This window comes from Liolophura sinensis, chromosome 6 (assembly GCF_032854445.1).
Source record: "Liolophura sinensis isolate JHLJ2023 chromosome 6, CUHK_Ljap_v2, whole genome shotgun sequence".
In the NCBI taxonomy this organism is placed as follows: Eukaryota; Metazoa; Mollusca; class Polyplacophora; order Chitonida; family Chitonidae; genus Liolophura; species Liolophura sinensis.
In genome coordinates, this window is record NC_088300.1 from 20,080,894 (window position 1) to 20,152,982 (window position 72,089).

Below are 72,089 nucleotides of genomic sequence, written 5' to 3' on the forward strand. Positions count from 1 at the left end.
AAACCCGCCCAAAAAGAGGGTTCTGTTACCCCAGCCCGTGTTTGAATATTTTTAGTCTTACATATAAAAATGCTCTTCTCAGCCTATAATCTATCATCTGTCTTGGTCAAAGGCGCGTTTTTTGATTTGGTGTTGTTTTTGTTCTCCTCCTTTTCTCACGTGGCTTTGTCATCCGCTACCTCAGTCGAGTTAGCGCCTTCGAACTCGATTACTTGTTCATAACGTTTATCCGGTTCAGAATTAAGTCATAGATGTTCTTGTAGCAAGTGGTCTAGTTTTATTTGTCAGTGCGCATGATTGCAACGTGTGCTCTATGTGTGCCTATACAAGCTTATCGTTTGAGAATAACATCTAATCCGAGTTACGGCAGGTACATATGTTCGAATGCGGCAATAAGTCGCGGTGTTTTTAAAGGAAAGATATTGCCAAAATGAAAGGAAAGAAAAGCAGGCATAAACAGAAAAAACATTCGGAACTGTACCTGAAAGTACCATTTTTTTTTTCAGATTTTTTTCTCACAAGCTCCGTAGGCCTGTGAAAAATTAATCATGAAAACCCGGCCATCTCATCACACAGTTTTTGTGACGATCGTTAGATATAATTCTCAAGAACTGTGAGAGAAAATTTTTTCATGGACCATAGACTGGGTCGTCAATACTTGGTCAAAATTTGTCAATGGAAGTGAACGACGAATTTATCAGGCTTTGATTATGTGATAAAAGGTAAAGCACCATGGTGCTTTGGAGGAACGCACTTTGCTATAATTGTAACTTTCATGTATGTGTATGTCTGGATTCTGCTGGTGCTGGCCTCTTTAACGTCACTGTTATTAAAGTAATATCCATTTACACCATAAATTTTCCCCAGTACCATTATCGCCTTCGTACTTCATTAATTGTGCATTAAGCTAGTCCAGTTCTGAATCAGGGCATAGATATTCTTGGAGAAGTGGCCTAGTTTTAACAGTCATGTATGTGTATGTGTGGGCTCTTTACATAGAGTTAACGTCATTGTTCTTAAAGTAATACGCATTCAGCCCAGAAACTTCCCAAAAGGACGACTTTCGAATATTCCTCTAAACTATTGTGAATCGGATAAAAAGTTATTGTGTTTTTTTTTATTTGATCACCGAAAACTGTCCTAGAGGCTCTGTTTATGTTAAATCTGTTCGTTTTTTTTCTCAGAAGTAACTAGGCCCTAAACACTTGTTACCTTCTCACTTTGTCTTTATTGTGCGGTGGAATGGTCCTTTTTCTTGAAGGTTTCATAGCTATAATCCTAATGCTGTAATGAAAGTCGAAATACAACGATGGGAGAATAATGCCCAAGACCTTTTCGTAAAACGTTTATGTATATACTCAGTATACGTCCAGTATTATGAGAGACATCAGCAGGATTTTCCTGAGCCTTAACCTACTAAGATCTTGCAGTGGTAGGTTCTGTTGAACAACAAAAATGTAACATTAACGCCAAGGGTGCTTTTTCTTTTAGAAGTAGTTGTATGTGTTGTAGTCCATTTGTAAACCATATTGCTTTTCTCGGCGCTCTAATACTAGCCTGTCGTGTTTAGCCCTATTTTTACCAAGTCAGCCAAAACATGCAAATAACAAAGATCTGATGTAAGAAAGTGTGCTGTGGGAGTTGTATTTATGCTTCAGATGGTAATACCGGCGCCTTCCGTAATGAGAAGCATGACATCGTTCCCTTGGTTCCTTTTTGCGAATGGCAAAACACATTATGGAGACATGGAATAACCATTTATCCGATTGTGCAATGTCGGGAAAAACGACATGTGAATTTCTTTCCCACTTAAGCCCTGCCTTGTCTAATTGCTCTGTGCACTAGAGGAAACAAGAGAGACGGGTTTCAGCTGTTGAGAAGCGGCTTACAGATGCATTGGATGTGTCGACCTCCTCATCCTGTACACAAGAGGACAGCAGAAATGTTACAAGAGGTGGCTTGGGGAGTAAACCGCAAAGGGCAGTCAAGTGAAGCGGACGTTGTTTCGGTCATTACACCGATCCGCTAACCCTACTCATTGAGTCCTCTCGTTATAACCGCCTACGGAGTAACGCCTGTCAGGTAATCTCATCTTCTGCCTGGTTATAGTATCGCAATCAACCCATGTCAAATCGCATTTTGACGACATAACAATATCAATATTGGCCATTTGGAAAGGCCGCGGAAGTCGGAAGAATAGCGGCGCCGAAAGATTGAAGAGTTGTGTTCGCGAAATGATACGGCTTAATGCGCGCATGATGGGGCTCGGGGTAGTTGGTGAGCAAGCTCAGTCGGTCGCGGATGACCATCAGGAACTTGTTTGACCTTCCCAGCTCCAAGGGCATTCGAACCGACTTATACATTGTGAAGGATATTGCTGTCGGTAGCTGCAATGTGAAGGGTATTGAAACCATTATATGAAACACGCAAAGAATGTTATGTGTAGGTTATTATACCTTGTGAAGGGTAGTCCATCTTGGAGTATATAGGGCTCACACATAGGCTTGTATGGGAGGGCACTTCATACAGGCATATAGGCCTCGTGAATGGCATTCCATATGAACATAAGACCTCGTAAAGGTTGTTCCATGCGGGGGTGTATAGGCCTCGCGAAGGGTATTCCGTGTGACGTTACAGGTCTCGTGAAGGTTATTCCATGCAGGGATATAGGCCTCGCGGAGGGCATTCCATGTAAGCATACAGACCTCATGAAGGTTATTCACAGCGGGCGAATAGGCTTCGTGAAGGGCATTTCTACAGAGGGTATATGATCCGTAAGGACATGCCATGCTGCCGGTTCCGTGACGGGCATTCCATTCCATGGGTTCTTTTTATGCAAATACGACCACATAGCCGGTATTTCAGCCCATATATGCATGGTGAAGGGTATTCATTTGACTTCATTTGCAAGGTTATTGCTTTCGATAAAAGACGAATTCATTTTTCCATGTGAAGCACACCATGTGCAGAACTGAGTGTACAACAATGTGGCCTTCTGTATTGTTTTTCGTTATAGCAGCATTCGCCAAACCAAATGTCGTAAACAATAAAGTCCAAATACTGACTAGCTGTTTCTTATAACATCGTAATTCCCTAAAATAAAAAGCCGCTTGTCATTACGAAGCCTTTTTCACCGTAAAGATCACACGGACCGGGCATGTACAACTCTTCATTATGTCGACATTATCTTTATGTACGTCATAATCTACAGCAAGCGAAAAAATGACTGTGTTAGATAAATGTCTCACACTGATAATCAACCTGTCACACGAAGGATCAGGTGAAGAGAGACTACAAATTAATCAGTTGTCATCATCATGTACACATAAACCAACTGGCAAGCAACGTCTAATCCTGACAAGCTGTCAAGCAACGTGTGCTCATGATTAGTCTCAATGAGCTTTTATTTCCGGGGTCTCATGAACAGTGCCATTCGAAATTCACTTTGCCGTTGAACACATTTAGTCTCGGGTACATGTTAAATCCTAACTTTCTAACTGGAGTAACCCAAGCAGATAATCGCAATGTATCCCTTACACGTTTGACGGCCACATCGGCTGACGAAATCGACCCTTTACCCGGAGTAAAGCTTTCGGACTGCATGACTGATGCCAGACATTAACTTGACAAGAGCTTCAATGATCATTCACTTTTGGTTTCTGTTGGAAGAAAAGTCAGAATCTCTGTATATAATATATATTTTTAAACAATTTGCCTAATTGTATAGTCAAGGTTGCAGGCTAATGCAGAGGCTGTTGTGTGAAGAAATAACCGCCGATCTATCCGGCCATAAACCCAAAGTTTTGATCAGGACGAGGTCAGCGCCAATTTCCGCTATGTCAAACGGCGTCTTTGATCAAACTACGCGGTACAGATTAACAATTTAAACAGTTGCGGCTACAGACGACCCAGGGACATTCATTATTCTGGCCAGGTGACAATCAAGTCAGAGGTAAGTTCCTCTCAAAGAGCTCTTATGGCGGTCAGCGTCTCGGAATTTCCCGGCGGAGTTTTGCGAGACACAAGCATTGACCTTCACCTTTACGGAGTTGGTCAAAGTCATTATGCATCGAATAAACCCATCAAAGAAACGAGTAAACGATAAAACAGTCTCTCAGCTATTCAGTGTGATGATTCAGATGATCCATGAGGAACCAACCTGAACACATTAACAACACAATTATCATATCGTGACCTGTAAAAGTTACTAAATTCTATCACATTTAGATGAAGTTCATAAACATTTTTAGTTGGATCGGAAACAGTAAAACCATGTTAAATCCGAGAATAGTCACTAACGTTATGGGTAGTCAGTAAAGAGGAGGAGTCATCGGTCAAATCTGTCTAAACATTGCATGGCCATTCTGATACCAGAAAGGGAAAATGTAAACATAGCTTGTGTTAAGATTTATGTATGTACAGAAATTAAAATTGCGACACTCCAAGCCTCAGCGAAGGAGAACACTGTCTTGATTCAGAGGAAACCTAAAAAACTGTCTTCATTCTGTCTTTATCTAGATGCTGTTAGGCGTAATGGTAACACTAGGGCATGGGAGGCACACTTATTTTGGGCGTAAAATGGCAACAACCAGGAGTGGGAGGCACAGTTTCTGTTAAGCGAAATGGCAACAATCGTGTGTTGGAGGCACAGATACTGTTATTCGTAATGACTACAACCGGGTGAGAGAGGCACATGTGGGCGTGGAAGGCTGATATACTCTTGGGCGCATTGGCAACAACCGGGTGTAAGAGGCACATATACTGTTAGGCGTAATGACAACATACCGGTGTGGGAGGCTATTATACTGATAGGCGTAACGGCTACAACCGGGTGTAGGAGGCACATATACTGTTAGGCGTAATGGCAACATACGGGTGTGGGAGGATAATATACTACTAGGCGTAATGGCTACAACCGGATGTGGGAGGCACAGATACCGTTAGGCGTAATGGCAACAACCCAGTGTGGGAGGCACAAATGCATGGTCACCGCCGCCTGGAAATAATCCGATGCGCCCACAGACGAATCTTTTGCACTAAATAAATCGATTATTCAAAACACGAGGCTTTGATTAAGTGGTCGTACTACCTCTAGACATGGTTACAGCTCGGATAAAGGCTTTTGTGAGGTGTGCTAGCTCGTTCAGCACAAGAGCAGGCTCATTTCCTTTCGTCTCGTAACACGGGTGGTCATTAAGCGACTCAAAGACAAACAGATTGGCTGACAAGCTGGAGAGATATCGGGTGTTAGCTTCATCTAAGTTCACAGCCTAAGTGCCAGGGTAAAACTCTTATCAACAAGCAGGTATCTTCACGTCGATTGAGTTTTAAGAATTGTTTCTGGACACTACGAGTCCCATATAAAACGAAACGCGACTTTGTGTTTTCATAAATCTTATTAAATCAGTAAAGTAAATTAAATCAATACCCTGGAAATTCTTACTGAATAAAAAATGCACCTATTACCAAGTTACAATAGTTAAAAAGCTGCTTGCTATGATCTGATAGTAGACCCTACCTAGCATGTCTCTGACACCTTTTTAAAAAAGATGTGCTGTATACGCCTGTCAAAGCCGTATGTTACAGTTCATGTGTAATGGAAAATAAAATTACGAAATCTCCATTATACATATATACTTAACGTAAAATTAATATTTTTTTTAAAGGGGTTTTGACATAACACACAAAAAAACAAAAGTCATTTGATTATTTTCTTCAGATTAAAGTCACACTCAAGCGCTAGATCTCCGTGTTTTTAGCGCGTGTAACAGAGCTTTTTAAAATGACTTCCATGATTAAATGAGTAATGGGCTTTCCAGTTTGTCAACAGTTTGTAAGTTTTTGTTTTTCTTGCGACAGAATTTGGACTGTGCTCCTCTGATACATCTAGACTGCTTGGACTTGGAGAAGACCAGTGATTTGACGGTATAATACCCTGTTTGAATCCGCCGTGCCTTCTGGCTATCTAAGTATAGGACGAAGCATAAGTAATCATGGTGATGAGAGAAAAAGATTAAACGATGCTTATATATACAGACATGGCGCTTGAGGCCTCTTAGATGGGTCTTTGTGGACAAAGTCGTGTTTAGCTCGCTTAGCTGCCTGATGGACGCTACAGCTTGTGTTCGGAAACCTTTGGCGATGCTACGTGCGAACGAGGGTTGTCTTTACACAGTATACTACTAGTACAGACAGTTGGGGTAGTGCTGATGAATTGAGATCTCCGTTAAGCGCGGTGCGCGGGTCTCGACCGCTGGGCTCTGTTCGCTCAAGGCGCCTGTGAGGTGCAAATGATACGGGCGGTCTGTAGTGGTTATAGTCCGCTAGGAAAGCGCAGAGAGAGCTGCCTCCTGCTCGCCGTCTCCATCTGGATCAATCACGAGCGTAGATTGGACTATTAGAGGGATGAGCCTGCTTGATAACTGCAGTACCAAACCCGACCACTACTCCCACTTTACAACTGGCTACCACGACGGGTGCGTATGTCATTGCGCTGTAGGCTATATAGTTTTCTTTTCGATAGGCGGTTGGCTCAGTTGAAGAAAACCGCCTTAACAATGCTTTCCGTCACATGATCGTATGGGAAAAATGTAAGAGACAGCTGGTTGTGAACGACGTTTATTCCTAAAGATAAACCGATGTGCTGGCATTGACGGGTTTCACACATAACAATGGATCGCAACTGTATTTCGCTCATTGTACAGGAATTTCGTGAGCACTTGATACTTTTTGCATAAACAAGCGCTTTTACCAAGAATTTGTTATTTATTTTTCGTATTGGAAGAAGTTTGGAAACCAGGCGGTGATGGGAAACCAACAGCTTACCTGTGCTACTAAGCCAGCGGAGGGGAGTATTGATGACTGTCTAACCGAGAGACAAGTCCACTTGGTCCAGGAGACTTGGGCAGTGCTACGGAGTGACCTGGCAGGCAACGGCGTAGTCATCTTCACCAGGTACCCAAATCTCACTTATTTTAACCTTACAGTTAGCATTAGTCATAACATCTTGTTTACCCCTGTCAATTGTTTTCTTTATCTAATCGTAGCTTCTCGTAGTCATCTCCATGGCATCTCTTTAGGGTAAAGATGTTTCTAGCTTGACAAGTAATATGTTTAGTTTTTTGTCCCGTTCACACGGGCAAAGTTAAGCTGGTTTAAATCCGAAAGTGGCTTTAAGTCAGTTTGGCATGGCTCGTGTGAACGCAAAGCGGGTGCATTTAATACGGTTTATTTACGCCCTGCTAGCGACGTGGCTTTAAGCCAGTTTCAGGTCTTGAACCGGTTTATCTGTGTCGTGTGAATGGTAACTGGATTAAACGCCCTGGATGCATGGAGGTCGGGATGACGTCGTAATTACCAAACCCGTTTAAATATGCCCGTGTGACCGGAATAATCCCTGAAATGGCTTAAAACCGGCTTGGTCACATGGTCGTGTGAACGCACAAATGTTGGCTTCGGTTTAAGCCAGTTCAGATTAGATCAGGATTAAGTCCGGTTCAGATTAGATCTGCCAAAAGATCAGTTGTTAAATATGTGCACTTAAACGGTAAGAAAATGTAAATGCGATTGTTATGGGATTGTCAGGTTGCGTTATATAGCATCACTCAGTCTGTCAGGCACCGAGGTATCAGTAAAAGAGCATACTTAATATAGGATAGGATAAGTGCAGTGGTCTCTCTGCACCACCATATACACATGTAAATGAATATTGAAAAGCGGTTATTATTTATAACAAGATGAAATATCGGATTTCCGCTTTCACATGTAAACGTCGTATTTCAGTCAAAGTAGTTTCGTGTTTGTCATCACAATTTTGTTATTACATTACCCTTAAATTACTCACCTAATTTCGTGGTATCTGAACAAAACTGTCGATTATAACAAATAAATACAGTATTTTTATTTTCGAAAATCAGAAGAATACAAAGATTACCTGGACTTCAGAAGACTGTTCTTTTGAAAGGAAAATAACATACCAAGACATGGAACTCGTCCATTGAACTGTCCAACACTTTTCACCCACATAATCATTATGTTTTCATATTTCACTCCTTTTTTCGTCCTGTAAAAGGAAATCATAACTGAAACGTTGTGCCGATCACACTTCTGCATGTCATCGTATAACTTATATGTATATGTTATATTTTCTTATATACATGTGGTTATTAGTCGGCATAGCCCGAAGTGTTTTACGAACGCGGTGGCATTTAATGTAACGTGTTTGTAAAACTTCAGTAAGCTTCGTCTGACGCGGCTTAGAATTAGTCCAGGCTCTTTTGCTTATTCCTTTGTCTTAACACCAATCTCGTGGGACTGTTGACGTATTTTACATTTTAAGGGATCAAATGGTAATTATCAGCTAGTTTTTGCGTGAACTGCATGTGTTCGTTATGAAACACGAAATTAACACAATCTGTGCAATAGTACCTGTACGATCGATTTCTCAACCGATGTATGATATTTTTTCCATATGATAATCAACAGACTGAGTACGTCTTGATAAAGATTAGTGATTTTACTCCCACGTCCTTCGATAGAGCAGACGTAAGCAGACGTAATTTATTATCAACAATCAACCGTTTGTCAATAGTCATATCTATAGGGAATCCTATGACAATTAGCGCGTTGGACAACACTGAACGAATTAGCGAGATAGCCACTACAGCTCAGCCGCGCAAGAAATTCAATGTGACCAAAGCCATCACTGATAATCCCTCATTTGTCTTAGGCAAAAACTAATGTCCAGTGAATGGTCACTGTCCATTGAGAAGGTAGCAAGGTCTTGTTGGAAACAGACTGATGAGACAGAAAGAGAATTTCATGGAGCGTCTAGATGTTGTCTACAACATAACAAAGAAACATAGGATAGGGTAGAAACATACGTTGGGGGCATCTGATAACTAGAATACCAGATAACTTCTAGCAGTAGCCTACTTAATATCGTTACATACCTCAGGTGTGAATACCGGTTTCCTCGCACCATAACGTTGGCCGCCGACGAAATATTCTTGAGCAGGGCGTACACCAATCAAATAAATAAATAAATAAATAAATAACTGAATGCTAGATCATTTTTAATGATATCCTCAAACAACTTATTAGAAGTCTACACATAGCCTAGATTTTATAATCATCTTAACAGCCTTTTTTTTCATTTCTCCCCAGCAGTATCACCGTCAACAATGTAAAGAGGCCAAAAGTTACACAACCTTTACTGTTTAAAAATGAGTACATAACACAAGACCAGTTAACTCTTGGTAACATGTCAATAACGAAGAGCCTGTGTTCCATGAATAGTAGCTTGTTTGAAATCTTTGTTACATACGCTAGCACGTGTCACACACGTGAAGATAATATCTTGACATCTAGAGGCATAATACAAGACCAAATATTTAATGACATACACCTTCTCATGAAACACCTTGATACATCCTTTACAGCCAAAATAAGCATTGTACACGGAATAATACCAGTTGTTCTTTTAGCTTTGGGTACATGTCTCACATGTGAATGTAACATGCTACTTCAGTCTTGACCTAATGACTGCCTAAGCTGACACGTGCTATCAAGTTAGTTCAAAACAAAACGAATAAATTTCGCGTTTCCTTACAGATGTGACTTGTCAGTAACCAGATGTAGCAAAATTTACAACAATGCTACAATACCACAACTCCACACAACCCAATGTCAATACTCATATTTTTGCATCATATGCATAAATATCCAGTCTTTCCCACAAACGTTGTTTTTAACCATCTTCTTCGGCTCATTGGCCAAAAGCGTTGGTCTCCCGGAAGTCGAACGACCCTTGACCATTGTGGTCGCATGCGCAAATCTTGTTCCCACCATTTCCGTTGCGGTTTTAAATCAGCAGAATTATCGCGTACCTGGCGTAAGACGGTTATTGATTCCTCGCAATCCGAGAAACCGTCGTTTTCTGATTCTTGATAATAGCTATGTTATTTATTTCTTTATTTGATTTGTGTTTTGAGCCGTACCGAAGAATATTTCACTTATACCACAGCGGCCAGCATTATGGTAGAAGGAAACCGGGCAGAACCGGGGGAAACTCACTATCATCCTTCTCACTGACGGCCGGAGAGGAAGCCAGCATGAACTGGGCATGAACTCATAGGCGGGAGGCTTCTGAGTTATCGTGCCATGCTGGCACGCTTACCACCTCGGTCACCCAGGCTCCTGATAAGAAATCTGACAATTTTCGACATATTGACGTTAACATATTGTCAGAATGTCTGCACAATTTCTTTTCTCACTTGCTTTGGTACTGACTCACGTTTATTATTCCACATGACAATTTAGAAAAATTTACAAGGACATTTACAATTTTCTTTTCTTTGTTTTAACTCTGTAATGTAAGAATATCTCGGTTTAACTTAACCTCTCGACATTTACTTTGTAAATTTAAACACGATATAATAATTCAGTCCGTGTTTTGTTTCATTCATTTTGCACAACATTGTGTAGTTGCTCGAAATGTGATTACTAGTATATTTGAAATGACGTGAATCGTGGACGACATATAGCCCTATCACTGCTAGCTATACAAGTACATATGTATGGTAAAAACCCTCCAGTTCGCGGTATATAATGATGACAAGTGACAAGCGAACTCAGCACTCTCGTCACTTTCCCCAAAATGATAGTGTTTAAGAAGAACGGGATGGAATACATTGCTCTTCTGTGTAGGTCTCAGGTAACGCGGTTACCCGAAAGAATTGGTACGCTCCGGGAATGACTGAAATTCTGCTTCAGGCTTAGAACGGTCACAAATTGTCCGTTGCTATGGATGAACAGCGTCAGAAAACTAAGCAATTTCCACGCGTAAACTGAATCCGCCCTTTCGCCAAATAACCAAATCCTGATGGCTGTCGATCTGGCTTTACCAAGAAAAGCTGCACAATTAGACAGCAGGCGATACTTTAGGGCAACTGTACATGTAGATTATTGATCATTCTATTAAAAGAAATACAATGTATATATGCATGGATAAACTATCCCACATTAGGGTTAAAAAGCAGAGCATTTTATTTTTGTGGCGTTGGATAACCGAAATGCATACTATAAAGTATAAGCAAGATGGCCATCTTTAGAAAAATCGCAAGCACCGCCTTGTTTTCAGTTTTAACCAACCAGTCACATTTCTATATATTGAGAACACGCCTTATAAAAATTCCACATTAAAAGTGGATTTATACAGTTATAAAGCCTGTCAAAACAAAATGGCTTTGTGCTTTTAGATCTGTTTGTACTCCTCTTCTGAAATAACTAAGGTTATATTATTTGTTGACTTCACTCTTAATCAGCAAACCAATCAGTCGATGATTGAATTGATATTATATCACAGTTTGAACCAGATATGATGATGCTGTTGACAATCAGTTTAATCCTCTGTAACATGCAGGCGGGTTAACAAGCAAACAACTCCTTTTGCTGGTGAGTGGAATCGTTGATGCTTAAATGATGATGAAAGGTGTTAGATGTAAGAGGCCATACACATGCACTCCACTCCCTCTCTTGTTTCACTTGGGACATTGCTCATCGACCAGTGTAACGCGCCACGATAGATATAAGCAGCACCTGAGAATTAACAGGTGAGGGGCTTGACTGGGCTGTGGCAGTAATTCGGAATCTGGAGGCTGTTGGCGAAGTAAAGTATGATGTCCTAACGGTATCTACACGTAAGAGGCTTGTCCCATGATAGACATGGGCGTCACACCACAGACAAGACATAAGCCAAATCTCAGTGTAGTGATCTTTTTGTACTGAACGCCAACAAAGGAAATACAAATATTGCCATATTTCTATTTGACGACTCAGCGAATCTTGTGTCTGTCTGTTTGTCTCTCCATCTGTCACACTATGGCTTCTGTACAATAACTGGTCAGTATATTGTGATAAAATTGGTTCACTTTGCACTGATTCAGTTTGAGGAATAACAGGTCAGGTTTAAAAGCCACACAGATCCGTGTACAAATTTTAAAATATTCGCCGAATTCTCATGAATTGCGTCGAAGAGTTTGTGTGAAGTATCATTTTGTGACCCCTTCGGTGAATCAGCCTGCTCCGTGCCTAAGGTATGCAAGGGATATAAATTCTGCTAATACGTTGCTAATTTAAGGTGTGAGATACTGGACTGAAGTTTAATTTGAAAATGTGGTCGCGAGGTGATGTATCTTCGCCCAGCGTTAGTTTGGTCTTTATTATCCTTGAACTTGACCTATACCCTTTGCTGGAACAATATTGATGTAAAACGCTAATCAGATAAAACTCCAATCTATCGCTATATTTGCACAGAGCTGGGTGCAGAAGAAGCTGTAGATGTTTGTATTGGTATGGTACATATCAGTTGTCCCACATCTCACATGAATTAGACCGGAAACTTTATGGAGCTTTTATGCACTGGGTAATGTAGTGATACAAACGCGGATCATTACCTTCTGTTTATTAAGACTTCCCGGTGGTGTAATATTGAATATATGTGACATTTGTTGATCGCATCGACCACCATGCCGAAACTAAAGTTATAAACTCGCTGACTCGAATCAAATAGCATATGATCAAACCCTGAAAGAGAAAACTTGATCACGGTGCATGGTATTTTCATCTGGCCATCAGTTTTACCGATCTGACGGTATTTGCAATATTCGTCTTGCACATTTACTATACAGATGGCTGCAACACTTCCTACTCCTGATATCCTATATGGGGCGAGGATGTGGGGCAAGGGGCGAGGGCGCAAATTAACATTTTTATCAATATACCATAAATATTTATCGATATCGATAAAATTTACAGATATCGATAAATATTTATGGATATTGCTAATTCATTTATAGATGTCAGTAATTGATATATCGATGAATGGATTTATCGATATCAACAGGTGATTTATCGATATCGATAAATGAATTAGCGAAATCTATAAATGGCTTCAATTTATTGATATAGCTAATTTTTTTACCGATATAGATATATGAATTAGCGATATCGATAAATAGTGTTCCCCCTTTGGTTTAGATGGAAATGGCACCGTCTCACCGAGGTTGGTGATTTAATGCAGCAGACAATGCCGTGCTATACAAATTTGCCAGAATCTACTCCCTGATGCCCGTGACGGTATTCAAAACTGTCGTGAATGGTAAGACAGCTTACATTTGTAAAGCTGTTATTGTTCTTTAAACGATGCAAAACTGTCATTAGTACGGTGGCCCATCTAAACATTTTCCCTTTTTCTTAACTTTTGTAACTTTTTCTTAGGTTTTCACCTGAGTGGAAACACTTCTCACCCCGGTTAAAAAGCTTTCACCCAGGTGAAAACCGTTCCCACGCAGGTGAATATGTTTTCACATTGTGAGAGCCGTTTCCACCCAGGTGAAAAACTTCACCCAGGTCGAAACCTAAGAAAAAGTAAAAACAGTTCAGAAAAAAGGAAAATGTCATATATGGGCCACCGTACATTAGACAGGGTTCATTTTTTTTAGCAGTAATCACCATTTAGCGTCATGGTTATTGGTAGGATACTGTTAGGAGGAGGTGGGGGAGGGTTCGACCCAAATCACCCTCAATACAGGTATCCATATATAGCTCACATAATCGACACTTATTCGACTGACTGAAACCGAAGAGAACCAGAAAATAGTCTTCAACTATTTCTGCTTTCATATTATTGAAATCTACAGCATTATCAAACTGTATGAAATAGGCCAGGCAGGTCCAATTTACACACAGCAAAAAAGTAATATCACACTACAATACCCAAGAGCTAGAAGAGCTGTCGGTGGAGGTGATGTATCTGTCTGTCTATATGTCTTTTCCGATCTTAACCAGGTGGCAGCTGCTTAGAGCGACATATCTCCTGTCCGGATTTCTAGCCCCCGTGTCTCCGCTCATCAAGACTTACCTAAACGATGATAAAAGGCCGTCTAGAGAATAATGCCGCGGCGTTCAGTCGGGCTTTATGTGCTGACAGGTTATCTAGCACTCTCGCTTATCATCAGCAACCGTTACACGGGCATCGTCACAACACAAAAAGACTTTACCACGAAACTTCATTTACAATCATTAATGTTTCATGCGTAGATGGCGTACGCGTATTTGCCGACGGCGTGATATGGCAATGATGTCAAATTCTGTGAGATAAGCCAAAGATACAAAGGTCTTTGTGTTGAATCCTGCCACACAGAGCAAACAACCAAGCATTGTGTGAAAAAAAAGTCATTTTTCGAAATGAACCTGTCACATCAGATCCGGTGTGACGGTAATTTTATTAGAATTCTTTAAAACTGACGCTTATTGGCGTGTTTCGTTTTCTAAAGTGTTGATTAGTGTGATAAAGAACTATGGGAGGTGACATTCATCAGGAGTTATTTTTAACTTTACAGCGTTTTTCTGAATTGAAATGCAAGTATACTCAAGTGTTACCATTATATGCTCTGTCATAAGTAAAGATTCCAGCATAATGATAACGACTGAAAGGTTTATATCGTGGCTTATCGACGAGCTGGTTACGTCAGTGCGAACGGAAAAAAAATTGTCAGACATTTATTAAGATTTTCATGTCTATAAATCATTGTCAGGAAATAAATCATGCACTCGTGATTTTTCTACACTGCATTGTTCAAATGATTTATTTATTTATTCATTTGATTGGTGTTTTACGCCGTACTATTTCACTTATACGACGACGGTGGGAGGCTTCTGAACCATTGCACCGTGTTGGCATGTTAACCCATGGTGGCCACGGAGGACCCCTGTTCCAATGAGGATGGAACTTGAATGAGTGTTGAAGTGTCCAGCATCATCGTACTCCCAAATAAACCACCAGACAGATATGAAATACAACACATACGAACTACATGTCCGCATCCCATTACATGTATATTTAAAGGTTATCCGAGATTCTCCTCTAATTCCCTGGGGAGCTCACAAGAGTTAGGGTTTAGCTTCTGTCGGAAATGAAACCGCCAGTGGTAGTTTCACAGAACATTAGAGCAATTCTTATATTTAGTACACAGAACTTTTAATTCAAATATTTCTCTGCTGTGTTGTAATTATTTTATTATGTGCAAACAACTGCGGTTAACGAATATTAATTTCCATACTAAAAGGCGGCTAAACAATGAATATTAGATGCATTTAAGTTATGATGTCATACCATATGGAAAGAGCATATTCTCTTTTTCTGTTGCTAGAAAATGCTTTCATGAACATGGTTTAAGTTTATTTCGGTACAAAAATCAAATGTTCAAGATATCTGAAAATGGTCTAACTCTATTCGCGAGTAATTATTGACCACAGTTTTACCACCCACTGTGAAATGTGATACTCATGGAGCTTTTAGATGAAGTGTAACACAGCGGAGTTTTGTGCTTTTGTGAAAAAAAACCCAATAGTAATAGGTCAAAAAGTAGCAACCAGTTGTTACTATAATTTAAAAGGCATTGAAATTAATTAATTGAAAGTGCACATCCTTCAGAAATGTCTCCGCTCTAATGCGCTGGAATTATACCAACCTGCCAAGCAAGGCTATGTGTGGTCTGGTATAAGAACGCTTTATTGCTCCAAAAATTTGTTTACCTTGTTTAAATTTAAACATCAAAATACAATTTTACCAGTTGTCTCGTCTTATGTGTAACGTAAAGCCCAAGGGCAAGTCGGGCCCTGCGTGTAAATTTGTCGTTTTCAATCGAAGGACATACGATAGAGAGTTTTTGAGAGTCCCTTGTACATTCCTTTTTCTAGCAGACTTAGTGACAATCAGTGATCGCCTTCATGCGATAGTAGATGGTTTTAAATGAAGATCGTTGCAATACAGTTGTCATCTACTGATAAATCGCACTCACGAAGCCTGCTAGTTCTACAGGTTAAAACGTGTGAGTCATATAAGGAACAGTTCAACAGTTCATCAACGGCCAAAGGTTATGGTTTACTCCGGGAACTGCGGTTTCCACCAATGCAACTAAGGTTCACCGATCAGCCAGTGGATCGATTAATCAGTACTGGTATATCAACGTCATAGCCTTTTCTGTTTGAGTGGTACAATGAATTCTGCAGAATCACCAATAGCTGATAACCAATGCGGTTTCTTGTTGGAATTCTTCTGTCGTTCTCAGGTTTGGTTGCGGCTTTAAGTCATGAAGTTTGTTGGTTACATGGTGGAGTGCAATGGTTTCCTCCGCCAGTTGTGGATGTTTCTCCAGGTACCCTCCTGCCATGAATCTGGCCGACATCATGTGTAGGAGAAATATTCTTGAACAGGACGTAAACGATGATTTTGTTGGTATTCTTCTTTCGAACAAAGCACATGTGGACGTGGACAGTTAGCCATAGGGGAAGATGTTATACTATACTGTCTTTAATGTGTTAACGGAAGCTTTTAGTTTGGGTCGTAAAATGCTTGTGTCATTATCCATAAACATAGCAGACTAAAAGTATGTGCGTAACCTTATACTGGGTCCGTCGCTGCATTAGTGTCATATGCAGGCAATTCAGGGAACACGTTGTCGATCATTTGGGCATGGATTTTTTAATCTTTTCGTAAGATTTTATTTCGTAACCGTCCTTTTTAGATGTAACCCCAGAACACGGAAGTAGGCAATGCAAAAGTTGAGGAGAAAATAATTCGCCTCCTGGCGAAAACAATTATTTCTGCATGGATTTGGATTTTTGTTTCAGGTTTTTCAAAACCAATCCTGACATGAAGACGCTGTTCCCTAAGATCGTGTCGATTAACGAGGAGAATCAACTGGAATACGTGATCGACCAAAAGATGTTGCAGAAACACGCCACGACAGTACTGGAGGGTCTGGGAGCAGCGGTCGAGAGCCTGGACGACCCTTACGTCCTGGACAACGTTCTGAAGGCATTGGGGCAGACGCACGCTAGGCGGCAAATCAAACCAATCATGCTGAAGGTGAGATAATCAGCATGACATGGTGCAAGCTCATTTATTGGCTAAAATTATATTCGAACACTTGTCACCGCATGAATGAGTTGCTTTTTGCATATCTTCGGTTTTCTCATCGTTTCCAACGGCCTGTTGAATGGTAAGATATTCGAAACAATAAATGAGACGCACTTTGAGAACCGATGTAGCGAGCATCTGGTTTATTCTGAAATAGTGCACTGATGCTCGCAGGGCAGACTATGCCCCATGGCTCGGCGTATAACTACTTTCCAGTTTGGCAAGTAAAATTTTACATGATACAAGCGAAAATGGAATTGGCTAGTCTGGGTTAGACAGTGGCGGAGGTTATACCTCACAGTTTGACATGTAATAAGCTAGTCGCTGACACAACAGGAACTCCTTTTGATAACTCGGACGACCAACTTCCCCCAACCTTATTTCAGAGTGACACCATTTGCTGCGTTCTTGTCGCTTGAAAAGAAAGGACAAAGATCAGTTACAACTTTGCCTGTAGGAAACTTTAGCGCATAAAAACAACTAATAAATGATTATTTTAAGGTCACATTATCAGTATATCAGCCATATAGTGATGAAATGTAAATTTGGATGATGTTTATATAAATCCAAATAAGCAGACGCATTAACTAAATAAACGCCGTCAAATTCCAGATTTCTGTAAAATATTATATGGAAGCATTGATTGCGTGCGTGGCATAGTGCTCGTGTGCTAAATAATACGTGTAAGTAAAATAAATTGGCTCCAGTTCTGGGCCATATATACTCAAAAGGGAAAAAGCTTCCGCCTCGAGAATGAAGTTTTGGACAATATCAGTGGCCAATAATATGACATTGTCGTCCACATAAGGTCCTGTAGTGTTTATTTACATATGCTTCTTACTTCAAAAAATGATAGGAACTTCCTTAGTTGCAGTGTGAATGCATTGTTCTTGACAAAAAGAAGACAAAATGTTATTTTTGAATTATACATTGCCCAAACAATTTATTTTCTCCCTTTTTTCTGCCTTTCTTCTGCCAACTGTACACGGTCGCTTTTAACCATCTGACTAATTTGTACTACGTCTCAAAAACAAACCGTTGACATGTACATTAACACGACAAATTGACATTTAGCCTTGAAGTGAGCTCTAACGTTAGCAGTCCACCACCGTCAAGATCACAAAGTAATTGGTGCCCTTTGTTGAGCAGCTTTATCCGAACAAGCCAGGCGGTTCGCGCTTCATATTCACATTCCTAAAGCAAGTCTGTATGCTTCCGAATAGTAGTATAATCATGAGAAAACCCCTCAGCCTGGGGATTACTCTCTGACGGTTTGCTGTCATTCCTTGGAGAGATTTCCACGAGTTAACCGCTAACGGGCCGTCCCAAGCTTAATTTCGAATACAGTCTTTGGCTAACGGTATTATCGGCCCCGAACAGACCAGCTGTTGCACTGCTGACGTGTCACGGCCTTCCCTGATTAAACCTGAGACATTCTCTCTGATTTTAACGAGCACGTAAATCTTCAGGTCTACCGATAAATATTTCATGACCCATTCAACTCATCATAGCTGACTGCTGAGTATGTACATTTTGTGAGCATATTGGGTGTTGCACAATTGATGGAATAGGCGTCTTTGTCAGAAGGGAGGTCAGAAAACTCCTCGGCCTCACGCGCAGACAAAAGTACCGTTGTACATCACAAGTTTACGAGGCAAAAGGCGTGATTTCATACGACAACATGGCATTGAAAGACGTATTATGCATTTAAAACTGCCAACTAAAGCAGACAGGATTTGAGATATTCGGTCGATAGAATATGTTATCGCGAGGTAAGATCGCGGATTGGAGCCAGTTCTGTATCGCAGAAGAATAGGATCTATCCATAATGTAAATTCTAGTCCGCAAAGACAAACATAATGATTGCTGTGGGAAATGAGTTAAACATGTTAACTTGGGCCGTTACGTTGCATATAGATAACAGTTTCATGACTCCATATTCGTTGATACCATCGCTTATAGGCGATATACCGGTATACATTGGAAAAACGTTATACGCCTGTAAAATTCATTGACGTGTCAGAAGACAACTTGATTTAATGCCAAATTTAAGTCGCACAAGTGTATTTCGTATCGCTAAAATTGCTAAGGTATCGATCAGTGATTTCATCGCAATGCTTAATCTATCGACCCTTGTAGTTAATGGACAACAACGCTGATACCATCACTTATAAGTACCAGTGTGTTATCAGAGACATACTCCATGTACGGTCTCCGTTTCGCTGGATCGTCTTGTTGCTTGCTGACGTTTAGGGAAAGAGGCGTCGACGGTCATGTTAGATACATTTATTCTAGTTAAACTGTGTGTCTTTGTATTTTAGGCATAAAGGTTGCTTGAACTTCATATTCTTTTACAATTCACATTAGATGAAAGGCAATTTCAATCTTCTGGTTTCCGCTCTATGGGAAGGATGTAGTGATATAGTCTCCAGCGTGTCTCATTAGGGTTTAAGCAAGGAACTGGTATGCATGGCATGTTGTAATCTCTTTAAACTGGTTTGAAAGAAAGTGGCCATTTGTAATTTCAGTCTCTCACTTGCCACTCCTTAAGGCGATTTAACTTGCTCTTGTTTATTAGGAATCATACGGAATTCAACTAGGGTTATTCAATTTTGATTTCAGCGTTTGTGGCCGTCCTTGGATTACGGCCTGAAGGAAGTGCTAAAGGAAAAGTACAGCAAAGAGACAGCGGAGGCCTGGAGAACAGTTTTTGATTATATCTGCCTACGGATGAAGGAAGGGCATGCGAGAAGTAAATGAAGAACTAACGTGATGCTATGTACATCATAAACGTACAAAATTCGGAGCACGATGCACTCTTCTAAGCTTTAGGCCATCACGTTTTGCACAGCATTTGCAAACTCTTTCCTAAGGGATTCTCCCAAATCTGAAGGTTTGATATCTCCCTGAAATGAGAAGATCAGGCTACCTCTTGTGAATGACGGAGAGTGGAGAATTTTAGCTGTGTCTATCTGTAGTCCATTAGTAATCAGATGGGTCAGTAGGCTGTCATGTAATCCATCTAAGACGTGAGTTCTTCTTCTGTAGACCGACTTAATGAGGCGACCACCGTGCTCTGACACAGTGACAAAGCATGCAATTGGTTGGATGTTTAATGATAGTCATCTGGGCGAGATACGCGATCTGTGATTGGCGGAGCGTGTCCAAGATGCTCAGGCGCCTAATAATTCAAGAGCATTTATCAAAAACTGTGTAATGTGGATGGAATCGGTCAAGGCTTAAACTGGGTCATTAGTGTTGGCTTTTGGAGAGCAATATAAAATGGACTAGGTTGAACCATGGTTTTTGTACTCAAAGAACTTTAGGAAATGCTATCAGGATGCAGGGGGTAATCGATGGGGCTTCAGTGAGCCTCAACTCTTACTCCGCTGACGATTACTTTGTTGAATACAAAAAGACTGCCGTCTGTGCACTAAAATACTTTTACAGTACTCATTTATGTCATAATCAGCGGAGGTGCACAAAAATACTGACGGCAACGTCAGTTTAATACGGGCTTTGGGCCTAAAAATGACTTTATTCACATCCTTTTGACCTTTGCTGAAATCACAGTATACGCACTAAACAGTTTAGATAGCACCACTTACACATAGTTTTGCACCCGAAACAACATCATAATACTTACTGACATCACTGGAGATGTGTTAGACATACGTGGAACTACAGAATTAACTTTAAAAATGAGTTTATTTAGAGGACCGAAGACTTCAGTGCTTGCAGTATAGAGACTAGACAATCAGATTTTAGATGATCAGCAAATTCTGATGAGAATTTGACATAGATAGAAAAGGTGATAAAACCATATCGGTAAGAGATCGACTGTAGATACTGGAGGGCAGAGTGGCGACAGTTGTCAGAAGATTCGTGTGTGAAGTGTAGCGTTCCCCACAGAAGAAGACAGATATCTGACTCATGGCTCGGCTAACAGGTTTCTGAGATATACACGGGAGTAAATTATCAGCTGAGAAGAAAGTTTATGATTTGGGTCAGTATATCCAACACGACTTCTGTTCCCGTGGAACACAACACCACAGGCTTGGGCCGAGAAGAAATTGGCAAATTTCCTCAAAGATGTGAAATGAACATTAGTGGAGAAGCATGGAGAGTCGTAATTCTGCCACTGGGTGACTTGTTACAGCATTGAATATGATATTGTTCCGTGTATATGGCACTCGGACGGCTTCCAGCACGCCCCGGGAAATCGGGTTATTATCCTTGTGCTGGGAGTGAAGCTATCGTTACTCACGGGCTCAGGAGCAGACTGTATACAGGGACTATCCGGCGTGAAGCTACAATGGAAGCGGTCAGTGGGCAGCCTGATAATTCGGCAAGTTTAATAAGGCTCCACTCAAAACAAGGCAATGGATGCGAGAACCATTCTCCACGTACTGGCTTTCATCTGAGACGTTTGCTTTCATAACAATAACTCCATCCTGCAATCCTATCGGAATTGGACATACACCAAATCTAATCTTCCCACATCCTGTCCATCGGCCGAAGTATCCAGAAAAGCCTGGTCGACACGGCCACACTTGGCATCCGTATCTCGTGTCATATTGATTCCGTATGAGAGAAATATCACCAGAGAAGGTTGGTGTCACAAGGCGGATTGGTGTGCCGTGTTAAAAACGACTGTATCATGTCCTTCCTTTAGCCGTCAATCTGTCCTAACCCTGCAGATATTTGACCATTAAAATCACTGTCCGGTTCCGGACGTTACCCCGAAATATCCGTGACCAACGAATCTTGCGTCTACGTGTCTTTTGATTTAATATTGTCACGATCTCCACAAAGGATTAAGTGACTGTCAGTTCACTATTCCATCTGTACTCAGCACCGCTGTCCTGTCCACCGCACGCCCCCTCCAAGTTTATCCACTTGACCACTTGATAAAAAGATTTTCTTTGTCGTTTGATTTCTTGTAGTTTTCGTTATTGCACAAAAGTCCTTGTCCGAGTCACTGCGCAGACTGTTTGTTTGAAGTGTGCCATGTGACTGGAATCTGCCATTTGACAAAAGTGTATGCTTGCTGTGTGGGAAAGATGGAGTTGGGGTTGGGGGTACGTGGTAAGGATGCAAGGCTGACATCCCTACAGAAGAATTGATCAAAATTAGGTTACCTGTGTTCTGCATACTTTCAAAACTGAAAGTCACTGTTACGGGCCACCCCTTACAGTTCAGGTACCTCCCCTAGGACTGCTATACATGGACGCCGGATAAGGCCATCACCGTACCACCAAACCATCGTTCCATCTCCTGGCGATGGCACGAAACGATAGCACGCAGCGATGGTACGATGGCACGAAGAGATAACACGATGCTAGCATCATACCATCGCTTCGAACGATGGTACGATAACGACTTAATACGACTTCCATAATAACATAATAACGAGCAATCAACATTTCGCCCTGCTAACTCGGCTTTATTAGGCTATAATTACTAAGATCATCTATGAGAGAACCACAATCTGTATCTTATATGTATCGTTCTTCAGTTCAAAATATATATGTCGAGACAAACTGGTTATTAGAATACTTATAGGCCTATAATATGTAGGTTAGTGTGAACAGACTGTGTGCCACAATTATGTTTGGCAGATCTATGGTGTTTATACTGTCACGACTGTATGCTAATAGCCTTATGTTTATTTATTTATTTATTTATTTGATTGGTGTTTTATGCCGAACTCAAGAATATTTCACTTATACGACGGCGGCCAGCATTATGATGGGAGGAAACCGGGCAGAGCCTGGGGGAAACCCACGACCATCTGCAGGTTGCTGACAAACCATCCCACGTACGGCCGGAAAGGAAGCCAGCATGAGCTGGACTTGAACTCACAGCGACCGCATTGGTGAGGGACTCCTGGGTCATTAAGCTGCTCTAGCGCGCTAACCAACTGAGCCACGGAGGTCCCCACCATATGTTTAAACCTTAATTCCTTGCATCGGTGAAAATTCCCCAAGCTTTCTGTAAACCAATAATTAGTAATCCGTAAATAAATATAAATAAATAAATAAATAAATAAATAAATAAATAAATAAATAAATAAATAAAGAATGACTTTGAGTATATAACACAAAACACAAAGTATTAACTAGATGGGGTAAAATATGTTGTGGACAACAAGGCGTCTCAAACTTGATATGGTGCTATGTTATAGAGCTTATAAATGTTCCTCAGAATCGCCGTTCTCGGATACGTTGCCCCTCGATTACCGATAGGGGTCTGTAAGCCACATCTCACAGAAAAAAAACATGAATACAAGAGATCAATTTGAGAGGCAATATGTCAGAGAGAACCACGTCAAGAGTTTCCTGTGAGGCCGACAAGACAAAAATTGATGAGAAAACAGCCACGTAAAAATCTATATATTGCAGTTTTGGTAAGCCATCATTGATTTGGTATTATTCCCAAATGATTTGGACTCTTACATATATTACGTAAGTAGGATATGATACAAAACTCTAACCTGTAACTCATGACAGCCGGATACAGTCTCTCGCATTTTCTTAGTTTCGATCTAACAAAATAAAGGTAGAAAGCCCGAAAACATGGTGTTACATTGTATTTGTAATGTGGAAAGTACAAAACAGCGACTGGCTCATCCGGCTTCCATTTAGGGGACCTGTTTGGTTTGTCATAAACATTTAGGGGGCAATCCCTTGAAGTCTCCTTTCTCAAATTCACAATACTGGCAAAACACCTTAAATATATTTGTTTTGATTGGTGTTAAACGAAGTGGATAAGAATTGTTTACTTCCCTGAGAGTGGAAGGTTTATGGAGAGTAAGCTATCACCTTTTGTTGAGTGGACTGACAAATCTCCTGAGATAAATCCACAGCCGAAACAGACAGAGTTGGATTAGAACAAGCGACTTGGACTATTTTTGTGCGAACCTTCCTCTATATACATATGCATTCCTCTAGGAGTTGAAGACTAACAAATCTCTGGACAAGGGAAATACAGAGAGCGTGTCTAAACTATTTCTGCACAGATCAATACTATGAAAAAGATAGTCCATTTTAGCGGCGACAATATCAATAGCCTAATGCCAAAAGCTCTCACGTGATGTAAAAATATCCTTTACAGCGGATATCGCAGTGGACCGTAGTTACGGGTCGATACGGGTAAATGTTTATTGTGGCACCTTTAGGAAATGTTAGACCAAGAAAATATCAAGGCGGGACGCTAATGGTGAAATGATACCATAAATAAATGGTCAGGTTTGAATTTACGATCGTCTTTTTGTCTTCATGATAGATAGGTTACTGACAAAGTTTTTTAAGCAGTAGCTGAAATAATCATCATGGCGATTTGCACAGCGGGCTTTTGTTGGTAAAAGTTTTTCACCCGCTACAACCGCTCACAAATCGATCACCATCAATTCATGTGTTTCCAGACTGCGTCTGTTCTTGTTACAGCTTTTGCTCACGGGCATAGTCTACTTATATGGTATCAGGTGGGTTCACCAAGCAGGATTTCCATCTTAAACAAGGTATAGCAACGAAAGAAATCGTCCTCATGTGACATTAAACTGAGGTCAACAATCTCAAAATCCGGTACAGCTGAGTGACCGGAAGTGGCACGATTAAACCTGCATGTCATGCATCATTTGCAGGACCAATTCACACCGTGAAGGCTATTCGAGTAGAATTAACAACCCATGTCAGCACTCCACATTTATACCACATGGTGTCAAAGTGATTAATGCGGGTTTAAAAGTCCTAAAAGAAGATAATCATTAGCAATTAGACCAATTATAACTGATCTCTTTGCTGGACATAAGCTGTGCAAGACAGCAATTGATGGTATAATAAATACTGAAGTTGAAGGTGAGTTAACCAATGCACTGGCGAAGGAATGATAGGTGGGACACGTGTACCAAGGAGCATCGGATTCCTATGGGTCTATCAATCACGTACCACTCTATATTCTTGTGTATCGGTAAACGTCAACGTGTCTGGTACAGATGATGAGTTACAGAGGACGGCTGTTGTGAAAAGCAGAACTTAACCCAGCGAACGCTGTAAGGCATTCTTGCTCCGCCTTTATTACCCTATCGGATTTAGTCAGTGCTCTTGGTAACTCCACTTAAAATTAAAGGCGTCCTTGGACGATAGCCCAAAGTAATGGATTTAACAAGTAAACCAGTATTAGTCAAGCTATTTCAATGTGTATCGATTACTTTTCATATGAAAATTTGATATTGAAATTAATCTGGCTGTTAAGTAGCGGTTATTTGCTCTAATAAGGTAGATCGCATCACCAGATGTTACACAAAATCCAATTAGCTTTCGGGACAAAGATGAAGGTAGTTTAAAGGGAATTGCAAATTTCTGACCACCACCGGCTACCTCGGCAGCTCATTAGTTCGTGACAGGCGCAGTGGAGCAGCTATAGTTTGTTCAGCTAACGGCTTACCGGGGTCGAGGCACTGAGTAATTACTGCAGGGAAAAAATGTCCGTCATTTCAAAACGAAATTCATTATTCAAAGATGGAGTCAATTTTGGTCAGTCATGTGTGTTCATTGATCACATATTCCCCTGACAATATTATCCTCTCCGCTCAGCATGAAGAGTTTCACTTGAAAAGCTTTAGGATGGAATGGAGGTTGGAGGTGGTGGTCGTCTCTAACTATCAAGAAGAAAGTCAGAGGTATTCGCATGTAGAATAAACACTTGGTGTAAGTCTTCTGCATGTACATGTTCAAAAATATCCTTGGTTTCCAGGGGTACAAATTTCATGCATGTGATTCATTATTTTGGATGGAAGTTACGCTACACAGGAAATGAGACAACTTGCAAAAAATATGCAGTGATATGTAATCAGAATTATCTAGAGCTGGTAAAATCGTCTAAAACTAATCAGAGGGGATTATCATATAACACGCTAATTACAAATCTGTTCTGTAATGAAAAATGAAATAATATTTCTCTTATGTTATGGCGTTACCGTAACCTTTGATTCAAAGTCGGAGACAAAATATCTAAAGCTGGATTTACTGGCCAACGGGTAGTAGACCGTCAGTTAGACTTTAATGAGAACTATTGTTGATATCACATAACATACAGTCCCGCCAAAACTCCAGTTAAATGTACATGTCATCAGTGCGAAGCTGTCTTACTGACGCTACAGGCACCACATGGGCTCTTTATCATCACTGTGATATTGCCTACGATGGTTAAGGTCACACACACAACATTGTTTATGTATCATCACTGGGATGCTGCCTACTGTCGTTACAGTCTAGCACACCACATAGTATATATATCATCACTGTGGCACTGTCTGCTGTCGTTACAGTCTGACTGTCTGCTGTGGTTAAGGCCTCACACACCACATAGGTTATAGGTCATCACTGCGATGCTGTCTTCTGTCGTCACCGTGTCACACACCACATGGGTTATATTTCATCACTGTTATGTTCCCATTATCGTTACTATCTCACACATCACATGGGTTATATATCATCACTGTGAGACTGTCTGCTGTGGTTACAGTCTCACACACCTCGCGGGCGAATATATCATCACTACGATACTGTCTACTGTCGTTACAGTCTCACACCCCACATGGGTTATATATCATCACTGTGATACTGCCTACTGTCGTTACGGTGTCTCACACACCACATGGGTTATATATCATCACTGTGAGACTGTCTGCTGTCGTTACCGTGTCACACACCACATGGTTTATATATCATCACTGTGATACTGCATACTGTCGTTACGGTCTCACATGGGTTATATATCGTCCATGTGGTACTGTCTGCTGTGTTAAGGTCTCACACACCACATGGGTTATAGGTCATCACTGCCATGCAGTCTTCTGTCGTCACCGTGTCACACACCACATGGGTTATATATCATCACTGTTATGCTGCCTACTGTCGTTACTATCTCACACATCACATGGGTTATATATCATCACTGTTATGCTGCCTACTATCGTTACTATCTCACACATCACATGGTTTATAAATCATCACTGTGACACTGCCTACTGTCGTTACAGTCTCAGACACCTCAAGGATTATATATTATCACTGTTATGCTGCCTACTGTCGTTACGGTCTCTCACACCACATGGGCTATATATCATCTCTGTGGTGCTGTCTACTGACTTTACGATCTCACACACCACATGGGTTATATATCATCACTGTGATAGTGTCTGCTGTCGTTACAGTCTCACTCACCACAAGGGTTAGATATCACCACTGCAATATCGTCCACCCTTGTTAAAGCTGTACTTTTATGCATATGATCTGAACACAGGTGTTTTTTCCTTTAATGTTTACATATTTGTCTGAACAGCTGAAAGGTGATTCCAATTTTATGTCACAATGTCTAAAAATAGTGTTTTAATCACAGTTCTAATTTAGAACTAAAAACTGTTGCAACAACCGGCTTTGTGAAATCGACCACTTACGGTTTCACATAGGCATTATGTTTGTTATAGATCGTTACCTTCAATGGATTTGCTTTAGAAGGTATTAGGTCACGGTTTCTCACTTACTACCACTGCGTATTAATTTACGGCCAGGGCTATTTTCCCCGTCTACGAGATCAGATCGATCCTATGGTCTCCGCAGTAAATACAGCAAAACACTTAATGTTTTTGGCTATTCGTCATGATTAAGGCAAAAGTGTGACATCATCGATCACAGTGGACGGCCTATCGATTTACCAGACTCTCTAGCTTTTATCCGTTAAATTATCCGTCTGGTCCTCGGTATGTCTAGAAAACATGACTCTCACTTTTGTCAAAATGCTCACTTTTCTCGCTGCGGGATATTTGCGTTACCTTGTGAAGTGTAAAGTTAGCAACATACTGGCATTCTCTGATGCTGATTAAAGGATGGTACCGATTGTCGATGATTTAAAAAATACCACGAACTAATCACTTAGTGTAATTTTTAACGACTAAATCATGATAAACTAATAATTAAGGTGAGTTATTCACAAAATGCGTCATATTCTTGAAACGCAAATCTCGCCTGAAGAAAATCAGCCATACATCAGTGATAACTAAAAAAATTGAAGCAATTTCAAACTTGAAGCAATATTTTTCGTAAAAGTTGAAAAAAAAATGCGCAGGTTATTCAGGTTAGCCTTGGACTTTACTGGGATATTCTGAACCATCTGTTGTACAGCTCACTACTATATACTTGCAGACATAATCTATTGTTTTGTACAGGTAACCATGACAGCGAGATACCGCTGCTATTACCACACGTGACCGGAAATAACCACTACGCCATATTTCAAGACTAACAGTGGTAAAAACGTTACGCGGAAAAGTTCATCTCGTCTGGTCTTCAATCAAAATGAAATCTGATTTTCAATTCAGTCTTTTTATTTCAACAGACCGCTTAAAAGAGTATTTGTTCCGGTTGAATAAAACATGGTCAGTCATCAATTAACTTGTCACATGTTGATTCCGAGGTAAAAATGTGCATAAAAAGGTCAGGACCTGGCTTAGAAAGCTCAGGTAATTATTCTTATTGCAGTCAGATACACTACCGGGAGTTCACGTCTACTTACACTTGACGCAGGTTGGATGAATGCAGTCATGAGTTGTATCAACCGTTATTATCAACATAAAATTTACAAACAAGGTTAATGTTATTTATAACCAAGTCAGATTGGCAGCTGCTGACAGATTAATGCATGGATACATGTATCTTTTCCTTATACTAAAACAGCCCGTCTGTTCATGCAATTGGTATTGAATTTCACATAATCTGTCAGATCGATCTTATTATAACGGACTGAAAAGTAAAACTGATGGTAACACATGATGAGAGGCACATTTAGTCGGTGTAAAGTGTGGAAAAAGCACCATTGTTCAATACACTATAGCCCATTTATTTCCCAGAACTCACCTCAAAATGGCAAGCTTACCGTCCAACCGTCTGGGTGGTTAAAACTAGTCTACGGCTTCTCCCTCCTCAGAAACAGTCTGATTTCTAGCTTCCTTAGCGGGAGTCAGCAGTTTTTAACTCGTGTTCTCCCCATTTTTGTGGCCCCAAGCTCTCAAAAAGCCAAAAATACGGAAGTGTAAACAGTGCTCACAAACCTTTGTTCACTGAAATCGCCGTTCAAGTGCAATGGGCCTTAGAATCAAACTAAACCCCACCTTATACATAGGTAGCGTGACCAAGAAGGTAATACGATATGCGGATTTGACTTCAATGAACCTCCATTCACGAATTTCCGAATGTTACGTGTTAAAAGATAGACTGTACGTTGATAACAGCGAGTAGACACCGGAGATTGGCACTTTATCGGAACGTGGGACAAAGTGTTAATGTGTTCCACACTCTGACTTTAGCTGCATCGTTTTTTTTCAAGCTTGTTTGAATTCTTCCAGAAAACAAACATGTTGACATTTCTTTTTGAGCTGCTCTGCAAAACGGTCGACATTCTGGAGAGGAAATTCACAAAGGAGCGAAAGAAAGTGCTATTTTTTTCTCGTCAATGTCCGTAGTTTCGCTATAATCATTCGCAGTTTCTTACACAATGGATTTGCTCCACGGGAGTTTCCAACTCTTGCGTGATTTCAACGTAATACACTCTCGTGATGTAACATATAATGTAATATCTTGCTTTCACCCTAACACTGATGACAAAACAGCCACACAGAGATGGTTAATGGCTTCGCGAATTGGATGTGACGTATGAGAGTAAAAATCTGCATTAGAAACGGTTTGTGAGTAATGAAAGCAGGGATTAGATTATTCATCTTTAATGACTTGCGATTTAACGGGGAATATTCAATAACATGAGTAACAGAGTTGATTCGCGTCAAAATACAATGTTGTCGCTGTGAAAAAGTATGTCTTCGTATTTGTGGTGCATCTGGACATGACAGTTCAATTATAGCTATTCCCAAGATTCACTGTTCGGAGTGACTCTTCGCAAACACATAGCCACATGTTCGGAGACAGGCTATGGTATGGTACAGACGTCAGCTCGTTTTTAAAAAGGGTTTGCTTCAACTACATAATAGTCAAATAGATGAATTGTAGGATTTAAACAGACGAAATAGGTGGCAAGTCCAAAATCGCTGGTCTGAGTAAATCAAGTAAAGAGATATATAGCACTGTGGAATTTTCCGTCTTTTGCAGAAAACCTATTGGATTTTAGTTATTGTATCGGCGTGTTAGCCCCATCCTCAGTATATCTATAGACGCAAATTCAACGTACAATTAACAAATGTTGCTATTTACGAGATTTTCAGAAATCCAATAAACCCAAATTTCTTACATTAAATCAAAACAAAGAAGCACATACCGTAAATCTTGTTATATTATGAGCAGTTTACTGTAGTAAAAAATAAACGATCTCTCTGTAGGCAGTTTCTAATATTAGGCGTAAGTTTGAGTGGGGGACGACATCCACCGAGCCCGGACGATCCTATACCAACACACGTGGACATCACACTAAGTTGGATAATACACGACTCCAGGCTACCGCAGCCCTAAACATCTTACATCTCCAGTTTCAATACCGTTCTTACAACTAAGTTTCCGATGCTGCTGTAGATTCCCTCCGCATGATTCAAAGGTAACACCACATTGGACCTAGGAGAAAAAAGCTTGCTGGCTTGTAAATAAATTTGTGAAATTTTATATTAACTAAAGGGAGGTTTTCCTGCGTGAAAATGTTTATATTGGCAGTTTAAATGAAAGTGGTCCATGAAATGATCGATCTCTATATTTTCACTCATATAAAACAAAACAAACACTGACGAGAGGTGAATGTGGATGTCGATTTCCAGCTGTGTGAGGTCATACCTCCAAAGAGGTAGAACTGTGGGTCTAGATGTTTTAAATAGTGAGATGGAGTTTCACTAAAGCCAACATTTTCACTGTTCTCCAGGTAGTTGTTTCAGTGTCCGAAATTTAATACATATAAATTATCTCTGCATCAGCACAATTAGTCATCTTCAGTTCTCTCTCATGCCCATGCACTCACCCCACAATCGGAATAAGAACATTTAAACAATAATACATGTTCCAGGTGGATTATTGAAAGATCAATTTCTAAAACTGACCATATTTCCGACATTACACAGGTTTCTTAAGATCTTGAGTCAAAGATATTTATCAGACATAAAGACATTTTAATGGTAAATGACAGCATGATCTGCACTTTACGTGTTTAAGCTCTGCTACAGCAATAATCATCTTCATAAACCTGAATCATCATAATTGGGACAACACAATCTGGTTTATCATGGGCTGTGTCCTGTGTGCATATACTTGTGCTATACTGGCTGAGTTGATTCCTATGTCGATATACTTGTGCTATACTGGCTGAGTTGATTCCTGTGTGCATATATTTGTGCTATACTGGTTGAGTTGATTCCTCTGTCCATATACTTGTGCTATACTGGCTGAGTTGATTCCTGTGTGCATATATTTGTGCTATACTGGCTGAGTTGATTCCTGTGTGCATATATTTGTGCTATACTGACTGAGTTGATTCCTCTGTCCATATACTTGTGCTATACTGGCTGAGTTGATTCCTGTGTGCATATATTTGTGCTATACTGGTTGAGTTGATTCCTCTGTCCATATACTTGTGCTATACTGGCTGAGTTGATTCCTGTGTGCATATATTTGTGCTATACTGGCTGAGTTGATTCCTGTGTGCATATATTTGTGCTATACTGACTGAGTTGATTCCTGTGTCCATATACTTGTGCTATACTGACTGAGTTGATTCCTGTGTGCATATACTTGTGCTATACTGGCTGAGTTGATTCCTATGTCGATATACTTGTGCTATACTGGCTGAGTTGATTCCTGTGTGCATATATTTGTGCTATACTGGTTGAGTTGATTCTTATGTCCATATACTTGTGCTATACTGGCTGAGTTGATTCCTGTGTCCATATACTGTCCAGATACTTCACCTATCAACCCGCACTCTTTCAATTCGCCAATCCCTCAGTGTTGTAACCGGTGCTATTGCTACTACAGTCCAGGCCTGGTAGGAGTTTATCACCATGGGCTTTGTTCCCTGGCCGAGTGTCAGACGAAATTGCAAAGAAAGTTACACCAAACACAGGTTTCAGCTTGCAAATAAATACCTTCCAGGTATGATATATTGATGTGCATGTGGAGAGTAAAGTACTTAATGCTAGAGTAGGTGTAGCTTACACTGTGTGATTTGACGCAGGGAATAAGGAAGGCTTATGTGTTTGTTTGATTGATTGGGATTCAAGGTTGCTTTCAACATTATTTTGGTCACATCACCATGGTGTTACGTTGTAGCAGGTCGGACCAGTGCCGAGGCATTTGTCGTGCTGCCTCAAGGGACGCCATGCCACAGACACCAGATACGGGGCCCAACCTGTCTTATACATACACCAAGCCCACCAGTTTCTGTTGCTGTTATGCCCAACCTCAAGCAACGTAGATTACCACTGTTAAAATCTTTTACATGTATACCAAAAGCAAATATAGTTGAGAATAACGCGGTAAATAAGCAAACTGATCAATGCATGTATTCAAATATTTATGAAGAATTAATTGGGTATCTTAAAATTTAAAATTCTATATCACTGATCCATATCGAATACCCCCTTTGAATCTCTTGCTCTCCAAACACAATCAAACATTTTATCAATAAGTTCTTTATGAAAAAAAATCAAAACAAATTAGGAACAAGCTACACAACGACGGATCTGAGTTAAGCTTAAAAAAGGGGGAAAATAGGGTGACGAAAGCTAAAATTTACAATCACATACAGTGCAGTGTGATGCCGTCTATGGTTACGGCTAATGAACGTCCTTAATGCGGTCTTGTGGCCGGTGGGGTACCCGTTGGTTTTAAAACAAACTTCACAGAAATGATTAAGATTATATAAAAGGTAGTCAGTCTCCAGAGTGTAGATTTTGTCTAAGGCAGATTGGGAACGGCTGACATATTAATGCGTGTATAAGTATATCTCTTACAACTATATCTCTTACTCTTACAACTGCTCGTCTGTTCAAGCAACTGGTATCGAATTTCACGAAACCTTTCAGGTCGATCTTATTAGCAGGGACTGAGAACTAAATTTGTTGGCAAGACAAGGTGAAAGATACATTTACTTGATGTGACTTTGGCAAAAGCATCATCAAAATAATACCTTAGATAGAATTCAATATATTATAGCAGACTTTTCCATTAAATTACAGAGTTTATCTAAAAATGGCCAGTTTACTGCCCAATCGTCTGAGTGATTAATCTTAGTCTACGACTTCTCCCTCCTCAGAAACGGCTTGATTTCCAGCCTCGTTAACGGGGGCCTGTAAATTTTCAACTCCTGTACTCACCATTTTTTGTTCGTTTGTGTTTTTTGCTTCAAGCTCTCCGTGGACTAGACGGAAGTGTAGGTAAATCTTCCAAGAGCAACTCACACGCCGCCTGTCAGGTGAAATAGACCTTAAAATCAAATTAAACTCCACCTTTTAGTTGAGTAGCATGGCCGGGAGCCATGATATGCGGATTTGGTTTCACTGGATCTCAATGCACGAATTTTCGGAAGTTGTGCGTGAAAAGAAAGACTGTACATTGATAACAGCTGGTAGACTCCGGAGATTAGTATTTTATGAGAGCTTGGGACAAAGTGGTAATGTGTTAAACACAAATGACTTCAGCCTAAGTTGGATGGTTTTTTGTCAAGCTCCTTTAAATTATCCCCAAAAAACAACATCCTGGTATTTTTTTTGAGCTGTTCTACAAAAAGATTGACATTCTGGGGAGGAAAATCCCATAGGGGTGAAATAAGTGCTACCTTTTGTCGTTAATATATATGGCTTGGCCGCAATCATCTACTGTGTCCTACGCAATGTGTTTTCTCCACGTGACTTTCTAGCTTTTGCGTGATTTCAGCGTAATACGCCCTCGTTATCTAACAGACAATGTAATATCTTGTTTTCAAACTGACAATAAAACAGCCGCATAGAGATGGTTGATGGCTTCGCAAATTGGATGTGACGTATGCGAGTAAAAATCTGCATTAGAAACGGTTTGTGAGTAATGAAAGCAGGGATTAGATTATTCATCTTCAATGATTTGTGATTTAACGGATAATATTCAATAATATGAGTAACAGAGTTGATTCGCGCCAAAATATAATCTTGTCATTGTGAACAAAATATGTCTTCGTTTTTGTGGTGCATCTGGCCATGACAGTTCAATTATAGCTATTCTGAAGATTCGCGGTTCGCAGTCACTCTTAGCGCACACAATACTCCGTATTCGGATATAGGCTAAGGTACAGTACAGCCATCAGCTTCTCAAACAGGGGTCGCTTGAACTGCATAATCATCAAGATGTACGATAAAGTAAACAAGTATATGACATTGTGGAATTTTCCGTCTTCCGCAGGAACTCTGTTGGGTTTGAGTTATGTTATATTCGTGTTAACCCCAGCCCCCCAATGTCCAAAGACATGCTTTTAAAATACCATTTGCTATCATTCCTACAGAATTTCCCTTTAGGATATGAGAAGGCTTTTCAAGTTCACAACGTGGAGTCTTCATTTCACATCCACTGTTATGGTCTCCAGCAATTGTCGAGGAATAAAAGTTCAAAAGCGGATACTGCTCAATTTACGCTTTTACTTTGATTAAGTGAGGGACTTATCTTTCACGAGGCCGGCATTTTCTCGTCTGACCTTATCAAGGATGCAGGACTGAATGAGCGCTCATCAACGCTTCTCTGGAATAGCCCTCCTTCTAATATAGCGCTTTCCAGTAGTGACTGTACAGCTTGATGTATTATACACTGTACTCTTACCTATCGTTCAGACTATTCCGTGCTTTCCATCAATCATGTACACCTCAGGCTTTGTCAGGCTAACTGTACATATTTGCAAGAGGTTACCAATTTCGGGATGTTTCACTATTCCATGAGCTGATCTAATTTTTCTTGAAAAATACCCCTGCAGTTTGCAATGGGAAGACATTCTATAAGGTACTATAAGCGTTGGAAATAAACAGTACCCTGACTCTGACCATTTGTGACATAAACGCGAGTTCAGAAAGTAATACAAGAGGTATTTTCATATCTCAATCATTTTTGTTCACCAAACAGCATATTTGTGATCCATATGCTTTAAATAAGGAGTATATACGGGAATATCCGAAGTGGGCAAGACAAAATGACATTCTCATTGGATTTAAGGGAGACAACAGACTGTGCAGATCTCTTGTACAGTCCTTCCGTGTAAATTGCTAAAAGGGACACAGTTTCATAACAAGTTGGATATGAACAGTATGACTTAATACGTTCAAAACCTTTAACGCATAAAGAGGTTTTATTCATATGCCTACATATGACAGGCCCACGGAAAAAGCTTTCTTCTCATCTTGTTTTAAATTCTATGTGAATGTCTCTTACAAAGGCCCTCATTATTACTTTAGTCCATGTCAGTCGACTTTACCTCTCTGATTTCAGAAATGAACAAAGCGTTCACGACACCTGTGATAGTGCTCTATGGTGGGTACAAATCCTTTTATTACACGGGATATTGCATCGACACTATAAAGCCGAGATGCAGTATTATGTTGGCAACCTAATTAGTTGAGCGCGGCAAGAGATACAGCAGGTAAGTGTTTGGGAAAAACAGCGTGAAATGTATGTAGAATGGATGAATGAGTGCTTCTTTTCAAGTAAGCAAAAGTTCCAGTATCAAAACAGAAACCATTTCCATTGATTTATCATCTGTACTATATATAGTTTCATTTAAATCTTTCGGGAGTGATATATTTCACATTCTCTGACAGTTTTGTCGGGTACGTCTTATTTCTCTGAGACTATTTATCAATATAAATGTACCATATAGTAAACGAAAAATATTTAAAAAAAAGAGATATGATTACTTCATTTGAGGTAATGCAAGAATGGTGCAGATCTATCAAACAAAACAAAAGCATAAGTTTCAAACAAATGTTGGTATTTATGAGATTTTCAGAAACCCAGTAAACACTGATTTCTCTCAGGCAAACAAATCAAAGAAACACAGTCCTAAATATTGTCATATTGAGAGCAATTTACTGTAGTGAAACCTAGAAAATCTCTGTAGGCCGTTTCTAATATTAGGCGTAAGTTTGAGTGGGGACGGCATCCACTGAGCCCGGACGATCCTATACCAACACACGTGGACATCACACTAAGCCAGATAATACACGCCTCCAGGCTACCACAGCCGTAAACTTCTTACATCTCCAGTTTCAATACCCTTCCTACAACCAAGTTTAATTGCACCATTCAGAACTAAATCTCATCCGATAGCTGCTGTAAATTCTCCCCGCACGATCCAAAGGTAACACCACATTGGACCTAGGAGAAAAAAGCTTGAGGGCTTGTAAAATAACTCTGTGCAATTTTGTACACATTAAAGTGAGGTTTTCCTGCTTGAAAATGTCTATACTGGCAGTTTAAATGAAAGTGGCCCATGAAGTGACCAATCTGTGTATGTTCGCTGGTGTAAACAAAACGATCATTGGTGAGAGATGAACGTGGATGTCTATTTCCAGCTGTGTGAGGTGATATGGTAGAACTGTGGATCTAGACGTTTAAATAGTAAGGTCAAGTTTCAAAAAAACTCAAAATATTCACTCTTCTGCAGATAACTGTTTCAGTGTCCGAAATCCAATACATGGAAATTATCTCTACATCAACACAATTAGTCATATTTCGATGTCTCGCTTGCTCTTGCACTCACTACCACAATGGGAATAAGAGCATTTGAAATATGTACACGTACTGTCTCATCCAGGCGTCCAAAGAAACATTCGTACATTAGTCGTAGACAATAACACATGTTCCAGATGAATATAAGGAAGATCAATTTCTAAAACTGACCATATTCCGATATTACATAGATTTCTTAAAATCTTGAGTCAAAAATATTTATCAGACATAAAAACATTTTAGTGGTAAATGACAGCTCTGCTGCAGCATTAATCATCTTCATAAACCTGAACCATCATAATTGGGACAACACAGTCTGGGTTATAATAGACTTTCATATAGCATTCCAATAAATAACACAAAAGCTAAAAAAATATGCTTGAGGTTTCCCAATGTGTAATGCAGGGAAAGTCTATAGCTTGGGTCTGCATTTACTTAGAGTCCGTTGTTTTGTATTACTGACTCCAGCGGAAAGTTCATGCAAACTAATGGTACCACATACTATAGAACGCATCAAAACATCAGCAGCATGACATTTTTCTGGTGTGATATGAGTAAGTAACTGAACATATCAGAAAACATTGGGAAATATTTTAGATATTATCTACATCAATAATATAGATGTACATTTATGGGGAAGCCAGTTGTGCACACAGAGCCTCGAACTGAATGCCGAATGGATACGACATGAACTAAAATAGGTCTACATCCTGAAAGTTTGTTTATTTGTGTTGTACTGGCTGAGTTGTCTCCTGTGTCCGTATACTGTCCAGATACTGTACCTATCAACTTACACTGGTTCCATTCGCCAACTCCTTAGTGTTGCACTAGTGCCACTACAGCTCTGGTAGGAGTCTATTCGCATGGAGGACCCCTAGCCGTATGTGAAACAAATTGCAAAGAAAGTTTCACAAAACACAAGTTTCAACATGCAAATGGATTTCTGTGGCAATATATTAAAGATCTAGAAGAGATAATATCCACTTGGCAGACACAAATTATACTAAGCAGACAATTTACATTGTGTACCGGCTATCTATGTGAATGTACCTTCCAGGTATGATATATAGATGTGCATGTTGAGAGTAAAGCACCTCAAGCTACTGAGGGCTTCGATTAGCTTACACTGTCTGTCTATGCATTGAGTTGCTTTCAACATTTTTTTGGTCACATCACCATGGTGTCATGTTGTAGCAGGTCGGATCCAGCGCCTAAATACTCGTAATGCTGTCTCAATGGAACGCCACGCCAAAGATGCCGGGAACCAGACACACAGATACGAGGCCAAATCCAGTGCCCCTATACTCACACCAGGGTGATCAGTACTTGGTCTGTTCCTATGATGCTGAGAATCAAGCAGGGTAGCTTACCACTGTTAAAACCTTAGGTATGATTCCGGACCATCGACGTCTAATAAATTACAACCAACATCAATGCATTCCCTTTTTCACCTAGTTGTCTATCGGTCATGGTGGTGTTGTGTCAATATTTAATCTTTTACATATACATCAAGACTTAGAATAAAACTTTAATCCAGTTTGTTGTCTACTTTGAAAATAAAATTGTTTTTAAATTGTTATGTGAACAACTGCCGACAGGTTTAGCTTGCCACTGTTTACATATGCTGAGTTCAGGGCCATGTTCTAGAATACGCTCAGTTCAGGGCCTGTTTGTTTACAACAAGTGTTCAAGAATTTTCTTATTCTAGAAAATTCCACCAGTCTATATAAGACCGATGAAAGCAGGTCAAAAGGGGAGAAAGGAGAGTTATTGAGAGTTTTGGATGCTTTCGCTGTAGGCCTTTTGTGCTGAATTTTGGTGTCTTTATAGCCTCTGGCTTTGTTACATCATATTTCCACCGAGCACTTGTTCAGTCTGAACTTGTATATTTAATTTGTGCTCTTGTGTACACAGTGCTTATTAGTACACGGACCATGTCTGTGGATTTGTGTGTATATTTCATCATACACTCAGTTATACTGCGGATTTTCCCTCTTATGAATATTGCCTCTGTGCATTTATGCCTGTGTGGTATATATTGTGGAATATATGCGTCCGTTTGGACTTGACACCGTTGTACATGTAAGTACTTTAGTATTTGTATAGATATTGCTATCCTTTCTTGTTAAACTTAAGTACTTTAGTATTTGTATAAGTCTTGTTATCTGTTCTTGTTAAACCTAATAAATTGTTGAAAAATAAAATCTGCTGGTTTTGGTTACTTTTTTGTGCGGCTAAACTGTCGTGTATTTCGAACAAGCCATCTCTTTATAATACAGACAGTTTGGGTCGTAACAAAATATCGACCAAAATGCAAATAAACTCGAGAATAATCGAATTAAAAAGTCAACTCTCCTATACATGTATTCAAATGTTTATGAAGGATTAACTGAGCATCTGAACATTTAAAATTCCAAATCACTAATCCATGTTGAATGGCAGCTTGAATCTCTCGCTTCCCAAACACAAGCAATATTTAGTCAATACTTTTTCGATGAAAAAAGTCGAAACAATTTAGGATCAAGCATAACAATGACAGATTCTGAGTTGATCTTAAATAATGAAAAGTTAGGGTATGATTACGATAGCTTCCGTAATAATTTCAGTGCGGTGTGCTGTTGTCTATGGGTACAGATGGTGTATGTGCTAAATGCAGTCTTGTGATGGGTGGGGTATCGGTTAGTTTCAAATAAACTTCACAGAAATGAAGAAGATTATATAAAAAGTAGTCGTTACAGTGTAGATTTGTTATGGAAGGTTGAGATGGAGTGACGTAAATGCATGTATAAATGTATCTATTCTTTGTATTAAAACGACACGACTGTTCAAGCAAATAGTATCAAATTTCATGTAATCTGTCAGATCGATCTTATTAGCGAACCAAAATTGCAGGCAAGACAAGATGAAGGATACTTTTACTTCGTGTAATTTTGGCAAAGGACCATCAAAACAATATTAAAAAGTATTCAATTATCTATGGCAGACTGTTCCATTACGTTAAATGACTTGTCTAAAAATGGCAAGTTTACCTCCTAATCGTATGAGTCATTAAACCTAGTCTACAGCTTTTCCCTCCTCAGAAACAGTCTGATTTCCAGCCTCATTAGCGTGAGTTAGCAATTTTCAACTCCTGTACTCACCAATATTTTTTTTTTATTTTTTTTTGTCTTTTTTTTTGCCGCAAGCTCTCCGTCAGATAGATGGAAGTGTAGACAGTGCTTCCAAGAGCAACTCACAAGCTTTTGTTCACAGAAAACGCCTTTCAAGTAAAATAAATGTTAAAATTAAATTAATCTCCACCTATTAGTTGCCTAGCATGGCCGGGAGCGTAAAAGGAAGTGCGGATTTGATTCACTGAATCTCCTTTAGCCAATTTCGGTAAGTTACGTGTTAAAAGAAAAACTGTACAATGACGGCGGGTAGACACTGGAGATTAGCAATTTATCACGCCGTGGATAAATGTGGTACTGTGTTCCACACCCTGACTTTAGCCAAAGTTGGATTGCTTTTTTTCTTTTTCATCGTCGTATTAATTCTCGCAGAAAACATTATCGTTGCATTTCTTTCCGAGTTGCCTTGCAAAAAGTTGACAATGTGGAGAGGAATTTTACACAGGAGTGAAATATGTACTTTTTTTCTCGTCAATATCTGTGGTTTGGCAGCAATCATCCACTGTTTCCTACACTATGAATTGGCTCCACGTGACTTTCCAACTCTTGCGTGATTTCAGCGTAATACCCCCTCGTGATTTAATATATAATGTAATATGTTGTTTTTACCCTAACAGCCGCATAGGGCTGGTTGATGCTTTCGCAAATTGGATGTGACGTATGTGAGGAAAAGTAATACGAAAACCATATGAATGAGAAATCAGTTGTAACGACTTGTCGCAACGAATCGCGACATGCATGTACAATTCGATCTGGTGAGTATTCACTTACAGGCTAATGTTTGGTATACAAGACTCCAGCAGATGGTTCATTAAGACTGTCGGTACGACATGGTTTAGAACGCATTAAAACAACAACACCTTGACATTTTTTTCTGGTCTGACAAATGAGCATATCAGAAAACGTTACAAAACACTTTACTTATCACCTACGTTAGTTGGGAACCAAATGCATAGGACGTGATTTACAGGCCTAAATGCTGGAAGCTTGTTTAGTAGCGCTATGCTGACTGCGTTACTTCCGTGATCAGGGTGGCTTATGTGTTTGTTTGTTTCACTGCTTCAAAGTCCCTTTCAACATCACTGTGGTGTCGTGTTGTAGCAGGTCGGATCCAGTGCTGCTATACTCGTAGTGTTGCCTCACTGGAACGACATGCCAAAGTTACCAGGAGCCAGACATCAGATACGAGGCCTAATTCAATCTCCTTAAACTCACATCAGGTCGATCTTACGCTGATCGCCAGACAAGGCACATAACCACTGTTAAAGCCTTAGGTATAATTCTGGACCATTGACGTCAAATAAATTACAAGTAACATCAACACATTCACCTTTTTACCTAATTGTCCATAAACCAAGGTACAAGGTGTGGAATTTGTTACTTTTTAATTTTTTAGTTATATATGATTTATTTATTTATTAGATTGGTGTTTTAAGCCGAACTCAAGAATATTTCACATATACGACGACGGCCAGCATTATAGAGGGTAGAAACCTTCAGTGTTCAGATCTTTATGAAGAATTAATTGGGTATCTGAACATTTTAAAATTCCAAATCAGCGATCCATGTTAAATGCCTTTATGAAAAAAGAAATCGAAATAAATTAGGAACAAGCTTCACAAGGACAGAACTCAGTTGAGCTTAAAACATAAAAAGTGTGGCTACAAAAGCTTCAGTAATAACTCCAATCGCTTACAGTGCAGTGTGATGTTGCCTATGGTTAGGGCTAATGTATGTGTTCAAAGTGGTCGTGTGGTGTGTGGGCGGGGTACCGGGTGGTTTCACAGTAAACTTCACAGAATTGATGAACAATACAGAAAAGGTATTCTTTAGAGTGTAGATTTGGCATGGTTAAGTTGGGAAGGGCTGACATATTAATGCCCATAGGAATGTATCTATTCCTTATATTAAAACATCCCCTCTGTTCAAGCAACTGGTACCAAGATTCGCGTAATCTGTCACATTGATCTTATTATCTCTGGCTGAAAACTAAACTAGGAAAAACAAGATGAGAGATACAATTACTCCATGTAACTTTGGCAAAAGCGCTATCATAGCAATACCTTAAAGAATGTTCGACATACTATAACTGACTTTTCCATTACAGTACAGAACTTGAAAAGTTTACCGCACAATCATCTGAGTGATAAAACCTAGTCTCCCTCCTGAGAAACATCTGAAAAAAAATCTGATTTTCAGTCTCGTTACCGGAGATCATCAATTTTCAACTCCTGCGCTCAACATTTTTTGTTTGTTTTTTTTCTTGCCTCAAGCTATCCATCGAATAGACGACCTTTCAAGCGGAACAGACCTTAAAATCAAATTAAACTCCACATTATAGTTAGGTAGCATAAACAAGAGCGTAACAGGATGTGTGGATTTCATTTCACTCGATCTCCATACGCGAATTTTCCGGAAGTTACGTGTGAAAAGAAAGTCTGTACATTGATAACAGCGAGTAGACAGCGGAGATTAGCATTTCATCAGAACGTGGGACAAAGTGGTATTGTGTTCCACACTCTGACTTTAGCCAAGGTTGGATCGTTTTTTAAAGCTCATTTTGATTCCCCCAGAAAACAGCATCCAGGCATTTGTTTTTGAGCTAATTCGCAAAAAATTTACAATCTGGAGAGGAAATTCACAAAGGAGCGAAAGAAAGTGCTATTTTTTCTCGTCAGTGTCCGTAGTTTGGCCGCAATCATCCACTGTTTCCCACACTATGGATTTGCTACACGTGACTTTCCGGCTCTTGCGTGATTTCAACGTAATACACTCTCGTGATTTAACATATAATGTAATATCTTGCTTTCACACTAACATTGATGATAAAACAGCCGCACAGAGATGGTTAATGGCTTCGCGAATTGGATGTGACGTATGCGAGTAAAAATCTGCATTAGAAACGGTTTGTGAGTAATGAAAGCAGGGATTAGATTATTCATCTTCGATGACTTGCGATTTAACGGGGAATATTCGATAATATGAGTTGATTCGCGTCAAAATACAATCTTGTCGCCATGAAAAATGTGTCTTTGCATTTATGGTGCATATGGACATGACAGTTTATATTGCATTGTGCGGAAGCCTTTCTATTCTAGAGCAAAAAGGGTGATGGGCGCAAAATCGCGTGAAGTAAATGGTCAGATATAGTAAATGCTTCAACGCAAAAATAGGTTTGATTCTTATGCCTACATATGACATGAACACTGAAAAAGCGTTCTCATCTTGTTTTAAATTCTATATGAATGTCTCCTACAAAGACCCTCAATATTACTTCGTTGATGTCAATCGACTTTACCTCTCTGATTTCAGAAATGAACATAGCGTTCACGACACCTGTGAATAGTGCTCCGTGGTGGGTACAAATCCTTTTATTACACGGGATATTCCATCGACACTATAAAGGTGAGATGCAGAATTATGTTGGCCGTGTCAGTCATCTAAACCTATTTAGTTGAGCGCGACCAGGAATACCGCCAGTATATCTTTGGGGAAAATAGCGTGAAATGTTTGTGAAATGGATATATTATATATAGCACCTATGATGTAATTCTTTTCAAGTAAGCACGGGTTTCAGAACCAAAATAAAAACTATATCCATTGATTTATCATCTGTGCTATCTCTAGTCTCATTTAAATCCTTGAGGGGTGATATATTTTAATTTCTGAGACAGTTTTGTTGGGTACGTCTGGCTTGTCTGAAACTAATAAATCCTCAATACTTGTGTACTAAAAAATAAATGAAAAATATCCAATTGTGATATGATTATTTCATTCGATGCAATGCAAGAACAGGCACACATCTGTCGACTAAGTACAGTTTCTACGTGATATGGATATGTTATATGGAGCACCCATCATGTCCTTCAGTTCATGTAATCACAAGTTCCGGTACCGAAATAGAAACCATCTCCACTGATTTGTCATCTGTACTTTCTCTAGTTTCATTTAAATCCTTCAGGAGTGATATATTTCACTTTCTCTGACAGTTTTGTCGGGTGCGTCTGATTTGTCTGAGACAAATAATATAAATAATATAATATTTAATGATATAAATAATGAATAATAAATAATGATAATAATAAATTATCAATATAAATGTACCACAAATCCGACTGTATTATGATTATTTAGTTTAAGTTAAAGCAAGAACTGGTGCAGATCTATCAAAGAAAGTAAAAGTACAATTTCCAAAACAAATGTTGCTATTTATGAGATCTTCAGAAACCTAATAAACACTGATTTCTCACATGCAACCAAGACAAAGAAACTCATACTTAAATGTTGTTATATTGTTAACATTTTACTGTAGTAAAACCTAGACGATCTCCCTTTTGGCGGTTTCTCATATTAGGCGTAAGTTTGAGTGGGGACGGCATCCACTGAGCCCGGACGATCCTATACCAACACACGTGGACATCACACTAAGCTGGATAATACACGCCTCCAGGCTGCCGCAGCCCTAAACTTCTTACATCTTCAGTTTCAATACCCTTCCTACAACCAAGTTTAATTGCACCATTCAGAACTAAATCTCATCCGATAGCTGCTGTAAATTCTCCCCGCACGATCCATAGGTAACACCATATTGGGCATAGAGGAAAAAAGCCTGAGGGCTTGTAAATTATCTTGTGTTGTAAGGGATTATCACGTTTGAATATTCTCTAGATATGCTGTCTGTCAATTCACCATGAATTACTGAAATTCCCCTGCCCTACTAATATGTCTCTCCAGAGAAATTTTCCACAAACTGAGCCGATATCTTCTAGCCTGAAAATGTGTATATAGACATATTTAACTTAAAATGCACATGAGGTGTATTTTCGCTGGTGAAAACTAAAGAAACATTGACGGGAGATAAATGTAGATGAAAAATGTAAAAATATGGTAAAGCGGTGGGTTTTAACGCCGTAAGTCGTGAAATCGAGTTTCAGTGTCAGAAACTCACTACATGCATGGGATCTATCTCTGCACACACACAGTTAATCATATACTTATCATTGCTCATGACTCTCACCTCAACAACCCATATGAGGCCGCTTGGTAGAAATACATGTACTGTCCCATCCAGGCGTTGAAAGTGACATTCCCATAACAATGATGCATGTTCCAGGTCTATAATCGCAAGATCAATTTCTAACTCAGTCCGCATTGCCGATATTACTCAATTGACACACGCTAGTAAATGTTTTGAGTCAAAAATATCAACGGTCGTAAGTGGGAAGGTCTGACAGCAACCTGCGGATGGTCGTGAGTTTCCCCCGGGCTGTGCCCGGTTTCCACCCTCCATAATGCTGGCCGCCGTCGTATAAGTGAAATATTCTTGAGTACGGCGTAAAACACCAATCAAAAAAAAAAATTTAAACTAGAAATACAATGAAAACAGAGGGCTCTTCACTAGACATTGCACACACGGAGCAATCAGTGTTAACGTCTTGTCGCAACTAGTTAAGGCGCTATTGCACATACAAGTATATACAAGTGTGTCGATCTGGTGAGTAACATTCACTTAGAGGCCAGTGTTTGGTCTTACTGACTCTAGCCCAAGGTTCATGGAAACTATTGGCACGACATGGTTTAGAAAGCACCAAAAAAACAGCTTGACGTTTTTCTGGCGTGAGATGAGTAACTAATTGAGCACATCAGAAAACATTACAAAACACTTTAGATATCATCTACATCAATAATCTACATGCACGCCCACGAGATCTAATTATGCACACAGAGCCTCACTTTAATTACCGAATGGATTCGAAGTGATATATAGGCCTACATGCTGGGAGCTCGTTTACTTGTCCTATGCCGTCTGCGTTGCTTCCTCTGTCCATGCATTGTCCAGATAGGCCTACTGTACCTGGCAACCCGGCCACAATGATTACATTCTCTCTCTACAGTGTTGTAACAACCAGTATTGCTGCAACAGTCCAGCATAGGGAGATGTTTATTTCCATGGGTTTTGTTCCCTGAAAGTTTAATAAAACACAGGTTTCAACTTGCTGATGAATTTTCGTGGCAATCTATTCAGGACTCGGCGGAGTTTTTACCGGCTTGCAGGCACAAACGCGAGTGCTTTAGAGGACAAATCACCTGCTATGCCGACTATCGATGAGAATCTAACTTCCACGCTTGACTCTCAGTATCTCAGGTACAGATCTCAAGTCATGGTCGGCTTGTTGTCAGTATAATGTCACTGGAAGGGTCTAGTGTCAGTATAATGTCACTGGAGAGGTCTAGTGCCAGTATAATGTCACTGGAAGGATCTAGTGCCAGTATAATGTCACTGGCAGGGTCTAGTGTCAGTATAATGTCACTGGAAGGGTCTAGTGTCACTATAATGTCACTGGAAGGGTCTAGTGCCAGTATAATGCCACTGGCAGGGTGTAGTGCCAGTATAATGTCACTGGAAGGGTCTAGTGCCAGTATAATGTCACTGGCAGGGTCTAGTGTCAGTATAATGTCACTGGAAGGGTCTAGTGTCAGTATGTCACTGGAAGGGTCTAGTGCCAGTATAATGTCACTGGAAGGGTCTAGTGCCAGTATAATGTCACTGGGATGGCGTGATGTCAGTAAAATGTCACTGGGTGGGCATGGCGTCAGAATAATGTCGCTGGGAGGGCCTAGTGTCAGTATGTCACTGGCAGGGTCTAGTGTCAGTATGTCACTGGCAGGGTCTAGTGTCAGTATCTCACCGGCAGGGTCTAGTGTCAGTATGTCACTGGCAGGGTCTAGTGCCAGTATAATGTCACTGGGATGGCGTGATGTCAGTAAAATGTCACTGGAAGGGTCTAGTGTCAGTATAATGTCACGGGGATGGCTTGTTGTCAGCATAATGTCACTGGCAGGGTCTAGTGCAAGTATAATGTCACTGGGATGGCGTGATGTCAGTAAAATGTCACTGGGTGGGCATGGTGTCAGTATAATGTCACTAGGAGGGCCGGATGTCGGTATAATGGCTCTGGGAGGGTCTGGTGCCAGTAAAATGTCATTAAGTGCGCCTTGTGTCAGTATAATGTTATGGGGTGGGGCTGGGTGTCTGGAGTTTCCGCACGGTGTTCCAGTGAGGCGGCACCATTACTGTGTTGTCAGATCATACGACGAAAGCAAACTGAAGTCGCCAGTAGCATTAGGTGCCTGATGTCAGTATAATGTCAGTAAGAGAGTGCTTTACTCTCTACATGCGCGTCTATATATCAGGCGTGGTTGTTGGACTTTTCCACAGTCCTTGCTAACCGAAGTTGCCTGTTCATCTAAATAACAATTATCACAGTATTGATTGCAGTCGTTTATGTTTTTCTAGTTTCATCAATATAACGTGATGAGACTGGCATCCTCTCAGGCAAGAGACAGGAGATACTAACATATCGTGCCATTAAAACGATATCGAAGACTTAACACCTCAGGCGGTGGTGCAGTTAAAACACCGAATGCCATATCTAACGCTAATCCCTTCATTACGTGACGAAGAAAACAGCACGTCAAATTGCCCGCTTGAATCAATAGCAATTTTTCCCGGGGCTTTATCACGGGTGAAGACGAAAAGTGGAATGTTGACAAGAGTTCGAGGCTGAGACAAAAAAAAACAGAGGAACTCCAAGTGTACGTAAAGGGACCTCATCTTAATCAGAAAGGTCGGGACTCGGTCGAAAAAAAAATCTCTAGCAAACAATGAATGGGAAAGGTGATATCCGAAACTGACAGTTAACAGAACGGGCGGGTGGTCTGGTAGAGTCATATAATCTGCTAGGGTTTCTCGTTTTTTTGCAGGAAGCGAAATAAAAGTTCATACTTGCTGATGGTCTTACAAACTTGGATGAAGACTAGGTAACGTATGTCCTCTACGGCGTATACGTGTTTTTGTCAATGCTTATAACCTATTCAAGAGCCGACTACTCCCATTTTAGTGTTCGTACCACAACACCATAGATATCAGACACAAAAAAGGCCAAAATAATAAAATAATAATATTCATCCTCTCGAACGAGTATTCCTGCTGCTTTTGTTGCTTTCAAGATTTGTAATCGTTGAAGTGCTGACAGGATTGTTTGAAAGTAATTCATTTTCAAAATGGACCCTAATGGCATTAGGAAGAAAAATTGCTTTAAACGGTTAAGCAATTATCAGAGAGTTCAAGAATCAATATCAATGGTTTGGGAAACCACAAGAGTACAATATCAAAATAAAGGTTTTAAATAGCATTCAGATACATGCTGTGAACGTCACATATCAGTGAGTTGCCCAAAGCTGGTGGTTTAATCAGGACACTTCCTGTTTGCTACACCATTAAAACTGAAAAGCTTTGGTTTTAAGGCACTTTACTCTCCGTTTATCGGCATTTGTGTTTTTCATCAACAATTGTACAGCGTGTAAATGCACACTATAACATTCAAACCCATAGAATCAATCCGAGGTGTGTATTGTTTCTAATTCCGTTGCTGTGTTATGTAAGAGAAAAGTGATCTACTCTCAGGACAACTCTTCTGTCCGTTACGAGTTCGGATTCTCAGATCACTGACAAGTCCAAGACGATCAGACAAAAGCTGTCTCTGGTCAAGTTCTCGGCCCTTGATATCAGTAATTGTCAGTTGTGTTATATTTACCAGGTTTGCTCCGGTACGTCGGACAAGGTGATGGGATGGGATTTGTGTATGAATAGGTGGCGCTCTGCATCGATCACCATATCACAATGGATAGCCGACCTTACCATGTATCAACGCACAATGACTCCGGTCAAATCAATGCCAAGTGTCACTAAATCTCAATCATGAAGTTTCCAAAACACTTGGAACACACAAATGTGCAAAAATGTGATAAGATTTCCTATTATGAAATTTCAGAAAATCACTTTGCTTTCGCTGTGATAACAGGCTGTCCAGAAACAATTTGACACGCTCGCTTGTGTGCAAGTATTTCAGAAAATGCGGCTTAGATACGAGGTGATGAGTGTTTGGTTTTCATTCATGGAATTCTTTGGTGTGTTAGATTGAGATGGTTCGAATAACGACTGCATGTCGTTGACAAATCCGATTTCTCTCCACGTATTTTCATTCTGAACTCTCCAGTAACCATTGTCAAATTTAAATGACATTCTTAGCCATTAAACCTTGTATTCAAAAGATTATGAGTGCGGTGTAAACTTATAATTATCTTCAAAGTGTAGCCTGGTTGTAGCAATTCATTGGTTTGATTAGCTAATATTATATTTCAGCCTTACCTGTCAAGAAGACCTCCATTAGCAGGCTTACACAAATAGCAAGGAAAATGGCGCTTTGATTGATTTTACCGCCAGTACCTGTATGTTGCCAGTCTTCTAATAATGATATAGACTATAATGATGAAGATGGCCAAGATGTGTTAATCAATCAGCTTTAGCTTATTGAAACCCCATAACAGTGACGTGTTACGCCATGCTGTCATTCTCAGGTTGCACTGTATATGGAAGATTTGTCTTTTGAGAGTAGGAGGATGCATTATAAATGGATAAAATGAATGATAAAATGGTGGCGAAAAATGGACAGAAGAGTAACAGGCTTTTATTTGCTTGCCGGTTTGGGCTTGAAGTTAAACGGATTCTTATGTTTATGTTATTTAGTTTAACTAGATGTAAAGAACTTAGTCATATTAGTTTCCTATTAGTGCGGCCTCACTGAGGCATGATGAGACAGACATCAGTGATGACATCTTATCCAGCCAACCCACACCAGGCAGACTTCTCCGCGGGCATCTCATCTTCAAGGAAGTGAACTCCTGTCAACCTGATACAAATAGAATAGTTAAATAGGTTAACTTCAAACAGGTTCCTGGAAGATAAATGCCCAAGAGGTCTCAAGGATAAAAGAGTGTACTACATGTACATCTTTCCACGAAATCAATCAGCCAGGCATCGGTGCACTGCCTCCAGAAGCCTTGGTTAGGGTTAAATTGTGCCCTGTAACACATGGTGGTCATTTAAAAGTCGACGGAAAGTCGTTGAAATAATAAGACTGTGTACTAGGGTAGGATTTATGTGTTGACACCTTGATAACGTCTTATCGGAAGTAACTGTTCTGATTCCGTGACCTGGCAGTTGTATCTGTGAATATAGATCTCAACGTGACGACTCCAGGTAATGCATATATTCTTTGACAACATCATTATGAGGTCCTAATGTGCACAAAATATGGATGCTGTAGACAAATGCCCAGTAGGTCAGAACGGTTGGTAGAACCTTTGGTTCTCTATAGTTCCCTAATTATCTTTTACCTTGGTAAGGTATATTGTGAGAAAATCGCAGGCAAACTACTTAGACCAATTAATTAATAACAGATTTCACTGCGCTACGACTGTGGGTTAATACAGCGCCGAGTTGCCGTTATTAGTACGAATCAATCATCGGACTGCGAGGCAGATATTGGGATTAATTCTCTGCACTCCGATTAATTATGATTTTTACAGATTCTCAGTGTACGCACAGATGAAAGACACACAATATCTCAGTTAGTAGCAGTGGTTCTAAAGCTTAACATTTGTCTAGCTGGTTTTTGGTTTATGGCAAATGCAATTTGCGAATAATCCAAGTTAACACATGTTTAAGATACCACACGTTATAGGCCGTGATTTCGTTTGTTCAGCGATGAATGTTTCAGCTGCTCTGAAACGATATTAAAACTACATGCTATATATGCATGTATATTCATTAATGGTTTTTTATTTGAGGTAATTGCTACTTGCAAAAAGTGCTTAGACTTATTTTCAAACTTTGTGTGTCGGCATATGTACATCATCTGAAAGAAGGACAGTAATAAAACCCCAGCGGGAACTTAACAGTAAAGTCGCAACAAAATCGCACGTGCTTACTTTGAGCCAGGATGTGGTAACTTTTCATTCTCATTTAGCTAAAGCCGACCACCATGTTATACAACGCAATGGATTCCTGAATTTCTCAATTATTTATCTTCGACCGTTATTTTTATTTTTATCATTTTCAAATATACTGTTTAAATATAAATCTTTTCGTTTCAGTTTTTATGTATTTATTTCGAAAACTGTCCTGTTTGCGCCTATCTTTATGCTAAAGATTGCTTTCATTGCTTTCAATCTTGCGGACTGGTAAATCCAGGATCAATCCTTGATCGAGTCACACCTAAGACTTTAAAAGAGGAAGTTGTAACTTTCTCGCTTAGCGTTCAGCATGAAGGGAATAGTGCAACGACTGGTTGACCCGTATCAGTATAATGGCTCGGGAGGGGGCGGCTTACTTGCCCACGAGCGGTGGAAATCCGTCCTGCTACAAGGAGGCACATTGCACGTACATGCACCTTAAGGATTCCTTCGTCGTCATATGACTGAAACATTATTGAGTACGACGTTAAACCCCAAGCACTCACTCACTCATTCAATCTTGCGCCGTATGATCTAATGGCAGCGAAAAACTAGATACGTTTAGCTGAACAAGCATAGACACTCTCTCATTTCCCACGAACATTTATAGACTGTTTGTTTCCTACAAACAAGTGTACATGTAGGTCACGTGTTTCGAAAATCATTTAATCGCATTAATCAGGTGTGTCTATATACAGACGATTAATCATTTGCACACTCCTTAGAATAAGGCAGTTAATAAGATAAGCTGTCCAATAATTAATTTTTACATCGCACATCAAAGGATGAAAAGCAATGAAACACTCAAGGCTCAAAAACAGCCCGCATGTACTTGTTGCTCTGAGGATGATTTTTCTATTTGATGTACATTCTGAAGCTGCAAACGCTGATGTCCTATAAATACCCCTTTTGGAAGAACTGATGTTCAAAATGGCTCCGAACCCAAAACAAACAACCAAAAAAGTGTATCTATCGGGCATAATGAAGGCACTCGGTTGCCAAGTTGTCTAAAGTGATAGACATGAAATAAATTCTTCTTGAAAAAACTGAGATTGCGTGTTTAACGTAATTTTAGTGTTAGCGGTGGCCTTACATGTACTTTAGAAGGCTTCTCAACTTTTCAAAGGCTCTGTGTGGTTTTCCGCATCGCTTTTAGTTTCGTAAAAAACGTTTTTTTTTTTTTTTTTTGATTTAAGGAATCGCTTGCTTTACAGTATGAAGCTCGTTGATGACACAAATATGTGTGGCAAAGTATATACATCTTATCATGAACAACAAGTCGAGAAAGGACGGCCACTTTGGTAACAGCCCTGAACGTCAGGGTTGTATTTTAACTATTCAAGACAATGCTTTTACAGGACCATGCAGTATTTCCTTAGCAACGATGTATACCTATTAAATGAAAAAAAACCTTTTACTTAACGAAGCCTTGTATCGTCAGCTTTATGCACGAAGAGTAGTGAATGAAGGCAGAAATGCGTACACAATTCGTACACGATGTAGTGTACGATGTTTGTGTAGGATATTCAGAAGGGAGCTGTTTCTTCAAAGACTACATCATTAAAAACAATGAAACAAACAACATTGTTCGACGAAACCAAAACTTCGTCATTTAACGAAAAGGGTGTAATTGATCACTTGAGATGTAATCCATTAATATGGCTAAGACATTTATGTTTTAGTCGGCGTTCTGTTTGTCTGCTGTCTATCTGAATGTCTATATCATTATCTCTGAGAAACTTTACAGAAAAGGCTTTACACGGATCAGGATGAAGTTTTGCGCACAGATTGACATTGGGCTAAGGACAAATCAATCAAATTTGACAGTTGATTGGGATTGGGGCAGGATCTAGACAGTTGTAAAACCATCCCTCCAGTTCAATGACCACCACCTCCTTCAGTGGCCACCACTTCTTCCAGTTCCTCATGCAGTGGCCACCACTTCTTCCAGTTCCTCATGCAGTGGCCACCACTTCTTCCAGTTCCTCATGCAGTGGCCACTACCTCTTTCAGTACTCACTACCTCTTTCAGTACTCACCACCTCTTCCAGTGGCCATGACCTCTTCCTGTGATCACGATCATACAAAGATTACTACCTCTTCCTGGCGCCACCAAATCCTCCGGTGGCCACTACATCCGCTAGCAGCCACCGGAAGCAACGACATGATATGGCAAGCCATGGGACAATGGAGCAAAGGGACTAAACGCTGTTGCGAAGATAAATAGCGATGGTGTCATCGGACATTATTGGCATGTGGTGAAGAACCACCTATAACAACGGTAATGCATAAAGCGATCTTAACAATTCTAAAAGATAATCTACACGCCAGCAAGAAAATATGCGCCAAAAAACACTTGAGCATGACTGAAATTGGCAATCTACCAACCAACCTTAGTTTGCACTGTACTCCAGTTTATCCCAACAGCCATTTTCAATCATTTTGAGATATAATTTAAATTATCTTTGAGAACTATTTCGACCATAAACTGAGGTAAATTTTAAAGGCACACACATACAAAATGAAGTATACATCAGATGAAAGACCATTAAACGCTGTGCGGGAAAATAGTTAGAATTTATCTAACCAAGTAAAATGGCTTGAAAACATGAGATCGTATGGTGTAGTGATTTAAAGGGTATCAGCCATGCCACATTCATATTTTTGCTTGAAATAGTTGAATAGTTGAATTGAATAAAATTGTGAATGCGACTATAGATCTATATATATATATATAAGCATTTTGAAGTATGAAATCTAGTAGTTTGTTTGTGTAATATGGTGAAATCCTAATGTGACGTCACTGGTAAGGCCACAATGGAATCCAATGTTTCAAATGCATTTCTTTTTACGTTGGCACATTTTTATAAAATATAGCAAACCATTTTCATGGACAGTATTTCATGGTCTTTTATCTGACACATACTTTACATTAACGGTTTTTAAAAAAACGTCTTTGCGACGACAACCTCAGAAGTCAAGGCAAAACAAATACATTTCTAACCTTGCGTTATCACGGTATCATTTGGGCCCCAATTCGCTTAAATTGTTTGACTATATGACTGGCTGGCGTTTAACCCAAGAGTATTTCATTTATAGCACGGTGGTCAGTTTCATCAGAGTATGTTAGCTACCCACGAAGGGCAAGTGGTTTACACCAGGGTCTCTGGCATCAAACTTTCCACCTAGAGGTATTCTATCGATAGAAAGCAAGTTTTCCCGATTGAATTTCAATCAAGATTGCACAAACAGCTTTACCAGTGCAGTCCAACATTTGTGGCCACATCCTTGTCCTCGGGTGAGAATTGCCCAGCGCATTTTCTTTTCGACAAACTCAGACAAGGATATACCAACTGTGAGGCCACACCCTTTCCCATCATGCACGAGAAATTTGAGCCAACAATAATGTGGGGAGGAGCACCGATATCAGGGTTGTTGTCATGGTTGTTCCACTGCAAAAATTAAGATGGATATTCTAGCAAAGGTGTGAATCCATTAGTTTTTATTAATGTACGTCATTTTCGTAGTCTTTATCATTGTTTCTGTGTCAGCCTTAAGAGAATGGCTTGAGTGACACGGGCGCTGATTAAGCTGAACTGTAGCAGATAAAGCATGTGAAGAAGAGACTCAGCAAGGGATTGTCGATGCCTTTATTGTAAGCCCAAAATAATTTCCTCCCTACACAATTAAGCTAAAACTTAACAGGAATCAACAACTATCCCGTAGATTACTGAGTACAACATGAGGCCATTTATAACAGATAATGATAGAGCAAACTGCGTTTATCAGTCAGGGAGAGCCGTGAAGGAACTTCTGAAGTCCACATGTAATTGCCCACGTGCCATCAAATAGATAACACTCAAGCCAAGACTGTTCCGTTTCAAATTAATTTCGTATATGACTTTATCTGTTCATTTCCTATTAAGTTTTTATGTTCCGAATGGGGGATTTTGTAAGATTTGACACATAATTGTTTTATGAATCGGGTTTTAAGGAATTTGTACCTTAACACTTTAAGCTCTTTAAGCGGAATACTTCAATAAAATATTAATTTACCAACTTGTGTTTGTTAACACATTACCTAGGTAGGAAAGTACATAACAACTTTTGATGTGCCAAAGCTGTCATAAAGTACGTGCTATATTTGCTTAACGATTTTGGCTCTCAGGGCCTGTAACGAAGGGTACTATGATGAAGATACATGCCTGTGACCCCGGTACTCCCACACTTTCCATTTCAGATATCATTCTGACATTGACGGAACAACCCAGTGATGAAAAAGTCGCTGTTGCTAGGGTTTCCTAAAGCCAAGATCGAGACATGAAGATACACCAACAAGATATAATTCAATAAAAGCGTTATATTATATGAACACTACAGAGATCTTATTTGAAGGTTGAGGTTAATATTTGAGAGCACAAAGGTAAGGTTTGGCTTTATAATGATTCAGGCTAAGTGAAGTTTTGGAAACTAGGATAGTAGGCCAAGACTAACAATGGATTGTCTAGTTTATAAAGGAACACGGAGAAATGAACGTAATCTGTTCCCATTATCTAGACGACTTCCACATTGAACATTTCTGGTGACATCTAATAAATCTTGCTGACGAATCGAGTGGAATTTTTCAATAACGTCGAGACTTGCACCTTAAATTAAAGTCGTACAAACCCCATAACAGGTTAAACTGGACACTGTTGTGTTATAAATAACTACTAAACGTCTGCTGGAGTAAAATTAATGTTGTGACAGGAACGCGTTAAGATGGACATGAGGAAAGCAACATTTACAGTCTACATAGAGTATATTTACTCAGTTCTGTGATTAAAGGCCTGTATTCAACCTCCGGCCGATGGGACGAGCAGGTCTGACAGTGGCAGGATGGATATTGCTTCATTTCTCTCACATAGAATCGATTATCTCAGGTCCATTGGTCCTGAAAACCCGCACTTCATCTCCTGACAACGTCGACGGGTGATACGGAGAGGAGAAGATCGTACGCTCTATTGTGTCCGAGGGCACAAAACACAGTCATTTACACTGTCCCAGGGAAAGTTTTGGTCAGGACGCACTAAATGGCTTCTCACTAAGAAATATCAACATTCGCCTATTCCATCAATGTTTTGTTTAAATGATAAAGCTTTCAGTGAAATGGGATTGTGTTAGAATTACATATGGAGAAGTTACAGATTCACAGTTACACATTCTGACCAAAAGTTTGAAATGTATAATGAATAATCTTTATCGCTAAATGTACAGTTTTCTTTTATTCTCTTTGTATTTATATCGATAGGATATACAAAGAAATTCGGCTGTTAATGTTGATGGCCAGTAGACTTTATTGACAGAACAGTAAAGAAATTATCTTAGGCCATCAGTTTAAAACATTACCATGTTTCCATTAAGGTATAATTGTGATATTTGAACACACTCAATTACTTTCGCGTTTCAAGCTTCAAAATTACACAACCATGTATTAGTTTTGATTTAGGGTGAAAAAGACAATCAACGTAGCCATGAAACAATTTTTTTCTCCAATCCATCGTTTAGGCTATTGGGTTTTCTCCCATATCTGTCTACCTCCAGTGGCTACTTACGGGCTTGATGACGAGAAAACACTAATTTATTGCTAAGCTGGACAGATTGCCTGTAGGGTATTCCCCCAAAGTAGAGGTGCCAACTATATTGCCGCTAACAAAAACTATCGTCATCAGTAATGAATCAACATCAAGAGGCATTTTCTCAGGCTCCAAAAACACATCAGTATGACTTAAATATTGACGTCCCCTAGAAAAACGTAGTTTCATCTCGTCGATGGTTTGCCTAAACTGAACGTCAGAGATTAAATATTCAGCTCTTTTTTTCCCGCGGTGATTCGTGCCGAGAAAATATTCTCTAATCATTGTATTTGCAGTTTGAATCAATATTATAGAATGGCCACAGATCTGTTCATGACTTCGTTACACTTGGAGTGTTCATCACGCCAGCGTTATTCAGCCTCATTGAAGTGGGCAGATAGCCCAGGCAGGACACATTCTGAGTGCTATTCGTTTGATTGTTACCGTTATTTTACTTATTTGTTGTATTGGAATTTTGGGTCGTATTTCTAAAACGACGATGGGGTTGACGAGTAGATTATACCGGACAGAGCCGGTTGGAAACTACTTGATAACTTCTTAATATAACGTCTCTGCAAAACAACAGTTGGAAGTTTGCATCGAGGGTGACGCCTTCAATCACAATCCCGCAAGGAACTCATTGCTATAACTTGTTTGTTTTAATATTGCTTTGGTAAAAAATTTAACAATATTATGATTTGTGGGCGTTATTCTTTCCTTGTTTCGGGGCACTACACAGGCCTACTTTTATGGTGCATGTAACATATCACAACGTTATGGACAAGGCCTAGCGAATTATTACGTTCTTCAGATTAATATTGATTTACTGGTTTAAGTTGCGTTTAGCCTCCTCTTATTCTCTACTGTTACCTATCTCAGATCACATTTTATTGCTAACGAATTTTAGTACAGTGTACAGAGTATTCTGTTTGTCAGTTTATGTCAGCAAAGTGCGATTTCTGTGGAGCTCGCATTCAGGAATGGAGTCACAGGCTCAAGTACAGACGTTGAGTCTGGTGTTGTATAAAACAGTACGCATAAATCTCTCTCCAAATGTGCCTACCATTAAAGGTTTTCTTGACCTATACGTTTCTTCACATCATACACCTACTCCAGACACCGTCAGATCGATTGTCCTAAACGGGAAAGATTAAGCGGTCGCGGATTACGTCATTACTGATCACGTCTGTAAGCTAGAGTGGTGTAAAAGGCCATGACAGTTATATGATGCCCGTGTAAAACATTAGACAGAACCACGACATATGTCGTGTGAGAACGTCTACCTTGTCATTTAAGTTAGCCAACAATAGATGTGTAGCTTCCTCAAGCACCGTCACGTAAATAGCTACACATTTAAGACGTGAGTGAAGTTCGACTGCGGTTCGCAGTTGGCGGGTAGCTATTCAACGGGAACAAGTCATTATTTCTATAAATTATATATTGGGCTATATCTCCACCAATACTGCACCTGCAGATATTATACATGGTACATTAAAGACTTAATGCAGGCTATCACGTGAGGCCAATAATTCCCGATTCTAACGCCAGGGGGGCTTCTGTGGATAGCTGTCTGGATCGCAGTCTGGCCCATATCTCCTTTAATACCGCACCTACAGACATCATACTTGGTACATTAATGACACTTAATGCAGGCTATCACGTGATGCTAATAATTTCCGATTCTAACACCAAAATGCTATTTACAGAGGCGCCCCCTAGTTTTAGAATTGCATATCATGTTATCATCACATGATAATTTTGCATTTATTGTCATTAATGTAACAAGCATGATGTCTGTAGGTGCAGTATTAATGGAGATATGGGCCAGACTGCTCTTCACAGAAGCGCCACCTGGTGTTAGAAACGGGAATTATTGGCATCACGTGATAGCCCGCATTATATGCCATCAATGTACCAAGTATAATGTCTGTAGGTGCAGTATTCATAGAGTATCTATGGAATAATGACTTGCCCCCGTTGAATAGCTAACTGCAAAGTGCAAACAGCAGTCAAAGTTATTTCACGTAAATTTTGGACAAGAGCTCATCTGTAGGGCTGTTACAGGGATGATGTGAAAACGAGACGTGTACTACAAGTGTCTGTTTCACGATGATGTCGCTCACTGCGCCTGGCGTAATTTCCATTATACGACATATTGAGGAGATACGTCATCATGGTAAATGCGCTTGATACAGCGTTTTCTGTTATGTTGTTCTTGTCAATTCACAAGACTTCATGCATAATCATAAGGGAATATAACAAGAGTGTCAATAAAAGTTTCCAAAGGACACTGTGTGTTTACAAATAGAGGCCAAGACGTAAGAATGCATTAAAAAGCTCCTATCATTTAGTTTTTGTTCTGTGAGAAAGTAGGAAGTCGTGATATGAATGATCCTCGCCCTTCCATAAGCCATGCAACAGGAATGATGCTACAAGAAAGGTCGCTCTGACTGACTGATTGATAGTTGTTTAACACCACACTCAAGAACACTAAGGGAGGGCGGGGGGAGTACATCAGAATACTCGCCGTTAACCACCGAACTTTAGCAAGCTACTGACGAACTTTCTCACCCGTGGATCTCATATGAAGACAAGTGATTTTAACGAATGCTAGAGGTTAGTTTTCTTATTGCTCTGAGTGTGGTTAATGTGGTCTTCGTTCTTAGAAGAAATCACCATTGTCAAGGTAAAGCAGTCATAACCGATTGGCTTTTAACGTCAAACGCCAAATGAAGAAATAGACCAATAGAAAGGCTTGGTGCTTGTATTTTGATTCATGATTTACACCATGCAGGTCAAAACACAATTTTAAAGAAACATCTTGTTTACATTTATCTTCATTGGTCTTTGTCCGGGAAAACAAAGACGGGTCGGGTTATGAATGGTATAGTTAGGCACTGAAGAGGGGAAAGTGAAGGTTATAATCCAGGCGTATAACACATGCATGGTTAAGAACGCGGGTTATACACGATATTGTTGTAAGCAGCCGTGTAATGGAGAAATCACTTTCATAAAACTTCGCGTATAGCGATTGCGTTCATCCGTAATGCCGACGTAATATGCATTAATATGGTTATCGGAGACAGTGACTGGTGATAAGAGGTAACCAGAAACAGTTTAGTGGTTAAAACAGAAGTCGTGACATCGTGAGACTGTAGTTAAGCCATGCTTACAGTCCATTCTTACATGTGCCATTAGCAGATATGCTTGAAGTTAACGGTTTCTGGCTCAGTAACACAGCCTTTACCATGACAAGAGAGGAGAGGATGGGATGTTTACTATGTGGCCTTATGTCTAATAATGTTGGGAATACTAACGACACAGCCACTCCAGAGAGGTATGTCGACATTATAGCTGTTCCGGTGTTGGGAAGTTCAGAACCGATGTCCTGGATAAGTGTATCTATTAAATGAAATCTAGCAAAAAAGTCTCTTTGGACGTATTCGTTAAAAAGCCACAGAAAACGTGATACCTTGGTAGACGTTTAGTCCAAATGATGGCACTATATAAAAACTGTAGAGGTATCTGGGTGCAGGGGTAAACTATACGCGATGTTTAGACCCCAACCTACCTTCAATTATCAAGACTAGAAGTTCGTTAGAAGAAAGGGAGAGGCCTGACAGTAAGTCGTATCTCCACGCCCACTGGGCGATATTAAACCGGTGTTCGCAAGCCTTATGTGTGCCCATCCTACGCGGTAAACAGACGTTAATTGACAAAGGAGAGATATTATATTTACTTTTGACCGATGATTAAATGCCTAGGACTGGGGTTTTCCTTCATTCCTAGAGAACCATTTGGCGGCCAAGAATTGATACTGCCACACGGGACTCAATGGGGATCGATAGACCCTTCCTCATACATCCCCACAAAACTTCCTCCCCAGATCAAGAGCATTGTTTTCTTCCCGGCAACAGTCGACGAGAAGTGATAGTGTTCTCTCCGCATGTGCTAAACATGATACAGATAAGGGATCCAAGGCGTTGGCAGACTATGATCACAAGGCAATTCACTGATATTTTTGTCTAAAATCACACTCAGCTGTTGCAATAAGTACAAGCTCATCTTTTTACGGTACAATATGTCTGTGTAAGGCCGATACCGAAATATTCATAATATGGGCTTACTACTGTACAGAAAATGTGACTTGGTATTAATTGCAGATAGTTGCTCTCCTTGTTACTGGTGTAAAGGTGTTTAGAAAGATGACATGTTTAGACAGTAAGCACTTTTAGCTGTTCATATTCAGTAATGTGTTTATTATAGTAATAATGTGAAATGTTTGTATATTAATGTGGTGGATAGTTTCAATTAACACAAATAGTCTAGTAAACATGACTTTTTTGGTTACATGTTAATATGACAAGCCGATAAGCATGATTTTCATACCGTTACACGTTACTGAACATAACCTTTGCACACTTCTGTTAAATGTAACAGGAATGTGTTTATAAACGAAGCACTTGTAGTTAGGATATCATGCAATAAGGATAAAGAAAGTGGAAATACAGTCAGACAGAGAGTGTGATGGTCGTTTGTCTGTATTTCAAAAGCCAAACTGTAATATTTGATATGTTTGATCAAAAACATACAGATCGGCCTTGTACAGTATATTTAATGCTAAATGTAAAAATCGAATAATGGCCTCCTAAAAGTTTGCTAAACTAGAATATTTCTTTAACGTAGATTGAAATCAGCAACAATGCACAAGATCTAACATACCACAACGCAAACAGCCCGGTATAAGAAGAGTATGTTAAAACATAAGCTGTTAAAACTTGTGGCCATGTGTCAAGCTTTACTGCACAGACCTTACGATGAAGCCACAGGTACAATCATCAGGGGCAAGTTGTTGCAGTGTTACGCCGACCTCATTTACCGTGGTGATTTATGTCTAGACTGTGTCATTGTCACTGACGTTTTATTCACTTCATAAAATGAAATCCTATCAAACTGTGTCCAACGTTATGAACACGGAGTGGCTTAAATGAACTAATATTCTATACCGATGCCTGTGTGTTTACAGATAAAGTCGTTACTGCTTTGTCATCCGACGGAAACCATGAAGTAATCGGCTCAATTCGTATATGCTGAAAATAGTTTTCCGTTAAAGGGCATGTTGAGCAATATGTGGATATCAAGTGTTAGTTTGGAAGACGATCTAATCGCTGAAACATTACTGATCCAATAGTTGTTACATCTTGCCCTATCTACGGGTGCCATTTCAGCGGATGTCATACATTCAGTAATATCGATTGACTCAGAATGTATGATCTGGACAATGGACTGTATGGAGCCATCCCGGAAGCAATTTTCAAGGCTGTCGATTTTTAAAAGTATTCCTCATCAAGTGGTATCGTGATTATACAGAGTGTACGTTATTAGCAATGTAGCCATAGCACTCGCTAGATAATGGAGTTTTATTGGTCAAATTCCAATATGAGACTATTTGGGATATAATCATGATTGATAACTATAATTTTAGCAATCAGGAAGCTCAGATGATAATGTTTGTAGAGAGGCTATTTCATGTTAGTAGTGTTTGCTTGCGTAGTTAACAATACCATGAAATGCACACTGGTATGATAAGTTTGATTGCTTTCAGAAAATTCGAATTTTTTCAAATAAAAATGTAAATTTAATAATGTGATTATTTCGGCGAAGTATCAACGACACGGTTCTTATTATATAACCCAACACGAGGGAAAGAAATGAAAAGAGTTGGTAACGTTTTACTCAGTACACCGAGCATGGAGTTAGAAGCATTTTCACATTAAAAAACATTGGGCTATATGAAACTCTAAAAGCATTGTATTCCACTGATAAGTTTGTCGCAGTACATGTGTAGGGTAATTCTGACTCGATATTTCGGCCTATTCTGTTGCCACCATCAGGAAAACTGTCACGATCGTCTACAGAACTTCAAAATATTGAGTTTTATCAAGCTTGTCTCTGAAGATGCGGTCTGACGATTTCACTGATACCTCTTAATAATATATGCTATACGCCTTAATATATTGTAAGTCTGGGACCGAATGAAGGACAGTTCATACAGCCCATATAAATAACAACAAACAAAATTATTAATAACACCATAAGGAAGACCTCACTCACGAACTTGATCAGTTTTGCTTTGTAATTACAGGTCTTCCTTAAAATTCGGCTTACATGTTAACAAAACAAACTAGATGTCGAGTTTGCTCATTTATGTTGTCATTCTCGTGGTTGTGTTTCGTGCGATCTACACAACGCCAGATGCGCGGAACTATTATGTGGCTGTAAATTTACTGTGTAAGGAGAGCCTGCTTTGATGTCGCCCTCCTGACGGCATTCTGTAAGGGTGCCGATGAGGGAGGGCGAGTTGATTTCTCCCACACGTGGCCGGTAATTCCAAACGCCACCACTGTTGATCTCCATTGGTCTTGAGATATGTTTAACTACATATAAGAAAGTTTATTACAATTGTTGTGCATCGATTTATGTTTTTTTCTACCACCAAATATATACCACGCAGCTGGCGGGTGCTAAACTATCCAAATAGGTTAATCAATGTAAAATGGTGTCAGTTGAACCCTTTATCGGAGTCATACTCAAGAACTGAAAAACGGAAGAAGATGTGTTTGTTCGTTGGCAAAAAACTCTCTGGTGTAGCTGAGGCAAACGGCCGAGACCGATCAGGCTTGATTGGTTTATCATTAAGTGATACGTGCTGTGGCTTGAAGACTAGCCGCTATTACGGTAATTGAGTTTTGAAGTGAGGCGACAACCATGGGGAGCGTGCTTCTTTGCGCATTCCACTGTTTATCCTTAAAGAACCTCGTCTGTTGCCCGCCTGGAATAACAGTCCGTCGATCTCGACAGATACCCATGTGAGGCATCAAATAATCGCGGTAAGAAGCGAGAGGGTCAAACTCCGGACTGTCGGCCGCCCGACAAATCAAATGTATGCCGGGCTCAAAACTCGGCTAACGCCGACAGCGAGAATCCGAGAAGTCTTCAGAGGTGGAGATAGAAAAGGCAGAACTTCTCACCTCGTATTAATGGTGAAGGATGTACCGAAATAGAGACGATAAAAACTTGACGGTCAACTCGCACCTCTTCATAAAGTAATAGTTCAGAGTGTGTATCACGTCATAAAAATCCGTATAGCATGTGCTTATCTGCAGTTTACGCGTTGTGGTAAAACACTGAGGCCTGTATCTCAAAGTTGTGGAAAGTGTTTGAATGACAGTTGTCAGGCACCGACTGAACTTCAGTGCTAGCGAAAGATTGGACAGACTGATGTTTGGATATAAGGAATTAAGGATGATTTTTGTTTCTCGACTCCTTACATGAAAAGCCAAAAATATACATTTGACTGAGGAAAGAGATAAATTAAAAAAAACAGTAACGATTACGATGAATACAGGGTTCTAAACATGTGCAAAGCGTATTATACACAATGGGTGACTTTCGTTGAAGTATTCTCAATGAACATGCAAAAAGTGAATACCTTAACCAAATAGGAGTCAAACACACACAGATCTGGGTTACGCCGTGTAACGAAAGTGAATCTTGACAAAGCACTGCAGCGAGTTTCTTCTCTTCAGTGCATGCTGATCAAAATAGAGCTGCTTTCCAGGTCAGTAATCATTTCATTGACGCAGTGAGAATTGTTTCCCGTGCAATGGCGACTCAGGTAAAAGCTGGATTGACCACTGACCAGCTAATTACATGTAGTTGACAATATGTCACCAGCTTGCACACAAAACGTAATCAAAAAGGCAGGAAAGAATAACAGACTACACAGCCTTGGTCAGATTTCCTTCAGTAGGGAAACTTTCCAAATTAGGGTTTTGCGTTTTCTTATTTACAAATTAAGAAAAAATATTGAGGTGACACAGTCCTGGGTTATATGTTAAATGTTATATTATAATGAGCCAAAAACGGGGATAGGTATGATTAAAACTATAATAATTACCACTTACATTTAATCCATCCGTGGAAAGTGTGGAAGCCACACGCAATGATAGCCAGCACATCTGACAGCAGAGATGAGATCATCCACTATACTCTCAGTGAGGAATACTCTTAGACAAACATCAGGATGTATTAAGAACATTTACCGATATTTTGGAAGTGACAAACTGTATTATTGTTATATACAGGCTATATTGTTCAAGCTATTTCCGAAGCACATGACATCTGAAATAAGTTGAAGAAGACCATCTGGCAATAAAACAATAGACGCTTATACTATATTGTTAAAATGGTATGTGAAATGATTTTATAGTGGACACTGGAGTTGATGAAAGCTTTCAGAATAAGCCATCACACCCTGGTATTGGACGTCTAAATTATGCGCAATACACCACCATCCACTGACTGAGTTCATAAATATTCCATAATAACTACGCTGCTCATTTGATGACTGCAGATGTCAGCCATCTGGGATGGCTCCACGCTTGTATATCACGTAAAATATGACACATCTTAAGCCAATAGTACCGCTGCCACTCACAGCATATGGTCCTAACTATTTCTAAACCTGTATAAAAGAGAAAGTTAACTTCTCGGGACGACACCCAAGGGAACGTCGAACTCACGCCTGGGGATATGCACGTTTAAGGTTGTGTCTGTTCGAGAGGGTAAGAGACAAATACTGTTGACGAGCGCCAGTGGAGCCCATATGCCGGTTGTTCCCGTACAATTCCCATCACACGGATATGGTGTGTAAGCACAGGGACAGCTGGTGCAGGAAATGTCCCGTGCAGCATTACCGGTATCCTCCCGGCCCACAAAGGAAGCTAAAAAAATTAGGTTTCTTTGAGTGAAAAGGTTAGTTATTGGCTCATGGTTGGCCTTATGTCCGGGAGTTCGTGGCGATCTTTGGAAGGAGCGTGGATAAGTAGTCACTCAATTAGCACTGCCTTGTTCGTCGGATCGATCGGATGAACTTGGGCTGATTCTCACCGCCAGCTTTTTCTGCCAACATGATCGCAAATAAATACACCTCTTTTCAACGCTAAATTAGACTTTGAATACCGTTCGCTTAAACCTGCCCTAATCCTCCGATCACATTATTAGGCAGACGCTAGACAAACTTGACGGCAGGTTCATGGCACCAGCGTTTTGTCTTCTCAGCAAAGGTGCTTTTTTGTCATATAATGGGTTTACTGGAGCTATGTAGTGTGTTGATGTGGACAAAAATTTCATTTCAACTATCACAGAAAAAATCATGGCATGTCAGTACGGCAAATGGGCTATAGGCATGTGCCCAATGAACAAACTACGACATTAACTGATCCATGGAAACATAAGCTGAGATTTGACACAGGGTGTGCGGGTTAAATCGTGCATTATAGTGAAAAGGAGTTTAAGGGTTAAATTTAAGCAAATGCTCCCACTGTAAGTCTTTCGAATACAGGCAACAATAATGAAAGTTTGATACCGTCACAATTTTGTGGAAGTAACGTGCTTTCAATATTCATCGTCCTTATGAATAATTACCAAAAATACGACAAACATAGAAACCTTTAAATTACCAAAATAGGGAATATTCTTTGTCTTGTAATGTTTCCTCAGACCTTTGGCTGTGTTCTCTAGTGGTTTTATCTATGTTTTCCTGTGGCCTCTCTCTAGCCCAGGCCTTTGTCTTTGTTTTCCTCACACGTCTTTCTACCTTTTTCTCAGATATTAAAGGTGTGTTGTCCTCTGATATATGTGTTTGTTCATGTTTTCCTGGGGCCTCCAAACATGTTTTCCACTGGCCTCCATATTTTTGGTCTGATTTCTATGTTATCTCTGGCGATTGTCTATGTTTTCCTAGGACCTCTGTTTATTATGCACAACTTTCAAACAACTTCACAAACAGAACATGTATATTACCAAAATAAGGAATATTGAAGCTTTCAATGGCAGAATCAATCCAGATTTTCTCGGATGTTCTCTTGATTAAGTCTAAAAAGATTACCAATAAAATAAATATGCGATACGGATCATGTTCAAATTTCTGATGAAAATTAAACAATCAAAACAGTACTCTATAAGAAATCTGCACCGTTGTACCGTTAGTGCAATTTCCCAATATACTTCTTATACTAAGGACGCTAATGTGTAATTACGCGTTTGGCTGCAACCTTTACGACACATTAATTGGCAAAAATATTGAGAGGCTAAAATGAGCATGGGCAAAGGTATTCAAACTGTAGGCTTCCTCGTCTTTTCTTGCGGGCCTTTTCACTTGGCCAATATAGTTTACTTCGCTAGAACCGGAACAACCATTACGACACGTTAACTGGCGAAAATCCTGCTGTGCTAAAATAATCATGGACAAAGATTTTCAAGCGGAACCAAACTGAAGACTTTCATTTCTTCTCTTGCGGCCATTTTCACTTGTCTAATATACTCATGTACCATCGCTTCCATGTCAAGGTCGAAATCGTAATAGTCCCACTTCTTGGGCGTTAAACACGCGGTATGTCGAGTTTAAACAATCATGACCATCTAACGCGAGAATGACAATCTTAAAGATTTCATTGATTTCATGCACGGATAATTAAAAACAATGTTAATTAGTAAATTGTAAGTACAATAATGTTGCTTACCATTTTTACATGACATATAGATGTCTGAAAAATTTTACACAAAAATTGTTCAGACGTGTCTCAAATGTTCAAAATATTTGAAAGAAAAACATTAGATCTGAGGATCATTTAGTACAGGTTATTCCACTTTTTCGACGGCAGTCACATTTTTAGTCAAGAACGCCGCTGTAATTAACCAATCTCTTTTGCCAGTACCTAGACTCTAGGTCTATCATTGGTCAAAACTTGTCTTCCTGGCTGCAATTACGGCCGACTGAAGAGACTGATTCACAGTGTATGTAGTAATCCATGGGCCGATGGAAAGGTAAGATAATAAGATAAAAGATAAACGAGCAATAGAGACTGGCATCCGTGGTGATAAATAAAAAATCTGATCTAAAAACTGTATTTACCTGTCTACAAATAACAGAGTGCCTCTTTAAATTCACGTAGCTCTAACTATAGTTAGTTGGTAAACCGAAATTGATCGATTGATTCAGACGAAAAGAGATTTGTCTGTAACACAACAGTATGCATGTGTCTGATTCAACGTTCACTTCTCAACTTGCTTCAACTGGGCTCTCTCTAGGGTTCTAATTTGTGGGTGTAGTTTTCCCTGGCCTCTATGTCTATACATGCATATTTTATCTCAGGTTTTCCGCTAGGCTCTGTCTGTGCTTTCCACGTGTGTTTGTTCATGTTTTCCTTTGACCTGTGTTTAAGTTTTCATCAGAATCTTCTTATGTTTTCCTCTGTCTTCTGTCTATGCCATGTTTTCCGCTCGCCTTTGCCTATTTTTTCTTCTGGTCTTGCCAATGCCTTCCTGTGTCTTCTCTCTATGTTTTCCTCCAAACTCTTCTTAAGTTTTCATCAGACTCTGAGTGATGTCTCTCTATGTTTTCCTCAATCCTTTGCGTATGTTTTCCTATTACTTCTGTATATGCCTTCTTCTGACTTCTGTCTATGTTTTTCTCAGGCTTTTGTCTATATTTTCGGCCTACCTATGTTTTCTGCTCGCCTCTCCCTATGTGTTCCCCTCGTCTGTGCCTATGTTTCCCCCTGACCTCTGAATATATTTTCCTGTGTATATTTTCCTCTGACCTCTGTTTATGTTTTCACTGGCATATTCTTTGTTTTCCCCAGACCTTTGTCTGTGTTCTCCAAGGGTTTTGTCTATGTTTTCTCTCTTACTCCAGGCCTTTATCTATGGTTTCCTCAGACTTCCTTCTACGTTTTTCTCAGATTTTAAACGCATGTTTTCCCCTGATGTATATGTATTCCTCATGTTTTGCGGAGGCCTCTAAACATGTTTTTCACTGGCCTCTATTTTTTGGCTGATTTCCGTCTATATCTGATTTCTGTGCTATTGCTGGCCTCTGTTTATTATGCACCACTTTCAAACATCTTCACAAACAGAAGTTGTCGTAACTTTTCTTTGTAAATGATTTTGTTTGGGTTAATGTGTTAAAGGTCGAGTTGGTTTACGAGGAACGTTAATACAAAAAAATGACTTGTCAGGTTTTATGAACGTTGGCCCTTTGTCTATGTTTCCTTATTGTCTCTGATTTATCTGGCATCTGTGACTTCCAGGCTCTGTTTGTTGTTCTGTTCACCCTTTGTTTGTGGTTTCCTACCAGTTCTGCCCGTGATTTCCCCAGAGGGCTGCGATTTCCATATAACTCTAAAGTATCCAATAGTTACATTGAAGTTACATTAGTGCACTTACAGACAAACACAACTTAAAATTGAAGTAGGCGTAATCACAATCCCACAGAGGTCATAAGCAATTTGCTTTCATTTCTAAACAGAATTTGACACTATTCATTTGGCCCATTGTTCACATTTTATACCAGATTTAACTTTTGTTATGTATGACTATTTAACGTCTTCATGTACTGTTAGTCTGCGGACCTTTGTGTTATGTTATAAGCATAACAGGCCCTGTTATATATGTACAGCGCGGACCTGGCCGAAAGCACCTTGTTCAATGCTCTGTTTATTTAACTGGCTGTACATTGGCTGTTAATTCTGTGTCTAAAAATAGTTGAATCCACCTGGACCGTAAATAAGCCGTGTTTTCTGTGCAGAGTGGAGGTATTTTTGCTGCATCCACTGGGAGCCAGGAGAGTGTGAGACGCTCTCGTATCGAGTCCATTATTGTGATATGAGCTGGTGATGCCAGTTTCATTTGGGAGGACAGATTTTTATGCCGGCACCGTTTGTGTACCACAGTAGTACTGATGTCTGGTTTATGTGAATTTCTGCGGAAGTCACGTTTATTGGTGTTCGGACCTTTATTATGATTATACAGTGTTGACTGTGTAATTTGTTTAACACGCTGACCTCACCTGACCGACAAGGTCGTCAAGGACTCTAAACTGAAGTTTTCAGTTTTGGCAAAGGACGTTCGTTCTGCCACAAGGTGACATTACTCTACGTCTCTGAACGGCTCGTTTGTGAGCTTCTGCGGGAGCTGTGACTGATCTGAAGTGGATTATACCTCCATGCCTGTATTTACCCTGTGTTGTGCTCTGCGGGTGTGACGTCATTCAAAGGCTTGACTGTTCCAGTTCTGTGTAACCTGTGTACTGTGTTCGCGTTCGCTAACCTGGCGAAGTACCTGTCTGGGACAATTTGTGACTTGTGTGTTTATCCCATGGTCTTTACGTTGGATTTCCTGGAATACATTCCTTGGGATGCAAAGGTGAACTGGAAACTTGTAAAGACCGGTAATACTGATGTGTATGTTTTTTTTTATGTTGTTGTTGTTGAACTGTCTGTAAACTGTACGTCTCATTTTATATATAAAGCATTGTTTACATTGTAATATTGAGTCACTGAGTCTGTTTTCTGTTGCTGTTTTCAATACCGTAACACTTTAAGCCGAGTCTTCAGTTTTGTCCAACTTTGCCCAAAAATAACTGCGCAACAGTATATTAAATGAGACCTTAATCTGCTGCTGTCAAACTTTGACTTTGGACAACTGCATTGGCTGCTGAGTTGGGCTAACAATTAAAATATTTAATATGATTTAATACCACTGGTAGCTAACACACTTTCGAACAACCCGGCCCTGTGTTACAGACAGTTATAAAGAACCACAGCATCACAGAATACAAGTCAGTTTATGCTTGAATATCATATAATTAGGGAAGCAATATCATTAGACAAATTTATGGTTCATAAAACCAGCATCTGGGAGCAAATATTTAAGCCTAAGTCAAATACATATAAAACCAATAAATGAAAGTGTTTCCAGACATAAGATTTAACAGTCATCAGACGATGATTACATAAAGTATAGCCTACTGTTTTGTGAACAACTGCCGTCACCTTCTAAATTTAGCTTGCCACTGTTTACGTAAGCTGAGTTCAGGGCCTGCTGTTTGCCTCTGCCTTAGAATGTTCCAGAATACGCTCGGTTCGGGGCCTGTTTGTTTACAAAAAGTGTTCAAGAATTTTCTTATTCTAGAAAATTCCACCAGTCTATATAAGACCTATGAAAGCAGGTCAAAGAGGAGAAAAGAGAATTATTGAGAGTTTTGGATGCTTTCGCTGTGTGTTACTTTAGTAGGCCTTTTGTGCTGAATTTTGGCGTCTTAATAGCCTCTGGCTTTGTTATATCCTATCTCCACCGAGCACTTGTTCAGTCTGAACTTGTATATCCAATTTGTGCTCTTGTGTACACAATGCTTATTAGTACACGGACCCTGTCTGTGGAATTTTGTGTATATTTCATCATACACTCAGTTATACTGTGGATTTTCCCTCTTATGAATATTGCCTCTGTGCAATTTTTAAGCATTGTGGAGTTTGTGCGTCCGTTTGGACTTGACACCGTTGTACATGTAAGTACTTTAGTATTTGTATAGATACTGCTATCCTTTCTTGTTAAACTTAAGTACTTTAGTATTTGTAAAAGTCTTTTTATCTGTTCTTGTTAAACCTAATAAATTGTTGTAAAATAAAATCTGCTGGTTTTGGTTACTTTTTTGTGCGGCTAAACTGTCGTGTATTTTGAACAAGCCATCTCTTTATAATACAGACAGTTTGGGTCGTAACACTACTGCCTAGCTTCTGCGGAGATATATATTAGAAACATCACAACATATGTATAACACAGATAAAACTCATGGATGTGCCTCTTAATTTACTCGTTATTATGTGCTTATTCTGCACTACCAATGGCCATCTTATTTTATCGAAGACATGGCTATTTCCATCAGTCAATAAGTAGCTCCAGTCTGTTATCAGTTATACAGTTGGCGCCGGACTTGTTTCTGTGAAGGGCAAAGGTCAAACACGGAATCTGTGTTGACTCCTACTCACCTGTCACATGATACTCTGAGCTCTGCGATTATTTTGACAATCTGACCAATCAGCGCTTCATCTGTGTACGCCCTTGTCCCTGACTGGCGTGTTCAGAAATCACATGTCTGTTTATCTGTCTGCGTTTTCCCATCCGCTAACGTCTATTTACATGTTTGTCTTTTACGGGAAGAAACGTGGGTCTAGGTAAACTTTTATCAGTTCTGTCGGTGACTTTTCCTATGTATCAGACAGATTAGCAGGTATATGGTTGGTATAGAAGACGCATGCTTACTCCTACTTGTTTGACATTGAAAAAACTTGCCTTGGGGGAAATACAATGATTCTGCTTTATCTAGCCAGTTTTTCACTGCTGTCAGTAGATATATAATAGAAACCAAAAGACTTATTCTGTAGCGATCCGAAGATGACTGAGTTGTGTTAAAGAATCTTTGATATAATATAAAAGAAGGGAAAAAGTGTGCCGCTGATTACGTTTGTAATTTTTACCGTCAACATTATTTTGTTCTCAATTGGCGATTGTCAAAAATAATAAGTTTAAATCAAAACACATAAAAAAACTGTCTGTTAGGTTTAAGAAACGAATGAATGTATATGTATGCTTAGGGTTTTATGTAGTATCATGTGAAAGAAACCAGACATGAAACACCACCCAGTCACATTATACTGACACCGGGCAAACCAGTCCTGTTTCCTTTGTTCTGACCTGTCAGCGCTGAGTGCCAAGCAAGGTGCCGTATCATGTGAAAGAAACCAGACATGAAACACCACCCAGTCACATTATACTGACACCGGGCAAAGCAGTCCTGTTTCTTTTGCTCTGACCTGTCAGTGCTGAG

The 72,089-nt window shown here is 39.8% G+C and overlaps 1 protein-coding gene across 1 annotated transcript; it reads left to right on the forward strand.

Moving 5' to 3' along the window:
• Nucleotides 1–6,586: 6,586 nt before the first annotated feature.
• On the forward strand, nt 6,587–21,854 carry LOC135468921 (neuroglobin-like). Its single transcript, XM_064747413.1, has 3 exons — nt 6,587–6,954; nt 16,696–16,933; nt 19,607–21,854. Exons 1-3 carry the CDS (start codon nt 6,806–6,808, stop codon nt 19,742–19,744), a joined length of 525 nt encoding a protein of 174 aa, XP_064603483.1. The 5' UTR covers nt 6,587–6,805; the 3' UTR covers nt 19,745–21,854.
• Nucleotides 21,855–72,089: the final 50,235 nt, after the last annotated feature.

Bases quoted from the DNA above. Each gene is read 5' to 3' on its own strand.
- LOC135468921 (XM_064747413.1), top strand. From the start codon at position 6,806: ATGGGAAACCAACAGCTTACCTGTGCTACTAAGCCAGCGGAGGGGAGT. The intron at 6,955-16,695 runs GTACCCAAATCT...TTTTTGTTTCAG, and splicing joins GGCGTAGTCATCTTCACCAG to GTTTTTCAAAACCAATCCTG. The intron at 16,934-19,606 runs GTGAGATAATCA...TTTTGATTTCAG, and splicing joins TCAAACCAATCATGCTGAAG to CGTTTGTGGCCGTCCTTGGA.